We start from the raw sequence: 72,089 nt of genomic DNA, 5'->3' as shown, positions 1-72,089 counted from the left end.
TGACTCTTGACACTCCCTCAATCCTCATATGCAATTAGTTGCCAGGTTTTGTCAGTTTCATCTCCACAACATCACTCACATTCATCCACTTCTCACTACTCAAAGACAAACTGCCCTACTTCAAGCCCTCATCACTTCTTGACTAGACCACCACAAGATCCTCCGAAATGGGCTCCATGATTCACATCTCTCTTTCCAGTACAACTTCCACTCAGCTGCAAAGTGATACCTCTTTTTTTTTTTTTTGGTTTTTTGTTTTGTTTTTGTTTTGGGGTTGTTGTTTTTTTGGCTAAGCAATGGGATTAAGTGACTTACCCAGGGTCACACAGCCAGTGTCAAGTGTCTAAGGCCAGATTTGAACTCAGCTCCTTGTGACTCCAGGGCCAGTGCTCTCAATCCACTGTGTCACCTAGCAGACTCCTGTGTAACAACTCTCTGAGAAGACTGCATTTTCCCGTTGTTCATGCCTGATAGACATGACAGAATTACCGACTGTGATGACTCTTCTGGCCTGTATTGGATGACGTATGTCTCATAGTGTTCCTTGTGGATCATTCATTCCATAGAACATGGGTTACTCAGAAAGTTGAGTTCCACCGTTCACGGAAAGAGCCTTATAACCTATGGCGCAGATCCCAGGATGAGACCTTTAATAGAGGAAAACACTTTTAGGCTATGTTTACAAAGCTACAGCATATAGAACTAGGGAATTTATAGTCCCTCTTCCATGTTCAGCCCATGCCTGGAGAATTGTGTTCATTTCTGTGGACTGTATTTTAGGAAGGACATTGATAAACTGGGAGGAGACCAGATGCATGTGACCAGGATGGTATGAAACCATACAAGCAAGCATCAATTGAAGAAACTGGAGATCTTTTACCTGGAAACCAGAAGACTTCGGGGAGAAGGGGAGAGAGACATGATAGCTGTGAGAAAATATTTTAAGTGTTTCTGTCACATCAAACAGGAATTAGACTTCTCTAGCTTAGCCCCACAGGGCAAAATTAGAAGCATTGAGGGGCAGCTAGGTGGTACAGTGGATAGAGCACCGGCCCTGGAGTCAGGAGGACCTGAGTTCAAATCTGACCTCAGACACATAACATTTACTAGCTGTGTGACCCTGGGCAAGTAACTTAACCCCATTGCCTAGCCAAAAAAAAAAAAACAAACCTAGGAGCAGTAAGAGGAAGTCGCAAATAGGCATATTTTGGCTTGATATAAGGAAAACCCTTCCTAATGATTAGAGATGTGTCTAAAAAGAAAATTGGATGTCTCAGGAGGTAGTGGGTTCTCCACAACTGGAGGTCTTCAAGTAGAGGTTAGGCAGCCTCTAAAAGGTGTTCCTTTTCAAGTATTAGATGGCTTAGAGCAGTGATTCTCAAACTTTTTTATCTCAGGACCCCTTTATACTCTTATAGATTATTGAAGCCCCACCAAAGAATTTTTATTTATATGTTATATCTACTGACATTTACTCCATTAGAAATCAAATCTGATAAATTTTTAAATATCCACTTATTATTTCATTTAAAATAATAATAATAAACTCATTATATGCTAACACAAAATATTTTTATGAAAAATGCCTATATTTTCCAAAGCAAAAATAATTTTATCAAAAGAATGCCATTGTTATTTACATTTTTTTTTTGCAAATCTCTTTAATGTCTGACTTAATAGAAAACAGCTGGGTTCTCATATCTGCTTCTGTATTCAATATGTTGTTGCTTTCATTGAGGAAAACCTGGCCTCACAGAGATAACTGGAAAAGGGAAAAGCATTTTCATAGTCAAGAAATGTCTTAGTATTGTTACAAAAATAGTTTTGACCTTTCAGACTTCCAGAAAGGGTCTCAGGAACTTTCCGGGGTCCATGGACCACAAGTTGAAAATCCCAATTAAAAGCCTCTGACATCCTTTCCAACTGTGAGATCCTATTAATATTTTTGTTTTAACCTTAGCTTTGTCTGAAATCATAATTACCACCCCTACTTTTTTTCCTTAACAAATTCTACTCCAGCTTTTTATTTTACGTTTGTGTGTATCTCTTATTTCCTATCCTTCTGACTCCTCTACTTTACTTCTACCCACTACCTTGCCCTCCTATTGCTTAACCTATACCCCTCCCAGGATCCTTCTCTTATCCTCCCACTCCCATTAAGCACTCTTGTATACCCAGCCTTTAACCTATTCCCTCACCCTCTCCTCTAAAGATCCCTTCCTTATCCTCTCCCCTCTCCCTATCTCCTTAGCATTTTATCTCTTTCTTAATTTAGAAGACTTTTATATTCCTCTAGATACATAGATAGATAGATATACATATATGTATATATGTATGTATGTATGTATGTATTATTCCCTCGTGAACCCATTTTCAATGAAAGCAGGTTTCCAGAACAACCAGCCCTCCCCCTCCACATCTAATTCCTCTGTGTCAGTTCTTCCTCTCACACCTCATTTGTATAAGATAATTACTCTTTTTATCTATCCCTAAACAGTTTTACTTTTTAAAATCGTATCATACTCAGGTCTACCCCAATCTTCCTTATGAACTACCCAATTACTAATAACAATCTTAGACATACATTATATATTTTATATACATAAAAGGTAAAGAGTCTGTCCTTATTGAGTCCCCCTGTAATTAGTTTTTGGTATGTACCTTATATTTTTCTTGGCTCTTATATGTCAAATCTTCTATTAAGTTCAGGTTTTTGGTTTTTGTTGTGTTTTTTTTTTCTGTTGTTGTTTACAAAATCCTCAAAGTCTGACAATTCATTAAATATCAAACTTTTTTTTCATTCAGGATTATGCTTAGTTTTGCTGGGTATGATATTTTCGGCTGGAACCCCAATTCTTTTGATCTTCAATATACAGTGTTCCAAGACCTGTGATCTTTTAGTGTCACCACTGCTACAGTCTTGTGTGATTCTAATTGTGGCACCCACCATATTTAAATTGTTTTTTTTTTTCTTGTTACTCATAATATTTTATCCTTGAGCTGGGGGTTCCAGAATTTGATTATGATATCCCTGTGGGTGTTCCTCATAGGATCTCTTTTGGGTGGTGATGGACAGATTTTTTTTTCTATTTCTACTTTCCCCTCTTGTTTTTCAGGACAATTTTCTTTAATTATTTCTTGTATTCTTGTACAAAGATTCTTTTTTTTTTATCATAGCTTTCAGGTAGTCCAATTATTCTTATGTTTTCTCTTCTTGATCTGTTGTATCTGTTCTCCAGATTAGTTGTTTTTCTTATGAGATGTTTCACATTCTCTTCTATTTTTTCATTCTTTATATTTTGTTTTATTATTTCTTGGTCTCTTATAATTTTGTTGGCTTCCCCTTGCCCAATTCTGATTTTCAAGGAGTCATTTTCTTCCTTAAGATTCTGTATGTCCTTTTCTAATTGGCTGACTTTATTTTCATAATCTTCTTGTTTTTCTTGGATTATTCTTATTTTTTTTCAGTTTTTTCACAATCTCTCTCATTTGATTTTTAAAGTCTTTTTTAAGTTCTTCTATGAATTCTTTTTGGGATGTTACTCTTTGGAGTAGAAAAAGGTTTCTTTGCTTCAGTATTTTCCTCTGAAGAAGAACCCTGGCCTTCTCTATTCCCATAGTAACTCTGTATAGTTGAATTCTTTCTCCTTTTCCTGTTCATTTTTTTATTTGTAGCAGCTTGGTTTTTGTAGACACCTCTAGTTCTGGGGTACGGAGCATGGTGCCTCTGCCCTCAGATCCTTCAATTCTCCCCTCTGGCCTGGAACTGAAACCAAGACCTCTAGTCTCCTGTAAGCACCCACAGCAAGCAATGTCTGTGCCCCACTGCTTCTGCACTCATCAGTGTATGCTGATTCCTTCTCACTCCCAGCCACATTTCTACAGCACAGTTGAGTCTGACGTTCCTTGTCAGGAAAGGTTCCCTCAATCTTCCTTGGCTCAGGCACCCAACTCCCTTCACTGTCCAGTGGGTAAAAGCCACTGTCTTGTGGCTGGGACAGAGGCAGCCTCCCAACCCAGCTAATCTCAGGATTTAAGCTTGTTATTTTAGTGTACCTAGCCTGAAGGTGTTTGCTCCTCACAGAGACCAAACCTCACCCTGGTATTTTTCTTCAGTTCTTCTCTGACTGTCCCAAGAAGATCATTGTTCTGCCCCTAATCTTATTTATTTTTACTGCTCTATGTCCATCCTGAGCAACTATTTCATCTCATTTGTGGGAGAAATCTGGAGAGCCTGGAATTTTCTGACCTACTTGGCCATCTTCCCAGAATCTCTCCTTCAGCTTTTCCTTATAGTTCAATTCTCACAGCCTTACATTGCTACTGGAAAAACCATAGCTTTAACTATATGGACCTTTGGCAGCAAGGTGCTGTCCCTACTTATTAGTATGGTGTCCAGGTTTGCTATAGTGGATAACCTGGATGACCTTCTAGATTGGGGTTCTTTTGAGATTAGGTCACCATACCTTAAAGGCAGCTTCAGAGTGGAACAATAATAAACATTTATTAAGTGCCAATTATGTGCCAGAGACTTTACAGACATTTTCTCATTTGAAATTTACAACAACCCTGGGAGGGAAGCACTATTATTACATCGGTTTTACAACTGAAAAAACTCAAAAGATAGAGATTTAAGTGAAAGGTCAAATTTGAACTCAGGTCTTCCTGATTCCAGGCACAGCACTCTTTCCAGTACACTACCCAGCTACCTAATAGATAAGTAATTCCCAGACCAAATAGTTTCTCTTATGTGGGAAGTTCTCAGGAGAAAAATAATACAATATGGCAGCTCACGGTTCGGTCTGAAACAAGATGAGCCCTAATAGTGATGTTGAAACATCTGCTTCTACAGTAAATATAAATTGAAGTTCAAAGTAAGCCAGAAAAAGAAGAGTGGTTAAAAACTCTCGAGCTCTGGAAATTCTTGCTAAAGTGTGTCTTGCCTTGGAAATTCTTAGGGGTCAGTAGGAGATCAGTGAAAAGGTTGGTTCATACTGACAAGTCCATGATGAAATGATAGCAGCATGCCATAAGCCTCAGCAACTGCTGTAGATCCTTCATATCCCTAAAGGTTTGACTATGTCCATTTAGTCTCTACCTTCCAGGGTTCCAACCTTGCTTTCTGGTAGTCCATGATGAAAGCCAACATTTCCTGGCTAATCTGGTAATTTTTTTTTAGCACGCCATGTAAATCTTCTGGAGCCGAGCCATCATTGTTCCTATCAAATGAATGTGTTTCTTATGGTCCACAGAGTAAATCTGGATATCATCACATTATAAAAGTATTACCTATTCAAAAAGTTTCATTCATAGATCATTGATACATGTCTTGTGTAGTGCAGAGGCTAAGGCTACATCCTTTTAACCAAAAAAAATTAATTTTTTTTAATATCTCCATTACTTCCTAATAAACCCCCAACTGAAACCTCTCTTGTAACAAAGACGTATAGTCAACACATTGGCCATTTCTAACAATACATGCCTCATTACACACCCATTGACTACCACCTCTCCACTGAGAGACAGAGGGAATGCTTTACCATCTGTCCTCTAAAGTCAAGATGAGTCATTACATTGATTAAAACTCTGAAGATATTTTTTAAATTCTTACAACATATTATTAATATAATTGTATAAATTGTTCTCCTGGTTCTGTTCACTTCACTCTGTATCAGTCCATATATGTCTTCCCAGGTTTCTCTGAAATCTTCATATTCACCATTTCTTACACGAACTATATCTCAAGTATGATTTTACAATTATTCTGCAAGGTGAATGTATATTGAGTTATGTTCCCTGTAGTGGTCCTCCTCCCCTACCCCCCATGGTCAGCTTGCTAAACCTGAACTCCTCTATGGCTGATCCTGCTAGACTTCGAGTCAGGAAGACTTGAGTTCAAATCCCACTTTGGATTCTTTCTAGCTGTGTCACCCTGGGCAACTCACTTAACCTATCTCATTCTCTGTATCCTCATTTGTCAAATGAAGATAATAATAGTAACTAGAATACAAAGGGAGGTTTCGTGATATATGTACTATCTTGTGAGATATGTGCTACTTTGTGAGATATAAGCATATATGAAGTATTCTACAAGTCTTATAGCACTATATAAATGCTATTATTATAAGGTCAGTCATCATACCCCCCAGCACCACTATACACCAGGAACAGCTGGTCAGGTACAGGTTTACTGAGGCCTGCAAAAGGTGGGTACCTGAGTGATAGGATCTGAATGTAGGAGGTATATAGTAATCACTTCCACTTCTATACCATCTGCCCTCACCCTCGTGCCAGGCCTGCCCAATTTCCAGAGCCCCCTGAGCCTGCCTATACCCATCTTGAATGCTTCAACAACTGGGGGTCTCTGTTCAATTCAATTCAACAACATTACATTAATTTGGAACCATATAGCAGTAAGACCTCAATTGTGTTATAAAATATTAAGCAATTATACTACAACAATATCATAGTCTGAAGTCCTCAGTCTTACTTAAATCAGACATAATCAGTCTTCCTTGAATAGATGACTTGATCAGCTTCAGGAAGTGATCTGGATCCCCTGAAACTAAGAGGAAGTCTTGTTTATGATCACAGAACCAGGAATGTAAATGTCTCTGGGTAATCCAATTAAGAGCGGTATCTCTTTTTTCATTTTTGACCAAATTGAAAGGAGAGTAGTAAAAGAAGGAGTAAATTGGTTTCAGGAATGTTTTCTCCAACAAGTGTATATGGTCATTAACATAACTATGGCTATATTTCATACATTTTTTAAAAACCCTAAGTTTAAGCTATGTTTTGGTTTGACTTAACTATGGAATTTTCTTTTGTTTTAGAATTATTATAAAAGTAAGTGGAAATTCCTTGTGAGAAAGAGAATTTAATTTGCAGAGGAAACTGCGTGTTTGTCTCCCTGTCCAAGGAGAAATAAATGCTTGTATGTTAATCAATTCTCTCAGACAGATTTTGGCTAAAATATGGAGCACAGAGCTTTTCTTCTGCATTGAGCATCTTCCAGGTGCTGGGCACTAACAATACAAAGACGAAAATCAAATAATACCCACTCATAAGGAGCTTACATTCTACTGAGGGAAATAACATATAAACAAATATGTGTTATAATGGGAGTCAGTTGGGCTGGGGGTGATCAAATGATTCACAAAGCTATATCACACTTAAATGGAAATTTCATGAGGTCCCCATGGAGGAGAAAAAAGGACTCCCAAAAATAAGGAACCACCAAGAGCTGTGAGGTCCCTCTTAACACATTTGCTCTGTGCTTGCATTCATTTCCCCCTAGTTTCTATATATACTTGTGGGAGAATGTGCTCTCAATATGGGGGGAATAATTTATATGTTCTTACTTTAACACTTTAGTAAGTATCCATTTCTTAAAGCTGATTAACTCTGGATGGCTAATTGATATCAACTGATGATCAATGAGGAAGTAAACTAGGTAGGGGCTCACAAACTACAGTACTATAGAAACATGTCCCAAACCCCAGGACTCAGGGGTGGGGAACCTGTGGCCCTCTAGGTCCTCAAGTGCAACCCCATGACCGAATCCCACTTGAGGACCTAGAAGGCCACATGTGGCCTTGGAGCCAAAGGTTCCCCACCCCTGCAGCTTAGGTGATCCCTAGAATCCCAAGGGCAAAAGGAGTCACCCACCCTCTGGGAACTCCCTGATAGTCTGAGTGGGAACTGAGTGAGCCTAGAGACTATACTATGTAAGTCAAAAATATACAAAATAATGCAAAGATCACATTTCCCTCACTTTACAACTAGGCCACAAGTCAGGCCAGGGAAGAACTTAGAATAAGTTGACTACTGATGGGTGCCTGAGATCTTCCTGTGAAAACAGTGATGGTACAAGACATGACCATAGTAGGGTTATCCCATGCAGATTTTTAGGAAGAATTTCCCAAATGTCTGTAACCCAAAGCTCAATCAATTAATCAACAAGTATTTATTAAGTTCCTAGGTGGCACAGTGGATAAAGTGCCAGGCCTGGAGTCAGAAAGACTCATCTTCCTGAGTTCAAATCTGGCCTCAGACACTTACTAGCTGTGTGACCCTGGGAAAGTCACTTAATCATATCTGCCTCAGTTTCCTCTTATGTAAAATGAGCTGGAGGAGGAAATAACAAACCACTCTGGTATCTTTGCCAAGAAAACCCCAGATGGGGTCATGAGGAATTGGATACAACCAAAATAACCGAGCAACAATAATGTGCCAGGCTGTGCTAGACACTAAAGAAAAAAAATATTGTACTTGCTTGTACCATCCATAGCAGCAAGGAGCTAGGAGGTAAAGGTGAAAAGGTGCATTCCAGGCATGGAGGACACCCAACACAAAGGCAAGGAATCAGGCAATGGAGTAGTGTAGGTGAAAAACAGAGAGGTCAGTTTGCCTGGATGGCAGAGTGTAGGATGGGGAGTAGTGTCCAACGAGGATGGAAAGGGAAGTAGGAGACAGGTTGTGTGGGGCTTTAGTAACAGGTAACCACCAGAACTAGTTGAGTAGTAGGATCACATAGATCTGTAGTAAAGGAAATTTAATTCCATAGCAATATGTAGGATGGAGAGAGTGGATAGAGCGTCTGTAGGAAGACCAATTATGAGGCTCTTGCAACAATCTAGGTAAAAGATGATAAGGATCTGACCTAAGATGGTAGCTTTATGAATCGAAAGAAGGGATGGGATATGAAAGATGTTATAAAGGTAGAAATGGCCAGATTTAGCAACTGACTGGATAAGTGAGGTGAGGGAAAGTGAGGAGTTCAAATTAATACTGAGATCACAAACTTGGAAGACTGGAAGGAAGGTGTTGTCTTCGACAGAAATCGAGAAGAGGAGGGAAGGGTTTAGGAAAAAGATAATGAGTTCAGCTGAGTTTGGGACAATCTCTGGAGCATTCAGAGGAATATCACTGCTTTCTATTTGACCCCAAACACATCCTGAGGCAACCTTGCACATACATAAATGGTGGCAAAGAGATCTAAAAACCAGGTGTCTGACAGTGCCTCCATGTAGTGATTTTGCCAACCCCAAGGGAGCCTTTTCCACAAGTGTCCCTTCTCATGAACATTTACTGAAAATAGCATCCTTTCCTATATTCAGTCTATCCATAGTCCCAAGTCCTAGGTCTGTGGTGTTTTTTGTTTTCCACTTGAGAAGCTGATGTCATTGTGAACGTTAGCCATTATGATTGGTATATTGGGATAGTAGCTGCAAAGCCCCATGCTGGACTGATTGTTCTTTCCACATTGAGCACATGTAAAGTTTGTTCTTGGATTAGTATCAACAGCTGCTCTGTGAAGAGCCCGCTGCAACTCATAGCATTGCATCTTTAGCCTGACGGTCAGCCTGAAATCTTGACTGCAAATAGTGAATCTATTTTTTATAGGTACATGCCAGGCTGGGCTGTCAGCTGTAGTTTTCCCCCTAGGTCCCCCATAGCTATGCTACATTGCTCAAGGCAATTCTTCAGTGAAGCCTGAACATATTCTTTTGGGTAATATTGGGCTGTTTGGTCTCTTTCTCTCAATTCATATTCTGTGAGAGTAGGTAAAACCTAATCATGCAATTACAGAACCCTCATAGCTAGAACAGAATCACTCAGCAATAGTACAAAAACAGGCAAGTAGAGAATTAAGGAAATATTTTAAGTTTGCACTCTGGGCTTTTGGTGTAAATTTCAGAGGATCCCTTTCCGGCTGACAAATTGTGCCAGCCAGCACTAGTCTCTCAAGGACTTGGGTTTGTGTTTCTAGGGAATAAGGTAAATGTTTCCCAAATGGCTTGAGCTGCCACCTCAGTGTGAAACTAGAGACCTCTAAAGTCATCTCGGATCTAGATACTCATTTGTTATCATGTTAATAGAAAACCTAGATGAATCACAACATAAGATCTGTTTTTAAAAAATCAGAAATGAAAAAATGTATTTTTAAATATTCTCAGCAACCATTCCTAAGAGTGCATTCCCATCCTCTGCTTCTCCAGAATAATCTGGAGAAGAAGCTCCTAGCTCCTTTTTATGGTGAGAATAACTTACAAAATGAGTTCAACATCACACTGTATTGTCAGTAGCTTACCCCACCGCCTGTAACCAGCTTGTTTATCTAGTCAATCTTCAGCTCCAATTCTGGAAATCCCCATAAATCAAGACCCTTCACTTCCACCTCCCCTAACATGCCTCTTGGCTCCACTTTTCCTTCTTCTTCCTCATTCTCACAATGACCCTCTACTCAGTGCTAGCACAAAGTCCCCAAAGAATTCAGAGTCTCAGCCCTTGCCATCAGGCTTGACTCTTGGGGCCCAGGTCTCACAAGAAATGTAGTCATAGCATAAATATAGTATACCCCTGAGGAAAGAGACATATTTTTTTTTCCAAAGCATACCGGAAAGAGTAGGCTTCTTCTTAATTGACACCTGTTACCCCTTTTATTAATTGCAAATCATCAGATCTCTACTAAAGAGAAGGGTTCCCCATCACATACTCCATCCCTAGTTAGGGATATCTTCTAAAGTCCTATTTGACTTGGTTCCAGGGGACAGAACTAAGAGCAGTGGAAGAAAAATTTGATGTAAGGAAAAATTATTTAACAACTAATGCTATTCAGAGGTAAAATAATTTGCCTTGGGAAGTGGTGAGTTTCCCCTCATTGAAGGGTTTTTTAGTGGAGGCTTTATTTTGTTGTCCTTGTTCAGTCATTTTTCAGTCATGTCCAATTCTTTGTGACCCCATTTGGGGTTTTCTTGGCAAACATACTAGAGTGGTTGTGCCATTCCCTTCTTCAGCTCATTTTACCAGATGAAGAAACTGAGGCAGATATGGTTAAGTGATTTGCTCAGGATCACACAGCTAGTAAGTGTCTGAGGCCAGATTTGAACTCAGGAAGATAAGTCTTCTTCACTCCAGGCTCGGCACTCTATCCACTGCCCCACCTAATTGCCCTTTAACTGTCAAGGATGTTCTAGAGGGAATTCCTGTTCATGTACACATTGAAGTTGTTGACCTTTGAAGTCTCTTCAAATGCTCATATTATGCAACTCAGTGACTTTATTTCCATATATAAGAGGAGGGCCTGGACACAAGAGTTATAGCTTTGATAGTTCATGTTTAAATACATTTTAATATCCACTACCTCAATGATATCTATATGTGAACTCCTGTGGATGAATTTTTATACTGCATACTCCCTGAAGATAGAAAACATATATCAATTACCTTTGTATATTCCCTTATACCCAACACAGTGTTTCGTATATAGTTGAATAAACAAATGAATGTTCACTAAAAGCCTGTGGTTGCAGATGCTTATTCAGAGTCATTCTAGTGGCTGCAGAACCCATCTATAGACATTTGCAAGAAGAATTACATGGGATTAGTGCTGAAGCAGTAAAGGGATAAAATCAGGACAGGCTTTTCAATGACTATTTCAGCAATTCTGTGAAGGATTAATTGGCAAGGGAAGAAATTGAAAGCAGAGAGACAAATTAGATGGCTATTATAGTAGTCTAGGGAAGTGGCAATGAGGGCCTGAACCAAAATGGTGGCTGTGTGAATAGGGAGAAAGGGACTGAGGTTGTGCAGGTAGAATTGACAAGATTTGGCAACTGGTTAGATATGGGGAATGAGGGAGAGGGAAATGCCACTGATGACTTTGAAGTCACTGGGTGACTGGGGAGACAGTAGTGCCCTCACCAGAGACAGGGAAGTTAGAAGGATGTTTGGGCTCAGGACAGAAAATAATGTATTCTACTTTTTAGATACTGAATTTGAGATGCCTATGGATATTTGGGTGGAAATGTTAGCATTTTATGAAATTGGGACTAAGATTCAGAAGAGAAAATAGGGCTAGACATATGTTAAATATATGTTACACATTTTATTGTTGTTCAGTTGTTTCAGTTATGTTTGACTCTTTGTGACCCAATTTGGGATTTTCTTGGCAGAGACTGGAGTGCTTTGCCATTTCCTTCTCCAGCTCATTTTATAGACGAGGAAACTGAGGCAAACAAGGTTAAATGACTTGGGTCACATAGCTAGTATATGTCTAAGGCCAGATTTAAACTCAGGTCTTCCTGACTCCAGACTGGGTATTCTATCCACTGAGCCACTTAGTTGAGAAACACAGACAGAGACAGAAAAACAGAAAGACAGAGAGACAGAGTTTCACTCTCAATTGTATCTGCACATAAGTGATAATTGAACACATGGGAGCAGATGAGCTCACCAAGAAAGAGACTATATAGAGAAAAGGGGGCCCAAGACAGAACCCTAGGAACAGCTTTGTTAAAGATCAGGATCTAGGTAACTCTTCAGCAAAGCAGGCTGAGAAGTAAGAAGTAAGTGACAAAGGCAGTATAGCATAGTGGATAGACTTCTGGATTTGAAGTCAAGACAACCTAAGCTTAAATTTCATCTTCATTGCTGACTAGCAATATGTTCATGGCAAGTTCCTTAACTCCATTCAGACTCAGTTTCCCCTCTGTAAATGGGAATAGTAATACAAGTAGAATTCACCTCATAGGATTATTATATGTAAAGTCCTTTTCAAATCTTAAAGTACTAAGGAAAGAGAAGCCATGAGAATCAGGAGAGGAAAGAATGTTTAGGTAATAAAGTGATTGCATTAAAAGCTGAAGATAGGTCAATGTGGATGAATACTGAGAAAAGGCCAATCGATTTAGCTGTATGGAAAGGGATATGATTCTTTCTCCCTTCCCCAATTCATTTGATGTGGAGATAGTTGTAAGTACCCAGAGTTGATGAGATTTTGATGCGTTAACAAAATGGTAATTCCCAGTGATACTTTTAAGTGATTCAGAAGGGGCAACATAATTGATTGAGCTAACAAATCAGCCATGCTACTGGGAGCTTTAAAGAGTCAGTCTATAAACATTTATTACATACCTACTATGTGTCAGGTACAGTGCTAAGAGTTTTAAATAGCTAAGCCCTATAGATGTGGAGGCAGTTAAGGTCATTAAAAAGAGATAACAGTCATGGAAGAACTCAGCTCCTCATCTTTTGGATGGGAGGAGGGGGATTTCCCTCCTCACACACACACTCCCATTACCCATGCTGTCTAGCAGTAACTGGTCTAATGAGAGAAACCCCATCTACCAGTCTAAGGAACAGACGAGGGAGCAGAGATTACACACTTTAAACTAAATGCACCAGACATGGACATAGAAGTCACTTGAGGGAGGAAGCAGCTTTGAGGAAAAGGACCCCTGGAGGCAGAGAAGAGAGCTGACTGTGAAGAGGAGCAGACCCTGGGAACCCATCTGAGCAACCCACCCATCAGAGACACTGTACCCAAAGGATGTTCCATGAGAAGAGAAAGGATTTTCAGGCCCTGTAGTACCATGACTTGTGAGTTGCACGTGACATGCATGTATATAAAATTTGTATTTTTAATATTATATATTATAATTTGAAGAGAATAGTGAGAGTACTAACTAAGGGGAATATGAAAGGCTTTCCATAAGAGATGATATTCAAGATGAGCCTGGAGCTAAAAATGAGGAGATTGTACTAAGACACAGGGGCAGGTGACAGAGTGACTAGTTTAGGAAACAGTGAGCAGAATAGTTTGCCTGAAATGAAGATTAGGTCATTATTTATTATTAATAATATCATATTATATATATATTATATTTATAATATTATAAATATAAATTTTATATACATATACAGCTACTTTCATAGCTACTGTTTTTACTATGCATCTTAAGTAAATGCTTTTCTAAGACCTAATTGTGTCCACTGGCTAATTGTTGATGGGAAGCACACCAGTTGGGGATTGTCAAGAGGAAAGACCCACAGAGTTTGCCCAGGACATGACAGTAATCCCCTTACTCCTGGAACCCAACCAGAGTTTAGGTTCAAGTTGAGGGAGTAACTTGAGGTAGGTGGTACACAGTAATTAAGAAATCATTGATAATCTTAGAGAGAACATTTTTGGTAGAGTTATGTACACTGAAACCAGATGGAAAAAGTTCAAAAAATAAGTAGGTGGTAAGGAAGTGAAGACAGTAAATGTAAATGATCCTTTGTAGAATTTTGTCAGTTAAAGGGATGATAGTAGCTTGAAGGGATGGCAGAGTCAAGTGAAGGATTTTATTCTATTTTAAACATTATTAATTTATTTTGATTTATTAACCATCACTTCCATAAGCTTTTGAATTTAAATTTTTCTCCCCCTCCCTCCCCACTTCTCTCCCCCAGACAGCATGCAATCTGATATAGGCTATACATATACATTCCTATTAAACATATTTTCACATTAGTGATGTTGTAAGTAAGAATTAGAATCAATAGGAGGAACCACCAAAAAGAGGAAACAAAACACAACAGAAGAAAAGAAATAGCAAATAGTATGGTTCAATCTGCATCCAAAGTCCATAGTTCTTTCTTTGGATATGGATAGCATTTTCTATCATGAGACTTTTGGAGATGTCTTAGATCCTTCCATTGCTGAGAAGGGTTAAGTCTGTCAATATTAGTCACTGCATAGTGTGGTTGTTATTGTATACAACGTTCTCTTGGTTCTGCTCACTTCACTCTGCATCAGACCATAAAAGTCTTTCCAGGTTTTTCTAAAGTCTTCCTGCTCATCAATTATTATAGCACAATAGTACTCCATTACATTCATATACCACAACTTGTTCAGCCATTCCCCAATTGATGGACATCCTCTCAATTTCCAATTCTTTGCCACCACAAAAAGAGCTGCTATAAATATTTTTGTACATATGGGTCCTTTTCACATTTGTATGATCTCCACATTTTTATAGCCCTCTGGGCATAGTTCCAAATTGCTCTCCAAAATGGTTGGATCATTTCACGACTCCACCAACAATGCATTAGTGTTCCAATTTTCCCACATCTTCACCAACATTTATCATTTTTCTGTTTTGTCATGTTGGCCAATCTGATAGGTGTGATGTGGTACAGACAGGAGATAGAGAACATTACAAAATACAAAATAGATAACTTTGATTACATTAAATTGAAAAGGTTTTGCACAAACAAAGCCAATGCAACCAAGATTAGAAGGAAAGTAGAAAACTGGGAAAGAATTTTTACAACCATTATCTCTGATAAGGGCCTAATTTCTAAAATATATAGAGAATTAAGTCAATTTTATAAGAATACTAGTCATTCCCTAATTGATAACTGGTCAAAGGATATGAACAGGCAGTTCTCAGATGAAGAAATTAAAAGCCATCTATAGTCATATGAAAAAATACTCTAAATCACTATTGATTGGAGAAATGCAAATCAAAACAACTTTCAAGTGAAGGATTTTTTAAGAAGAGTGGAGGACTGCGAATGTTTGTAGGAAGCAGGGATGGAACCGGTATGTAGGAAAGATTGAGGAGGGAGGGAGAGAGAGAGAGAGAGAGAGAGAGAGAGAGAGAGAGAGAGGAGAGGAGAGGAGAGGAGAGGAGAGGAGAGAGAGGAGAGGAGAGGAGAGGAGAGGAGAGGAGAGGAGAGGAGAGGAGAGGAGAGGAGAGGAGAGGAGAGGAGAGGAGAGGAGAGGAGAGGAGAGGAGAGGAGAGGAGAGGAGAGGAGAGGAGAGAGAAAGAAAAGAGAGACAGACAGAGACAGAGAGAGAATTGCTGGGGGGGCAAGCTCTTAGAAGAGATAAGATCTTTCCAAGCTTATTGGGCATTACTCCACCTCACATAATCTTCATTTCAGGCAAACTGTCCTGCTCACTGTTTCCTAAATGAGTCACTCCATCTCCTGCCCCTGTGTCTTAGTACAATCTCCTCATTTTTACCTCCTAAAATCCCTGGCTCCATTCTAGGCTCATCTTGAATATCATCTCTTATAGAAAGCCTTTCATATTCCCCTTAGTTAGTACCCTCACTATTCTCTTCAAATTATGTTTTTAATTCTCTTTACACATTCTATATTCTAGGAGAATATAACCACCTGGAGGGCAGAGACTGTTGTTCATTTTATACTTGTATCCTGAGTATTAGCACAACACCTTGTCCATCCTAAGTGCTTAATACTTGCTTCATAGTATCACCTATTTAAAGCTGGAATGGTCTTCAGAGGCAATCTAGTCCAACCCCATCATTTTATTGATGAAGACACCCATAGAAATTCAATGATCTGCCCAAGGTCATACTGGTAATAAGTAGCAGATCTGGGATTCAAATCTAGGTCTTCTGAGTCCAAATCCCAAAATCCAGCACACTTTCCACTGTACTGAACTATCTCTGGGATTGAGGCAGAGAGCTTAGTCATGGCAACAAGGGCCATCCCTACTGCAGAGATTGGAGGGGGAGTGACAGGTAAAGAGAGACAACTTGTAAAGTACGGAGTAGGGAAAATTAGGGAGCTTGTGACAGATGGCTTTAATTTTTTCATTAATTAAGATAGTATTGGATAGCTAAAGTGAAATCATTTGATTTGTAATTGTTATTGCATCTTTTACAGATGTCAAACTTTCTAAATTCCCTATAATTGGGCCCCTTGGTTTCTCTAAGGCCCAATGTAGGAATAATCTCTCTCATGCCTTTTTGTCCCACAGCAAATTATATCAGCCTTCCATAAATGGCCACTTTTTTCCATGGGGAAGATGTATTTATCAATATGAAGAGCCCAGATATGCATTGCTTCCCAATGTGAATTTACCCAACAATGTATGAAGGGCGACAGATAAACCCAATTTTTAATAATTGGATGGCTTTTCTCATTTTGGTCTTGTTAGTCAATTCAGCTCAGTGCAATTAAATCTAGAGAGAAAAGGCATTCAGTTAAATGATTTTCCTCCCAGCCTCCAGCCTCTCTCTCCATTCTGTACCATAGAATCTTCAGAGGAGAAATTTTTTCTCTCCCTGCCTGAGGTACTGAATCCACAGGGGCTTAATAGATTTCTACGTGTGTTTTTGGAACTATCTCATTCTGTTAATCTCAGGAGTGTGGAGACCAAAGGTTATGTGAAAGTGTTAGGAAAAGGTTTCATAAAGGTGGCTGAATTATTGACTCGATTGACTGATTAACTCATGCGAATGTGGCCCTTGGAGGTGCTCCCAATCCTTAAGAAACTCTGGAGTTCAGTCCATTATGCCAGCTCCTTATTTTCTCTTTTAAATCACTCTTTCGCTCCCTGAGACTTGCTGTGTGCCCTAGACACACAATTAAATATTTATTCTCTGCAACTCAAATACAAGATCTTATACTTGCTAATCTTCCTATAGCCACTAGGACAATGTTTGACAAAAGGGAAAGGCCTTGGGTTTTGATATCTTAAAACAAACAACGCATTCCAGCTTATTATGGCAGGTCAATTTATCCCAGGATAACTTTCTGCTTTTATTTTTCATGTCCCACTAATTAGAACATTTTTCTGGAGTATTTCATAAGGAAGGCATTTCTGGACATGAATGTGTAATTGCAGTATAGAATCACAAAATGCCAATGATTTTAGAGCTGGAAAGGACTTTAGAAATCATCTCAGGAGCCTTCTAGAATTCCCTTTTTTGGAAGGACATTGACAAATTGGTGTACCCAGAAGGGGATGACAAGGATTGTGAGGGGACTGGAGATCATGTGGGTTTCAGCCGAAGGAACTAGCAATATTTAGCTTGGAGAAGAAAAGTCTAAGAACAACATGATAGCTCTCTTCAAGTATTTGATAGCTTGCCCTGTGTAAAAGATATCAGACTTCTTCTACTTGGTGCCAGTGACTGGAAGATACACAAAAGGAGATTTTGGTTTGAAAAGCTTTGTAAAAATTAGAGATTGCCCAAGTGTGGTGATCTGCCCTGGGAGCTAGTAGGTTTTCTACCTATGACCAGCATAGAGACTAAATGAGACATTCAGGAATATTAGAGAGCTTTTGTATTCGGACATAGATTGCAATAGATGACCTTTGAGATTCCTCCCCCCTGCCCTAATTCCATGAGTCTGGGGTCTAGTCCAATGTCTTACTTTACAGAAGCACAGAGAGATAAGACAGTTTGTCCAAGGTCACATAAGTGACAGTCCAAGGTCTAGAACCCACATGCCTTGATTCTCAGTCTAAGATTCTTTCTACCAAACTTCTGTTATTCACTTAACTCCAAACCTCAATGCATGATAAAATATATTCTCAGATCTAAGCAGGAAAACAAAACCCTCGTGATAGAAACAATCTTCTGTGACTCACTCTTCTTCCTCCTCTCCCCATATGAGTTAGGTTAGGGTTTTTTTTTCTTTAAAAAACATTGAGGGACAGCTAGGTGGCGCAGTGCATAGAGTTTCAGCCTTGGAGTCAGGAGGACCTGAGTTCAAATCTGACTTCAAACACTTGACGCTTAACTAGCTGTGTGACCCTGGGCAAGTCACTTAACCCCGATTGCCTTACCAAAAAAAAAAAGGGGGCAAAAAAAAAAAACATTGAAACTCTCTCTGATTGGCTCAGAAAACTAAGTTAGGATCATCAACTATGCTTCCTGGTCACCTACATACAATACAGCCACATATAAGGAGCTGGATTCATTCCCTGAAGCTTCCAATAGTAGATCAGCAGCATGAATAAGACTGAAAAACAGGGCTCCACTCAATCAATGCTTTATCCTGGATGAACTGCCTTTTCCTTTTCTGAACATCCTTCCCCTAAGGCTAACTAGACTTCCTTTTGTTAACTATTAGATAGATTATGAGTACCTCATTTCATTCCAATTTCAGACTTTAACTATGGGGGGACAAGTCTGAGACTGGCCTAGCTTATTACACCCCCTAAAATCTCTAGGACACTATATGGATCTGCACTAAGGGCCTTAAGTATTTGTCTGACAATCAAAAAATCAGTCTAACCAAAATGCCTACTATCCAATATAAAAGGGTGTTTTGGTGGAAACTACCATGATTCTCATGCCTTTCTCTGGCTCTCAGAGCAACTATCTACCATTCACTCCTTGGTGGCAACACTCTTTTCTATCCAAGCTATGGGTTGGTATTTTAACTAATCAGATCCATGGCTCAGTTCACACTCTATTGGCTCCTTCCTCAGTCCCTTTATCCTATTGTGTTTCCTTTGAGATACTTATCAAGACATATTTGTTACATACTTTTAAATGAGAATAGCAGAAATTAATCATGAGTAACATAAATGAACCTAGCACATGCCTCTCTAGACCATGACCTTTCTTCATTTTCCAAATACACCTCCTGCACTAGGTGAGTCAGAAGCCTAGAAAATCAATTCCTTCTCATTGGTTTCATTTAGGTATTGATAACAATATTTTGTTGTTGTCATTGTTCAGTCATTTCAGTCCTGTCCAAGTCTTGTAACTCCATTTGGGGTTTTCTTGGCAAAGATACTGGAGTGGTTGACCATTTCCTTCTCCAGCTCATTTTACAGATGAGGAAACTGAGGCAAACAAGGTTAAGTGACTTGCCCAGGGTCACAGAGCTAATAAATATCTGAAGTCAGTTTTGAACTCAGAAAGATGGTTCTTCCTGACTGCAGGCTCTTGAGCTCTATCCACTACATGGACTAGCTATGTTTATTCAGGTCTTTTCACAGATGACAAGACCCCTGTGATGAGTCAATGTTGTAGATATGATTCAAGAACTCGACTCACTCACTGATATATTTCCCAAGGCTTTACTTTTACTTACATATTCTCAGGGCTTTCAGATACAGACATTTAATTTGTTTCTCCATCCCTGTAGCACTGGGCAGTTATCAGAGAGCTTCTCCTCACAGGATACAAACTTCCCATCTATCACAGTCCCTTTGCATTGGCCAGAGGGAGAAAAGGGACTGACTCTCACAAGCAGGTTGTCATTTGTCCAATTTTTTCCCTTCAGGTTCTAATTCATCCCTCTTAATCACACCTCCCCCATCCCATGCTCAAATTTTCCTGTCAGTTGAACAATACTACATGATTCTCACTTGTACTCACCTCCAAAGCTTGGTGTAGGTGGGACATAAGTGTCACATCTTCACTCCAGAAAAACAAAGGTCAATCCTTGCAAATTCCATGGGTTACACTTGACATCTGTGACTACACATTATAAGTATCATAGCTAAGAGTATCACCACCTGGTCTTCCCTATACACCTTCCAACCCTGAAGCATACTCAATCAGCATCCCAAACAAATAAAGGAAGAGCTTCCAGAGATGAGTGATGGAGGACTCTTCTTCCCACCTTCCATTTCAGAATATTATCCCCTGATTATTTACTATCAACCATGATGACTCAAGCGTTCATAGTATGTGATGATGAAAAGTCATCTGACTGCCGAACCAGACAATCCTTGCCCCTCAAGGCCTCTTCTTCCTCCTTCTTTCCTCAGGCTTCTTCTTCAAGTCCACTTCTTGCCTTGAAGTAAATGGATGACTCTGTCAGCTTTCCAGAGGGTAGAGAGGGTGGAGAGTACTTCCCCCTACCCAGCTTGCAAGCCATGAGATCATGAACCCATCTCTTATGCAAGCCTATGCCTGGGATGGAGCCACTTTCCAATAATGTAGTCTTTCCTTGGGTACCTTGTGAAAATTTCAAAAGGCAGTTGTTATCTTTCCCCTTCCTAAGCACCCCAGCAACAGAGTAGTGTGATGACAAGAGCAGAACAGAAGACTAGCCAAAAGAGAAAGTTGCTTGCAGAAGGAGAGAGAGAGGGAGAGAGAGAGAGAGAGAGAGACAGAGAGAGACAGAGAGACAGAGAGACAGAGAGAGACAGAGAGAGAGTGAGAGAGAGAGAGAGAGAAAGTCTTCTGGAAAGAAAAAACCCACTGTGCTCAGTGGAGATGAAATGTAAAATCACTAATTAGCAGCCTTAGTCATGTGTCTATTCCATCAATAGCCCTGGGAGTAGGGTGCTATTATATCTTCATTTTACAGATGAGGAAGCTGAGGCAAGTAGGTTATGTGACTTGCCCAAAGTCACACAGCTAGTAAGTGTCTGAGGCTAGATTTGAACTTGGGTCTTTCTGACTCCAAGTCAAGTGTTCTATCCATTCTACTACCTCACTGCCTGATATTACAATGATGCTACTTACTATCCTTTAAAACCCATCAAAGTTATTGTTTACCCAGTATTTTTTTAAAAAATGGCAATTGAGAATACACTTTGGAGTAAGTCATCCTGTATGCAGAAAGGATAATCATTTTGCTTTGACATCTCTTTTCCTGCTCAGAAATTATGATCTGTGCCCGAGGCTATCAAACATCAGTGGATGGAATTATTCACAGAGGGTTTATGGTTCAAGTGGTAAATCCAGGCATTTGCAAAATGTTGACCCAAGTGAGTCAGCACAGAAAGCTTGATCTTTCAGTTTGATGAAAATGTAATTTTATGGATGTCAAGTCTAAGTTCAAAAGTGACATATAGTGTCATACAGATAAATAGTTTTGCCAACAGCAATGCCATACTTCACAAGCACATGTCTGGCCAAAAGTAACTATCAGGTTGACTAAGCAGAGAACTGACTAATAAATGCATTCTTTACCTCTTTTTTTGTATGAGTCTTTTCTGAGGAATGAATAATGGAGGCCCATTTGAGAGCTGTAATTAATACCCCAAGTCAACATCCTATATAAAAATAACAATCTATAGCTAAGGAAATATCTTCCTCATATTTTGCCTTTCTCATAGAGGTTTAATTAGATCTCTTAAATATCACTTAAATCTATTTAAAGATGAATTAAAGATGAATGAACACACCTCAGAATCACTGAGTCTTAAGGTTGGACGAGAATTCTGAGCTTATCTAGTGCAACTTTTCTCTAGTTGAGAATTCCCTCCACAATACTCCAGTTAAGTATTCATCTAGTTCAGCCATTCTCATCTAGGGGCCTAAAAGTCCTTTTAGGGAGACTGCAAATTCAAAAACTTTTTAAATAATAATGCTAAGGTATTATTTATGTTTTTCACTCTCATTCTCTCACTAGTACACAATGTTTTCCATATGACCTGTGAATTAAAGTTTTAGCTGCAAATATGAAAATTGGGTCACGTCTCAACAGATATTACCCACATAAACAAAAGCTCTCATTAATTTTTAAGAGTATAAAAGATAGTCCCGAGACCAAAAATTTTGAGAAACATTTATCTAGCCTTTGCTTGAGGATGTTAGGTGACTGGGAACCCACTGCATCCAGAGGCAACCAATTTCACCTTTGGAGAGCTATTTCTTAGAATTTTTTTCCCTTATATCATGCCAAAATATCTTGTCTGAAGCTTCTATCCATTAGTTGTCCTTTGAGACCAAGCAGAATAAGTATGACATCTTTTCCATATCAGAGTCCATTAAAAACTTGAAAATAGTTATCATGTCTCCCCTAAGCCTTGTTTGCTCCAAAATCACCATCACTAATCCCTTCAACACTTATGGCCTGGTCTCCATGTCCTTCATTATTTTGGTTGCCCTCCTTGACACCCTTCCCAGCTTATCAAGATCCTTCCTAAAATGTGGCCCTAGGTACTGAACATAATAACCCAGGTGCAGAATAAATAGGGCATCACAGTTTAGCTTTAGTACTAAGGGCAGGTAGTAGATGGATGTCTCTGTCCTAGGTCCTAATGAGCTACTTCCACTTAGATCTGTCTCAAAACTTGCTTCATGTGAAAGATCAACATTCCTCTACTTTGGTCATTCCTTTTTTTTTCTCTCTCTCTCTCCCAGTATTCAGGGATTCTGCTAGTAAAGAATGACTTTATACTTGTGGATATGGTGCTTTGCATCATATTTAGATCATTTTAGCCAAAAGACCAATTAACATATACTGATTAAGCTTAGACTAGTTGCTGCAAATACAAAGACAAAAATGAAACTGTCTCTGCTATATGTATGTGTTTGTAGTGAGTATGGGAGACTAATTCCTCTGCAGAAAGAAAGAGAAAGCTCTCAGTGACTAAGCCACATGAGTTTCTGGGAGACGTAATGTCAAATAGTGTTGTTCCTTCCCATCCTGGGAGAGACTGGGAAACTCTTGAGAAAGACTGTAGGGGCATAGACATATTAGATTGGGAAGAGATATACTGGGCAGCGAGTTTGGACTGAAAGCCAATGTGGCACCATAGACAACATTTTCTTTATAGATTTGCAGGTGGTTGAGGAGAGCAAGAAATGGGAATGAAGGCTGAATAAGGGATTGAAATGGAGTTTGTCCAGCAAGGAAGAGAAGGAAATGGGAGAAGGACATGGGAGAGATAAAATAAAGAGCAGCAGCTGGTTGGTGTTGAGAGTGAATGGGCTCCTCTGTGGCCAATTGCCATTTGTCCACTGAGGCAGAAAAGGCAACTGAGGCCAGATAATGGGGCACATCCAATCAGTGGCAAACTTTTCCTCTGACAACTTGTACATATTGTGAAGTAGTTCTTTCCCCTCCTCCACTCCTGCAGATCAAATGGATGGAGGCTTAATTCAAAGCTTTTTCTGCTCTTTAACATTATTTACTTGTCGCATTAATTAGTAACAAAGTCCTTTAGATAAAGGATTGAACCCAGCTCTTCCTGGTCCACTTTCCATATGCAGGTGTGCTTGGTCTGAACTCTAGAGGTCACCAGAAATTTGCTCATCGTGCTGTTTAACTCAGCCTTGGATGACAACACCTTCCCACCTCCCTCAGCCTCTTCCCTTGTCTGATTGGAGGGCTGGAGGGTGGAGTACTCAACTCCGCCCAAAGCTTTCCTTTAAAGAGGGCAGACCCTGAACTTTGTAGTTTACTCCATTTTCCATCTACTGTTCTGCTTGGTCTGAACTCCACAGAACAAGATGTCCTGGGCCAGGTATCCCTTTGCGTCCCACCTCCTTTCTAACTTCCTTTTCCGTGTTGCCTTCCCCCGGCATATAGTAGGCACTTAATAAATGTTTATTGAATTGAATCAAATGGTCATGTGCTTCATTATTTCTGAAGGGGAAGGCAAAAAGGAGGCAATGAATGGCATGTAGTTTATAGAGATAAAGGAACAGAAGTTCAGACCTTCTACCTAAGTCATCAGGACGATATCCTAGCTCAGGGGTTTCATCTCAATGTTATAGAAATCTTATGCATATTGATGTTTACTATATTTTATGAAGTTCTTATGCAGGATAACAAATCACATGAATCTAGATCAAAAGTCAGCAAACTATATGGTCTGAAGACCAAATCTAGCCCTTCACCTTTCTAGTTAAGAATGTTTTTTTAAACATTTATAAATACAATAAAACTTTATTTAAAAAACATTCTTAGCTTGAGGGGCATACAAAAATAGGTGACAGGTTGGCCCGTGGGTGTAGATCTAAATAGACCACTAACCCTAGGCAAATCCAGACTATAAACCTTAGGCAATGCTTAAATTGAGGAAGGAGCCTGGGTAAGAGAACAGAAGAACTTCCCTTAGAGCCAAATGCCTCAAACAAGGTAACTCCCCGATCATTGCTCTCTCCTGGCAAAGTCATCCGCTCTATTGACCCTGGATGAGTAATTGAATAAAGATAGGAACTAAGGGAAAGTCAATCCCCCTCAGACCCTGGAAAAAAGGAGATATAAAAGGGTTATTTTGTCCAAACAAAGTGGGGGACATCCAAAAGAAGGTAGTTTTCTGCTGACCTAAACACCTCTAACACTCACCTGATTAAGTACATCATTACAAAACACGTGCAAAGTAAATACATAACAATTGACAGAGTGGGTGAGGATTAGCACCTGGAGCATGGGGAAAGGCCTCATGTAAAAGATGGCACCGAAGGGAGCTAGAGACTCCATGAGGTGGTGCAGAGGAGGGTGAACATACCATGCATAGCGGCAGGGGTGTGCTGGAGTTACATTTTCAGCATGAATATTTACACCTCAGATATAGGTGAATTAAGGTTTGATTTATTTTTTGGAGACTGCCTAGACTTAAGAAAGTGATGGAGAAAATATTAATAATGGGGACTGAGCTTTAAAGCATATTGTGCATACATTTTTCTCAGAGAGCTAGCTGTTAAACTTTTACCAGCACATCTGTCTACAGGGGACACTTGACGTGTAAATCATAGAAATAAAGAGATAGAATGTCATGTACAGGTAACATCAAGTAAGCCGGTTTGGACGGGCCGTAGTGTAAAGTACAGGAAGGCAGGGAGGGATAAAGGGAGGCGGTAAAAGGAGTAATGTGCAACAGGTCCAGAAAGGTAAGCCATATTGCAATGACCTCTAAGAGCCCGTCAAGGCCACATTAAGAGATGGCACAGTGCACAGAGCACCAGCTCTTGAGTCAAGAGGATCTGAGTTCAAATCTGGCCTCAGACACTTGATACTTAGTAGCTGTGTTACCCTGGGCAAGTCACTTTAACCCCACTGACTCAAAAAAAAAAAGTACATTGAGATCCTATTGCTTCTAAAATACAATACAAACATCTGAGTTTGTGTTGTATTTTAGAGGTAATAATTCCAGTTTTCGAGGGGAGGGATGTGGTCCAAATAGTGTTCCTTCTCATCTCTCAGTCTCCCTGAGAGACTCTTGGGAGAGACTGCAGGGACACAGACATATTAGATTGGGAAGAGATATACTGGCAGCGAGTTTGGACTGAAAGCCAAACTTTTAGATTATCACTTTAGCAGCTGTCTAGAAAATGGGCTGGAGAGGGGAAAGGACCTTAGAATCTATTTAATCTAACTTTTCTTCTATGAAGAAATTGCCTATAAACTATCTCAGCCAGCTGGTCACCCAGACTGTTTTAACACTTTCAGTGACCAGGAGCTCATTATGATTCTTCATAAGAGAGTCCAATAGTACATTCATTTCATTTTAACAGCCACTAAGCAGCAGCATTATGTGGAATACAACTCCATGCACTGGCTTAGATACAAAATTTAAGTAAAATGTTGTCCCTGCCTTCAGGGAGTTTGCAGTCTAGTACGGTTGTGACTCCCTGATGTAGACAAATCACCATGAAATAAGTATGAAAGTAAGACTGAAGTGATGATGGGATTGTAGATTCAGTCTGTTCCCATTCCAGCAGTTTGCTGAACAAAACCCAAGTGGTGGGGGAGAAACTCTCTATATTTATATGTTATTTCTTGTCATCCAACTTTTTGTCTCATCTCTCAAAACCCATAAAAAAGGCCTTTCTCTAACGGTGTGTCCCTATGCAGGGATGTGCTGGTAAATATGTAATAATGAGGTATACAAAAACTGCAGAACATCGGGGCAGCTAGGTGGCGCAGTGGATAGAGCACCAGCCCCCAAATCCAGCCTCAGACCAAACACTTGCCACTAGCTGTGTGACCCTGGGCAAGTCACTTAACCCCAATTGCCTAAAAGTAAAAAAACAAACAAACAAACTGCAGAACATACACCTAAGTTTAATCTGCATTAACATTTTCTCCATCACTTTCTTAAGCCCAAGCAATCAGCAAAACAATAAATCAAGCCCTGATTTGTAGCATTTGCCAAGTTCCAAGGCAGAAATGCTCACACTGAAAATTTAACAATTGACCGACTCGCATCCCAGCTGGCTTCAATACATCCCTGATCTTTCCCTTTTCCAGACCATATTCCATTTTACTCTTTTCTGTGGTTAATCCATCAATTTGTATTGAATTTGTTTCATTCTATCCCTAGACTCTAAGTAAAAGTTCCTGGCTTAAGGGAGCTTGCTTATGGATATACCATATGTTATGTTTTTGGATTAAGGTCAGCTTTCCATCAGTTCCATTCCTCTCTCCCAAGGAATATTGTGAATCCTTCTATTGTGAAGTTAGCCACACTTCAAAGAAGTTCAATTTTTATCTACTCTGCAGTCCATTTTTTGCATTCACTGCCTCATTCTTATTCCCTAAGAGTAATCCGAGGGAGGTTGTACAAATTTAACCTCTTTGGCAAAATCTTCCTCAAAATGCATCTTTCACTGCTTGACAGGCCCTGTGGGGAGTTCATACTAAGCCGAGGTCTTGACTGGGGTATTGGCTCTGCTTCAAGGAAAATTGAAATAGTCCAGTTTGTCATATTTTGTTAGGAGGATTTTTAGCTATCTCCTTTCTGCTGGGGATTCAGCTTGGACTTATTCCTGACATGTCCCAATAAGTTGAAATTCAGAGAAATTCTGTTTCATTCCAAGATGATAATTCTTAACACTAACCTCTATACATTGGTATGATTCTGAAGTCTTCAGGCTCCCTGTGGCCTGCTGAAGAAAGTAGGCAGCTCCTTATGCTAATATTCATGCTCCTCCATAATCTAGCTCCAAGCTACCGTTCTAGTGTTTTCTCCTTCTATGTTCCATCACATGTCCTACAGTCCAGGAAAATTAGATTACTCACTCATCTATTTCTGTTTTTCTCTTTTTAGTCTCTGTCCCTTCACTTATTTGCTTATGTCCTGAACATCTAGAATGGACCACTGAAGGTTCTCCTTTCCTTCAAGGCCAAATTCCAGTTCTTTAAGTTTTCCCTGACCTCTCCAGGTGACAGTACGGCTCCTCCCCAAATTCCTCATAGCACTTTAGGGCATCTCTCTCTCCTTTGCAATTAGAGCATCCATCCTTATATCAGTATGATTTGTATAGATAGCCCCCATGTTAAAGGGCCCCCCCTCTGTAAATGGGTACATTTTGAGATACTTCTCAGTTCTTTGGCCCCAATAAGAGGCTCTGGGAAATTCAATATCTGAACCTCCACGTCCCCACACTAGAGAGATGTTAAATCCCCTTACAAACACACAGTCTCATAAAATTCAAAATATGAACAGATTTATTTACAAGTTAATGGAAATAGAAAGGATTCATATCTGAGTTCATAGAAAGTAGCATTATTAAAGTATGAGCAACTCTCACGCACACATGTACATACAAATGTACATATGCACACATGCATATAGAGAAACACATACACACGTGTGTACACACATAATATACATATGCACATATATAATGAAAGCAGAGCACAACCCATGGAATATATGTGGAGGTGAGCTCCCCAGCTACTTCCATGGCCACATACACTCAGTACCAGAGGACTTTCGGGATGTCACAGCAATTGCTTACTCTCCATGATAGCAGCAGGAGAAGAGGCTGCATCAAAGACAACTGGCCATTGAACCAGGGAGAGCTACCTGTGAAGTGGACTTTAAAGGGAGAGACAATATCCACTTTCACTCTCTTTTTCCTTTCTTCTTAATGTGTGCCTGTGAGCCCCTCTTTAAAACTTCCATGAGGTAAGAAGGACTCCAGCCCCATTCCTCTCTGCCCTCTTCAGCAGTGCCTTCATGCACTGGCTAGGTGAGCCCGAGACTGAATTTTAAAGCTATAGTGGCCTCATCTGATTTGTGTTCCTTTCCTTGGGCACAGGCAATTGCAGAGTGATCATGAAAGAGGGATTTTGTATCCTGAGCACTATCGTGAGATTATGGAAATTCCTGGGGTCTTTAATCAGTGTTGACTGACGGCAGAAACAGAATGACAACTACATGCTTTTCAGAGATGACCACCACCTGTTTGCCAGAAGACATGAACCTTGACAGAGCTGCTCAGAAAAGTGCAGGGCTATGGTGAAGATGTTCATCAGTCAAAAATGGTTCATGTTTTAATATTCTAAATATCAACTTCAACTTATGATGGAAGCTATGGGTTACTGATTAATGTTTTAAGTCTTTGAGTATTTTGTGCTTTAAGTATTTCTTTTGTGTGGAATAATTAACTAACTAACCTATACCTGATCTTCATTGAATAATAATAATGTGTTTAGTCATTTTCAATTGTGTCCAACTCTTTGTGACCCCTTTGGGAGTCTTCTTGGCAAAGATACTGGAGTGGTTTGACATTTCCTTCTCCAGCTCATTTTTACATATAGGGAAACTGAGGCAAACAGGGTTAAGTGGCTTGCCCAGGGTCACACAACTAGTAAGTGTCTGGGACTAGATTTGACCTCAGGAAGATGAGTCTTCCACATTTCAGGCCCAGCACTCTATCCACTGTGCCACCTAAATGCCCTTAATAATATAATATGTGACATGATATGTGATATGACATAATCTAACATAATTAATATAATATAATATAGTATGGTATAATATAAATATATGATAATAATAGCTCCCATTTATATAGTGCTTATTATGTGCTAAGCACTGTGCAAAGTGCTTTATAATTATTGTCACTTGATCCTCATAACAGGCTCCCTTTTGGGGGTGATCTTAGACATAAGGCAAAACTAAGTTTTGTTAAAAATTATTTTCCCAGGACTCTAGAGTAAGGGCATTAAGAACCAGGTACAATGAGAAAGATCCTGACACTTCTCTTGAAAAGCCAGATTCCCCTAAGATGGACCCTGATCCAAATGGGTTGAGTAGCTGGAGTTCCTTAAAAAGAGGGCACTCTAGCTCACCTGAGCCCAGTTGATCTTATATATGTGAGTAGCTAAATGTAGATAGATAGATAGATAGATAGATAGATAGATAGATAGATAGATAGATAGATAGATAGACATGAGATGAGATGATATAGATGTAGATGTAGGTTGACATGTAGAAGCAGTTATATGTTTATATCTGTGTATACACATATGTGTGTGTGTGTGTGTATCAGAAAAAAGACATTATCCTAGGGTTTTAGAATTAGAAGAGACCTGAGTGGCTTTTTAGTCTAAACAACTTATGAAAATGAATCTTCAACTCTAACATACCTAAAAATGTGTCCATCCAGTCTCTCCTTGAATTTTACGCATGAAAAGGAAGGAAGCAGCACCTTCCACTTTGGGACAACTTATTGTAAGGGAGTTTTTCTGCTATCAAGTCTACATTTGCCTCATTGCAACTTCTACACGCTGTCCCACTGTCTGCCCTCTGAGGCCAGACAAAACAAGTCTAATCTATCTTCCACATCGCAACCTTTCAGACACTTTAATACAGTTATCACAGTCCGCCCGAGTCTTTCCTCATCAGGATAAACAGGTCTAGTCCCATGGACTAAAGGCCCTTCACCATCCTGGCTGTTCTCACTTGGATGCTTTCTAGCTCATCCCTATCCTTAAACATTGGTGCCCTTGACTACACACAATACTCTGCCTGTAGACTGACCTGGACAGAGTACAGCACCACAATTTCTAGAAGCTGTGCCTAAATCTTTTTTCCTGCTTTTAACTTTAAATAACTTTATTTTTTAACTTTCTGTATGAGGCAGGTCAAGATTCTGTATATTTACCCTCTGAATCATGATTTTTTTTAATTTAAAAATAATGTCTTAACTTTACCTTTCCTAGTGAGCCATCTCTTGAAAAAATTGTAAAGAAAAAGAAATTAAAGTGATTCAGTAAAACTAACCAATGATCCAAATCCATAGTCACCCACCTATGAAAAGAACTTATGAGGTTTATTTCATCATTTCTTCTTTGGTGCTAAGATTGATTGTTACTCATTATATAATATTCAATTCCTTTGTTTTGTTCTTTCTATTTATTATTGCAGTCATTATGTATATTATTTCCCCAGTTCTGCTTGATTCACTTTCTTTTTGCGTGTATGTGTACCTGTCTTAATATTGCCTAAGTTGTTTGCCTACCACATCACATTACTGACTCTTATTGAGCTTGTTAAGGCCTCTAGGTCATTTTTAGACAAACTACTCTCCAACTATACCTCCCTTATACTGTACTTATAAATCGGGGGGGGGGGTTAACTCAAACTTAATACTTTATATTTACCTCTATTGAATTTTCTTAGACTCAGTCTAATGCTGTAGACTAGCAATACTTTTTTTTTGGATTCTAACTCTTTTATCGAGTGTATTAGCCATCCATCCACCCTTCTAAGGTTCGTGTCACTTGAAAATTGAACAAACATGCCATTCATGCCTTTATTCAAGTCATCGATAAAAATATTAAATAGCATAGAGCCAAACACAGACCCACTCCCCTGGTGACTCCTGCCAAGTTTACATTGAACCAGTAATGACTATCCTTAGATCCAGCCATTTAACCAGTTCCGATTACACTTAAATGTATCATCAACTAGCTCATACCTCTCCATCTTTTCCACAAGAATAATATAATATATTTTATCAAATGCTTTATTAAAATATAAGTAAAATATATATCTCACAGTCCATGATATGTTAATTTAATAACTGTCCAAAAAAAAGTAGATAAAGTGAGTCAGGAGGTTTGGAAAGGGTAAAAAATACTGCCCATGATTTCTTTGATCATTGTTTTGGTATATTCCCCTCTGAGATGTTTTTTAATTCATCCATGAGTGCCTTTAAAATTATCTCAACTCTAGAACATTTTTTCCCACATAACTGGACAAATACAGCTCCTGTGCATGAATTCATTTTCACAAATACTATTGCTACTTCCTCACATGATATTTTGGGTACTGGGGTAGTAGATTCCAAATATGCTGGTTGTACTATTATCTCTAATAAGAACAGATTGCTATCAAAATCTTGGAAGATTGGTTCCAGTTCACAACTACTTGTTAGCCTTCTCCCAGGTTCACGTACAAATTATTGCCAGGTTATTTGGTTTAATGGGATCTAATGCCAAGCTTTCTACAGAATCTTCCCACACACACACACAATTGCTTTTTGCAATTTTTTAGCTAATGTTTTTTAAAAACCTTTGTCATCTTCCTCCACTATACTGTTTTGTAAATGGACTTTTATTCCAAACTATATTGTCCTTCTGGGAGGAAGGGTGGTATAGTGGAAAGTGCACTGACTCTGGGATTGTATGATCTGAATTCAAATCCTGCTTGTGATACTTCACTGGATGAGTCTCAATGGTCCTGATTCTTCATCTGTAAAGGATTGGACTAAATGACTTCTGATGTCTATTCTAGCTCTAACTCTATGATCCTTTGACTGCCATGTCTCTCTACCCAGCTAGGAGGTCAAATGTTTGTCACCTAAATTTTTTGGTGGGCTGTTTTGGCTTTCCAGTTGTGGTGATGGTTTTGCATTGGGTAAACTTATAGCAAATGGTGACAGTCAAAATTAATGTCTTTGTTTTTGCTGATTTCCAATTTTTAGGTATTGACAGAATATTTAAATAGGCCTATTTGGTACTTCTGCATTTAAGGAATTCCACACAAGATTTCCCCTTTTTCTTTATTCTTTCCTATAATTTGATATTGATGACTGCATACAGATGATTCTGAAATGACTAGTATATTTTTTCTATTCAAATATAGTTAATTTCATTTTATGATGTTGTTCAGAGCTTACCATGAGTCTCTGCATTGTCTCCTTGAATAATCAATTCCTTATATATTGGTACAAAACTTCTAAGCAGGCTTTGAGGATTTTGTTTGCATACATGAGCACTATACAAGGAGATGAATAAGTATCCTTGTGTTTGGGGCCATAATGAAACCAATTGTGCTAACCCCTTTATTCATCTTTCTATTGTTTCATTTGCCACCCGTTTCCTTGTGCCTTCTGGCATTTATCGAGTGAATTCTAATATAGGAGAATTTTAGTTCCTCCAATAGGTATGTCAATCCCCATGTAAATGGACAAAGATCGTGCTTATAGGCTACCGACAGATGAACTGGATTTTAGATAATCTTTACAGGTTAGATGAATGAGACTGGGTGATGTTAAGTAATTTGTGTAAAATCATATGGTTGGTAAACCAGGGATCAAAGCAGAGTCCTCTGACTCTAATTCCAATGCTTTTCCCACTATGCTGTGCTCCCTTTAGATAGTCTAAAACAAGAGTTCTTGACCTTGTTTGTGACTCCCCTTTGGGAGTATGGTGATACTATGGACCCCTATCACAGAAGAATGTTTTTAAATGCATAACATACGTAGGATTACAAAGGTAACCAATTTTATGAAATACAGTTATTAAAATATCTTTAAACCGCAGTCATGGAAACTAGGTTAAAAGCCCCTGGTTCAAAAATTGTGTGATTTTCAACATCTTCTTCCTGCTTTTCTGCTATCCCACCACTGTCACCCTGGGCAAAGAAAGAGATAGGATGCACTAAGAGCTGTTTGTTTAGTGTTTTTTCATCTACTTCATAGGTCATTAAGACCAAAAAGTTTATTATCTATTGGCCAACTTTCTGGTGACAAAATTCCATAATTGAACTAGTCTTTGATCAGCAAAAATAGACTAATGCTAGGCTTGAAAAGCCTTTCCAGCTTGGCTGAATGTTGCTAGGGATGTTTTAGAGCAAAGTCCTGTTTAGTTATTTATTAGATTAGATGATCTCTGAGGTCCCTGCTCCAAGCTGTCAGAGATTATGTTCCATTAGCATAACTTTTCAGAACCTAAGGTTAACTCCCTACCATGATAAGGCATTGGAGTAGAAGTTTTGTGGAGAAAACAATAATAATGGAAGTTTAGCAATGCATAGTGACTACAGGGCTGGCTTTTAGAGTTGGAGAGACCTGAGTTCAAGTTCCATCTCTGGAACATACAAACTGTATGACCCAGGATAAGTCACTTAAACTCTTAGCATTTCAGGCAACTGTCTATGGCTATAAATTGTGGGACAGTCACCAATCTTCACTGGTACAGAGAGTTTTCTCAGTGTGAATTCCCTATACCAGTAAAGTCATAGGTCCGGCCTTCCCACCCTGCTCTTCTCCAAAAACAGCACTTCATATACATTATTTCATCTGAGGTACATGTTGGGTTATGAGGTCTAAAAATAGGTAGCATATTGTAGTGGGGAAAGCATTGGAATTAGAGTCAGCAGACTATAGTTTGATTCCTGGTTTACCAACCATATAATTTTAGGCAAGTTACTTAACTTCACTCAACCTCAATCATCTTATCTAGAAAGTAAGAAAAATAATAGCATTTCTCGTACTTGAAGGCTTGCAAAGTACTTAATATATATTATCTCACGTAATTCTCACAACAGCCCTTTGGGATAGTTACTATTATTATTCTCATTTTATAAAAAAAGAAAAAACTAATTTTATAACCTAAGACTAATAGAGAGTTTAAATGACTGGCCCAGGGTCACACAACTAGTGAATATTTGAGATAGGATTTGAATTTGGTCTTCCTGCCTCCAAGTCTAGTTCTCAGTCGGCTATACCACTTCACTGCCTTAATAAGGCATAGTAATACCTACACTAACCAGACTTATTATGAAGATCAATTGAGAAAGTGCATGTGAAAGAGCTTTGTAATTGGGAAATATCATGCCTCTGTCAGATGTTATTATTAATAACAGTAAATTTTTATTCTGATCAAATGTAATACCATGTTACAATAATTAGCTCATTTTAAGCCTAAAGCAATATAATGGCTACTAAGGTCCACATGGTTTTCTTCTCCACAGCTTTAGGCATTTTAATTTTAGATAAAAAATCATAAATACAGTTGTATCACTCTGAGCCCCCAGTTAAGAAAATTCACAACATTTAGGCAGAAGTTTGGCTCTCTGCCTTAATTTACATTTATATCTATCTCTAGTTAACCCCTAGCTTCCTGGTTGTTGAGACAAGCTTCAGACTGCCAGAAACATTTGAGTAATGAAGCAGTACATTTTATTATAGTATCTCTGGATAGATAGACACTTGAAAGGGAAGTTGAAAAAAGAGCAGACCTTTTTCTTAGAGCTTCCCTCAGTCCTAAGTAGGTCAGTACAGCTGATAGCATCATACTAAGTCTTCTGTTCTGAGATACCTATAGGATTGATGGCCCTCCTTGATGTCTCCTTTCTCTACCACTACTCAGTTCTGCCTTCTCTTTCTTCTTTTTCTGGTTATTCCTGGGCTGACAGTTCTTTCTGATTTCAGTCGATATGAGAACCTCCCCCTTCTTCATCTTCACTCTCAGACCCTGGGAATCTCAATGAGATTCCAATACAGATCTTCTTTCTCTCCTACAAGTTCCTCAGAGCACAACCAAGTCTCTCAGGTTATAGCTTTGAACGATTTAAGGAAATGCACAGGTCCTATTCACATTCCATTCTGATTGATTGAGTCAATCAAGAAATGTTCTTACAACAAAAGTAATTACTTTTAAAAGGGGGTGCAATAATCAGTGGATCCCCACTCTTATGTAGGTATTCTCTCAGAGCCATATAACATCTATGTGGGGAGTTTTTTCATTAAGGAGAGAACTCAGGAAAATTAATTAGTTGATAGTCACAGAGGGTGTGCTTCCATCTACATGAGTGACCTGTTGAACTGTTTTGACTGTATTCACTGATTCATCCCATCACTCTTGATTAGGTACCTCTTAAAAATGAGGAAACAAAAGATTTAGAAAATTGTCACAAAAGAAAGGATTAATTAACCTTGGGAACATTTGTTTGGGCTTATTGGGTTCTTTTCTCTGATATGTTTCAAAACTGACTTTAATAAATAATAAATAAAAATTTGAAAGTGGAGATGAGGGGTTCATATAATCAAATGCTCTCAGCAATTTTTCCTGGTTGTATAAGATTTTGGCTATTTGTTTCAACATAAGGAAAAACATTTTAATCATTAGATCAAGTACCTTGTCATTTGATGAGTGAAGGCTAGATGACCACCTGACAGAGATGTAGGGGATAGAGTGCTGAACTGGAGTTAGGAAGATTTGAGTTCAAATCTCAACTCAGACACTTACTTTGTGGCCGTTGGCAAATCACTTAACCTCCCTCAGCCTCAGTTTCCTCATTTGTAAAATGCAATCTATAATAAGATAATATGTGTAAAGTACTTGATAAATCTTAAAAAAAAACTAGATAGCCATCATCATCCTCATCATTGTTGTTATTGTTGTTGTCCCCATCTTTATTGTTTTTCAGAGGACCAATGACATCATGAGGGTGAGATCTTGACCTAAGTGTGAACTGGATTTAAGTGAGGCTGAGCTGGGCAAAGTCATCAGAATGGTTTTATTGAAGGGTTTCGTTCATGAGGAAGAGGATTAAACACAAGCTCATTGCCTGATAGGAGCAGCTAAATTGATCCCTCTGCTGCTTATCTCCAATTTATTCTGTATATATCTGCTTTGTACAAAGATGTTGCATGTTGTCTCCCCCTTTTGGCTTGGAACTCCCAGAAAGCAGGGATTGTCTTTTCCCTTTCTTGTATCCCCAGAGCTTAGCACAGTACACATACTAGGCATCTAATAAACGTGTGCTAACTGACTCGCTGATTCTCATCTATTGGTGATCTTTACATTGAGGTTCAGTGGCTAAAGAGTGTCGAACATAGTCATGCCCTTCCAGTGCATAGCTATCACACACTAAGCCATATACCCATGAAAGAGATCCTGTAAAAACCAGTAGAATCCCCCAAGGCTAAGATTGTCTGTCTCTTATACTGTTCTCATTCTACAGAGGTATAGCCCTTAATTCCAGACAGGTATCTGAATTTTGACTCCCATTAAATCATTGATTATGAACTCATTTCTCCCAAAGTAATTTTCCCTAAAGATTGTTCTATTCCCTGGAACTCCACAGGATACTACTCAGCACCTGAGGCACTAGGGTTAACCTCACTCCCAAGATCATTTTTGGCATGCAAATAAGTCTAAGGCCAGATCAAAAACTATGGGAGAACAGTGAGGCTATCTCACCTTCTTGGTCCACATTTCTGACTTCATAATGCATATCTGTCAACAACAAGCCCCCTGATTTGAGGGCAGTATTCTAGTCAATACAAAACTTTTCTGGTTTCCCTATAGAATATTCCATCATTCTAGGGATCAATATCATATTAATGAATCCACTCCTGAATCCATTCACTATTATGTTCACATTTCCCTTCAAAAAATGGGCTCACTTACTATCAGTGAGGATCGTTGTGCAGAGATGCCTTTAGTATCTCACTAACTAAAATTCTGATCAATTATACATGATATTTACTGATTCCTTTCCTATCTATAGACTTCTGCCTTTATGCTTTCCTCTCAAGTTTGGTTTATTGTGGGAGATTATTATAGAACTCCTACCATTTTATTACTTAAAAAGAACAACTATAATTTTAAGACTTGTAGGGGAAAGCCTAGCAAGCCATCTAAGATGACTTCAATTTTCTTCTAATTTCAGACACACAGGCTTGAAAACACACTAAAGATTTAAATCAAAAATGGGCAAAAACCTTGTTTCCATAACCTAGCTGAAGGAATTTTGTGATAAAGCCACCTCTCCAGCTATTTTTCCTGCATTGAATTTGCTAAAAGCAATTTCCTGCTTTTAGCCCAAGTAGACAGCCCTAGTCCCCAAGGGGTTCATTAGCTCAGTGTTCCACAGATAGTCTTTTCCATGCTTTTTGTTGGCAGCATAAAGGTACCACAGCAGATGGAGAAGGTTCGACCTTACTTTTGTTGTTAATACTTACAATCTTATTAAAGGCTAAAGAAATACATAATCAGCTACCTCCTTGTATCACTGAAAACTGATTTACCGGCATCACATCAAATATTTACCTTGCCCAGAGCTACAAGTAATTACAAGCTGATATTGTTCAGCTCAAGCAAACACAGAGTAATGGATTTCTGCTAATTATTAGGCACTGATGAAAAATGTGGTTTGCTCACCACCAGCAATGTCCTGGGCAGCTCATCTCTCTGCACTAGGGAAAACTTCAATTGATATGAATATATTCAATGGCTGCAAGGAAGTACTTCAGTGGTGTCAACTAGAAATAATTACCAGCATGTCTGAGAAAGTGATTAAAATGGCTTAAAATTAAGATTTTAGTTTGCCATAGTTATTTCTATGCAAATATGGTGCATTTTTTTCAACTGACATGGGTCTTAATTAAAAACAGGCAAAAGTTTTAGAATAACAAGTGATTTTTAAAAAACCCTCCCCAAACCTCATGCTATAAAAAATGACTCCAACCTTAGCAGCAAATGAAAGTAATCTTTTTTCTTATCGCTCTACCTGAACTTTTCCTTTAGAGCTACACAGTAAGCGGTGTTATTGAATCATGCATTTCCTTCATGAAGGCTCAAATATTTCACATTGCTTTCTTTACTTTCCATGTCCCCTGTTCTTTTCTCAATTAAAGTCAGAGTGGTATGAGTAGTATATTCTTTCTTTCTCTTCTGCTCCCAAGGATGTCCTGTAAAATCATTTATTTTCATCCACACCCATGTTTTCTTGGGTATGGAGACCTCCAAAAATGGAAACTCTTCTCACCAAAACAAGTTAGCAACTCCTCTGTTATTTTTAACCCTTATGGAGCTGTTGGGGGTGCTGAAAGGTTACATTACTTGTCCATGGTCATATAGCTAGTCTATGGCAAGGGTAAGACCCTTAAAACTTGACTCCAAGACCAGCCCTCTGTCCTCTCCATGATGCTGCCAAACAATATTCTCTCAAATTCTCCCTCGAGTACCAAAAAGTCACCTACAAAGATTGTTGCTATTCTTAACTGCAACATCCTTTTGTGTTATTTGTACTCGCCAGAACTATTGAATTTGATGATAGATGGGATGAGTATAGTGATTTAGAAAGAGCCCAGGACAGAGAAGAAGAATAGAGAGGGCCCACCTGCTCCTTCTCCTTCCCCTGTCTCTTCACTAACAGCTGACTAACTTCTTATCTCATTATCTCACCAGATCAAGAGCCTTAGAGATTAACTAATGCAATCCTTTCACTTTAAAGTCAAGAAAATGAAGCACAGATAGGTGGAATTGATCAAGTCATACAGTGGCAAAGAGTAGATCCAGAATTGGAATCAAGTTTGTCTATCTCCAGTTCCACTGTTCTTTGCAATATGTTTCTCCTTTATTCATGTACTAAAACCCCTGTTTTATTGAGGGGCACAGTCTGGCCTTCATTTCATTTCCCCTCCCTGTTCCTGCTTTCCAGACTTCAAAATCATGCTGTCTTATTCTGGAACTTCCTCAGTACCTCCTTGCCCTGGAAGATCTAATCACTGCTGTGGCCTTCTCAACATGGAACTTGACTCTTTAAGGCCCTCCCTCTTCTCCCCTTGATGAATTCCTCTTGGAGCCTCCATTTGGTGAAAAGACCCAGGCTGGTCTTTATTCTCCTCCCTTCCCTAGTCCTGATTTCTGGACTTCAAAACTATCCCTCCCCAACACCCTTAGTTTTCAGCTTTCTTTTGTGTGTCATCTCCTCCTATTAGGATGTGAGTTGCTTGTGGTCAAGGATTGTATTTTTATTTCCTTGCACAATGCCTGGCACACAATAAGCCCTTGATAAATATTTGTTCCTCATGTGTCTTTTCCTGGTAATTGGGTCATCAGAGAAGTCTCTGCATTCCTATTTCATCCAGACCTGACACTGATACAGCTTTTAGAAACCTTTCTCCAATCCTTCTCTTCCCTTTCTCCCTCAGATGCAACCAAGAATGTCACTGAGAGCTGGTTGTCTTCTCCTCCTCACTCTTTGCTTTTATTAAACTTTTATTTTGAGAAGTAATGTGATAGAGTAGAAGGACCATGGGTCTAAGATAATGTGGTACAGTAGAAGGACCACGGGTCTAAGGTAATTTGGTAGAGTAAAAGGACCATGGGTCTAGGAGACAGAAGATTGAACTTCTAGCTCCAAGATTGCTACTAACAAGCTTTGTGATTTTATGCCAGTTACTTCCCATACACAGGACTCAATTTTTTCATCTAAAAAATAGAAGATTGGACTAGATGATTTAACAAACATTTATTAAGTATCTACTATGCACCAGAACCTGGATTAGGCACTAAGGATATAAAGGTAGATAGAATGATGACATCATAGGTTTAGAGCTGGAAGGGAACTTTGAGGTTATCTAGTACCCAATCTCCTCATTTTTACAGGTGTGAAAACTGATGCCCAGAAAGTTTAGCTAACTCAAAGTCATGTAAGAGTAACCATCAGGAACAGCATCTGAGCCGAGCTCCTTTTAGCATTCTTTACTACTACAATGTCTAAGGGCACTATAAATAACCTATTTGTGTAGTGCTTTAAGGTTTAATAAATGTTTTATACATGTCATCTACGTCGGCAGCTAGGTGTTCTGGTGGATAGAGAGCTGGGCCTGGGGTCAGGAAAACCTGAGTTTAACTCTAACCTTACTAGCTGTATTACCCTGGATGAGCCCTTTAACCTATGTCTGCTTCAGTTTAATCAACTTTAAAATGGAAATAACAATAGCACATACCTCCCAAGGCTATTGTGAGGATCAAATGAGATATTTGCAAGATATTTAGCATGGTGCCTAGCACACAGTAGACATTAATAAATGCTTGCTTCCTTTTTTTCTTCCTTCCTTCTTTTCTGCTTCCTTCCCTCCTCTTCCCCTGCTTGCTCTCTTTATATACTTGAATTGCTTTCTGCTGGGCCTATAAAGATGATTCACAGAATGAGAAAGAGACTGGCACAGAAATTTCTGATGATTGTGGCAGGGAAAATTCTTTACCTTCCACCTACATCAAGGGTCAAGGTCAGAAGGATAACACAATGTTCTCTGTATGTTGTAGTATTTTTTTTTTGCTTACATCTGCTGTTTTTTGCAATTCCAATTTCAGAGAAATATAAGAGTGATCGGTAACTGAAGAGCACACGGAGCACATTGAAGAGAATGTCTGAGCTAGAGCAAAGACAGTGACTCAGGGGAAACTAACAGAGACAGGAGGAAAGAAGCTCCAGAGCTGTTGAAACTGCTGGCTTTTGTCACTTCTGTTAGGCTAGTGAGATAGGGAAGCTAATTTCTCTTAAGAATCCATGAATGTGTAGAAATATGTTTTTCATGACTTCACATGTATAATCGATGTCAAATTGCTTGCCTTCTCAAGGAGGGGGGAGGGGCAGAAAAGAGAGGTTGGAACTCAAAAAAATTTTAAATGAATGATAAAAATGTATTTTACATGTAATTGGGAATTTTAATGAAATAAATATACAATGGCAAAGAAAAGACTGCATCTAAAATGTTATGGCAGCCTCTATCCCCCCACATTCTCTTTTCTTCAGTGAATGAGATGAAGATAGGGAGCAAATTTGTCTCCCCATTTATACCTCTTCCATGGACCTCAGGTGTGTGTAATCAGGATTCCCCATGGCTTCACTTAAAGTACAGGAAGGATGACTGGGAGGAGGGCTAGGATATGGTTTGAGGTCAATATCTCCATAGAGGAATATTTGGTCTATTTTGACGTTCACTTTAGCCCATGTACATTAAACAATTTCAAGCACAGTATCCAATATCTGAATCTATTAATACAATAGGAAGTGAACTAGGAGTGTGAAAACTAGAGTTGGAGAGTTAGAAGAGGGGGAGTGTAAACTAGACAGATAGTAAAGTTCATACTTTAATATTTTGAGCAATTGTCCATTTCATCTCCTAGATTAATTTCATGACTGGATAGAGAGGGGTTAATTCAGATTTTTTTTAATGGGGGTGTTGTGTGCACTTAGCCTTAGGAGAGCAGCCAAGGAGGTTTCAGGGGCTGGTGACCTCTGATGGCCAATGGAGCTACTACAGTCTTTTTGAGACTATCTCTCATGTTCTACAGAGAAACTGACCTAGCTCTGGATGGACAATTCACAATGCATTCCACTTCATACAATGATATGATGGATTTTTTGTGTAGGCTTAAGGAAAGCAACACTCAAGCCATCCACTCAAAGAGGCCAGGGAGGGGGGGAAAGGCCAGTATCATAAGTATGTCATTTGTATATATTTAATATTGTAGTATCCCCATTTTACACATGAGGAAACTGAGTCTTAGAGAAATTCAATAACATTTCCAAGATCACACAGTTGGTAAGTATCAGAACAGATACTTACTTGAACCAAGGGTTTCTGACTTCAAGACCAGGAATTCTTCCTCCTATATCCTGTTTCTTTTGGATCTATCATTCTTCTATACATCTAAATTTTTTGTCTATGACTCTCTTTTGCTCGCAATCTATTCTATCATTCCTAATCCCTCCCTTAATCCCCACAAAATCTGCCTCTCCTCTTCCTAAGTCCTCCTGTCACACTGGTTACATCTTCATTATCATTCTGTTCAGCCATTTTGTGCTTGTTCATAACATTTTAATGGCAGAGGCAGAGTGGTGTACTGGATAGAAGACCTGGGTTCAAGTCTTATCTCTGCCCCATACTGGCTGTGTGACCCTGGACAAGTTACGTGACTTCTCAGTACTCTGGGCCGGGAATTCTCTAACACTATGAACCGCAACAGTGGTGCAGACATGAACTGATACAAGGAATTTTCTCCACTTGGAATTCCCTATGCCAATGAAATAATAGGTCTAGACTCTATTCCTATACCTATTTTAATACCAGGTAGAGCTCTTTCAAACATGTAGCAGGTACATGTTGACTTAACTACGGTTGACTCAAAAGGATTTCTAAGGTAAACAGGTCAATGCTTACCACAATATAATTTGAGAAGTCCAAGCAATGCTACCCCCTAAAACATCTTAATTTTTTCAATGAAATACAAGGCAAGATTCTCAGCTGAGAAGCTAGGAGAAAGGGGAGCCATAAGAAGTCTGAGGAAGGGGGGCAGCTAGGTGACGCAGTGGATAGAACACTGGCCCGGAAGTCAGGAGGACCTGAGTTCAAATCCAGCCTTAGACCAAACAATTGACACTTAACTAGCTGTGTGACCCTAGGCAAGTCACTTAACCCCAACTGCCTAAAAAATAAAAAGAAAGAAAAAAAGAAGTTTGAGGAAGGACAAAAATTTTGAAAAACTTGTTGCAATTACTGGAACAGTAATTTGATTAGGGAGGTGTAAAAGAATTCCCCGGTCACAATGAGGGCCTAGTTGAGGTTCTGTTATATAAACTTATAGTGTATCTAGTCAGCACGTTCAGCAGCTTGTGAGTGCGAGCAAAGGTGATGGATGATGCGACTAATCTTGGGCTGGGATTTGTAAGGCAAAATCTTCAATCAGATAAAAGAGTCAAAGAACTTGAAAAAAGAGAACTGTGTAAAGTTGAACTGGTTCACCAAAGAATCAAATTAAGAAAAGGAATAGAGTGTAGAAGAATAAGAGTGATGGCCTGTGAAAAAAAATGAGAGGCAGAGAAATTGGAGTCTGTACTGAGAATGAAGAACGGGTTCAGAGTTCCAAGAAAAGGTCAAGGGTAGGAGTAGCTGAAATAGGGTAGGGGAGTAAGTTATGGGAAAGTAATCAGTTGGGGAACTGGCAGATTATGACATTTGAGGGGGCATCAATATATTTGTGTGTGTGTTTGTGTGTGTGTGTGTGTGTGTGTGTGTGTGTGTGTGTGTGTGTGTGTTAAAGTCCCCTAGTATGAGGAAAGGAGTTGAGGAAGAAAGGTAAACTTGGTGCTGAATTCACTGAGGGACAAAGGAGTTTTTTGGAAGTCTATTAATAACAACTACTAGAATCTTGATTGGGTGATAAGTGTGGATGGAGTGAACCTCAAAGGAGAAGTTAGTGACTGCTGGTGGCAGAGGAAGAGCCTGGAAGTGGTAAGGGGGAACAGGAGTAATTTATCAACCCCACCATGACCAGTGAGGGAGGTAGGGTTTGGGGAGGGAGGAGAGTATGAGTGAAAGTACACCCAGTGCTAGAAAGGATGGCCAGGGAAATTGGATTATCAGGCAGGAGGTAGGTCTCAGTAAGTACAAGAAGTTAGAGGGAACAAAAAAGGAAAAAGGGTTAAGGTGAAATCCAATTTGTTACCTATGGAGCAGGCATTCCAAAGAGCACAATGGAAGGATTGGATAGAGTTAGAGTGGGAGGTTGTGAGAGAGAGATCAGGTTGAGGGGAATAGGAATAAGGGATGGAGAATGGGGTTTGAACAATGGCAACCAATGGTTCAGAATCCCAGGGATACCATGGCTATAACAGAGAGGAAGTATGTTAATCACTAAGAAATGAGTTCAGGTGGATTATCATTATTTTGAAAAGCTTTCTAAACAATGCCTTATACCTAGTAAGTACACTTTTAGGTACTCATCAAAGTAATTAAAATTGATTAATAGTTTTCAGTCCTGCTGAGTCTCTCTGGCTGCTCAACAGTCATTCAAGTGCTTCAGCAGCTTGAAGGCAAAAGCAGGAGTAAGCCAGCTGACCAAAGAATATACTTCTGTGGCTCTGCTGATGTTTGTACATTATTAAAGTACACTGGGTTTTTTTTTCAATCTATAGCTTAACAAGACCTCCAGAGGTTATCCAGATTATCATTCTCACTATAGGCAGATAAATATCTAAACAATCCAAGATGGATATGTAGTGGCTTCGTTCTAATTTTAACATTCACCAATGAACCTTTTCTTTTTTTGGTGAGGTAATTGGGGTTAAGTTACTTGCCCAGAGTCACACAGCTAGTGTGTCTGAGGCAGGATTTGAACTCAGGTCCTCTTGACTCCAGGGCTGGTGCTCTATCCACTGCACCACCTAGCTACCCCCACGAAGAACCTTTTGATTCAGGTGAGTTTCAGTATGATCATTGCTGGCAGTATAATTTACACTTTGGGGTGTCAGCCTTTGAATCAAGATTGATATTTGGCTAGCCATGTGTTTTCCCAGACAACTTATAATACAAAATCTGTCACTGGGCTTAAACACAGCATTTGTAACCAAAACCAAGTTTCACAGCATGGACATGAATGATCCAGTGAAATTGTTTGACAGCTTTCTCTTTGTTTTCTCGCTAGAGACAAAGCCCACAAGACAATGTCAGTGTATAGAGCTATACAAATAACACTGCAAGAATCATCATGGAATTTGTTTTATTTTCAATGGGAATCATTCAAGGAACTTGTGTGTTAATTTAAGTCATATCCCCTTAATTAAACATTCACTTTTCAAAATCATGGAGAAAAGGTAAACTTTAGTGGTACATCACTGGAAGATGGCTACACATTAAAAACCATCTGAATGAGTATGAGAGAATAAATTGCCAATCACAAGCAGATGCCTAGATTTCACACAGCTTCTTTAATTTAAGAGATAATAATAATAATAGCTAACATTTACGTAATGCCTACTATGTGCTACTCTCTGTGCTCAATGCTTTACAGATATCATATTTGATCCTCACAACAACCCTAGGAGGCAGGTGCTATTATCATCCTTATTTTACAGATGAAGAAATTGAGGTAAACAGATTAAGTAATTTGCTCAGGGTCACACAGACAGCAAAGTATCTAAGGCCAGATTTGAAATCAGATCTTCTTGACCCCAGGTGCTGTGCTCTTTCCACTGCACTTAGAAAAGCTCAGAATAATTGCCTTCTCCTCCATGAAATCTCCAGTGGTCTAAGGGTTGCTAGTCAGGACTCTTTGATCTTTTTGTGTCATGGAACCCTTTGGCAATCTGGTGAAACCTATGGATATCTTCTAGGATAATTAGGTTTTTTACTCAAAATTGAAAGAAATGTTAGATTTATATTAGAAGTTATTGATAAAGCCTCAGACACTTGACACTAGCTGTGTGACCCTAGGCAAGTCACTTAACCCCCGATTGCCTCACCCCCCCCAAAAAAAAGAAGTTATTAACAATAAAGATGAAATTTTTCACATCCAGGTAATAGACTGCTTGAAATTTACCCATGCACCCAAGTTCTACATTCTTTGCCTTGGCAACCTCATCAACTCCTTTAGGTTTAATTATCAGCTCTATACCAATGACTCTAGGATCTATATACCCAAGCTAAATCCTTCCCATGGATCCCACATTAAGAACCCCTGCCTTTGCCCAGAGTAACTTCTCCCTTCTCAGGATCACTATAGTCTCTTCTTTGTATTTTCACATTCTACCGTGCAATGTAGCTATCTGTTTTTATGTTTTAACTTGCTTTCTAGATTCCAGTGTCCATAAAAGCAGGCACTGTGCCTTATGCCTTTCTTTACCTCCCACAGAATTTAGAGCTTTTTTTTTTCTTTTGTATTTTCAGTCATGTCCAACTCTCCATGACCCCATTGGAGGTTTTCTTGGCAAAGATGCTCAAGTGGTTTGCCATTTCCTTCTCCAGTTCATTTTACAGATGAGGAAGTAAACAGAGTTAAGTGACTTTCCCAGGGTCACACAGCTAGCAAGTATCTGAAGCCAGATTTGAACTCAGGAAGATGAGTAAGGAAGTGAAAGTAGCTAGTGACAGTTTTATTTTCACTCTGATGGAACAGAGGTGACCCTGAGTTCTCCAAGGTAATATCCACAGGCCACAATGATTAGCAGGTCCTGCCAAGCTGAAAAGGCTTCAATATATGCCTAGTAGCAGTCTTTAAGCCTTGTCTGAAGACCAACCAAGCCAAATTCAGAGAGAGGCTTATCACCAGTGAACCAGCTGCCTGACTGGTGACGAATTTTTTTTCTAGTAGAGCAACTCAAAGATTATCTATTAAGATATATGTCCTAGACGGGTGGGAAGGGGAATGGACATTATAGTTTGTGCTGGTGAAAAAAACAAACAAACCTATGAAATCATAGCAATAGAGTATCATTGAGTATAGTTCAGGCTTTTTAAATTCTAGTCTAGCCCTTTAAAAAAATCTATTCAAACAAAATGCCCCAACTTGATTCCCAAAAGAAAATACCTAATTTGACTTTGTCATGTACAGATACTGCCTGCGGTATGAACATTTGATTTAACATGACCCTTACATGCAAATAATCAATTGTATGTTTTCATCTCCCCTGACTTCCACCACTACTGTATCTCTATTTCTCCCCCTTTGCCCTAGATCGATGGTCTCCAATATGGAGTCTTCAACCTGCCTCTGCGTGATCAGCCATATCAAGCTGCATTTATTAAGTGCTTACTTCATGCCAGACATTGTTCTAAGTGCTGTGGATACAAAGAGAAGCAAAAGTCCTTGCCCTCAAAGATCTTACAGTTTAATGGGGAAGACAACATGCAAACAACCATATACATCCAGGATATTGGAAGAAACTTCAGAGGGAAGGCATGAGCATTTGACAGGCAAGAGGGAGATGGGAGATGCCTCTTGCAGAATGTAGGATTTAAGCTGAAATTTGAAGGAAGTAAAAGAAGCCAGGAGTTGGAGGTAAGAAGGGGAAAGCATTCTAGGCACGGGAGACAAGCAGTGAAAAATCTATTGAGTTAGGAGATGGAATGTCACGTACAAGGATCATGCATCTAGAGGGGACAGTAAAGAATAAGAGACTGGAAAGGACCGGCTTTTGAAAGGCTTTAAAAGTCAAACAGAATTTTCTATTTGATCTTGGAAGTAATAGGGAGCCACTGGATTTTGAATTTTGTTATGGATGTGTTGAACTTATGTCTATGGGACACACAATTCAAAAAATCTAATAGACATTTGGATATGAGAGCCTGGAAAAAGAGAGAGAAGTTAGGGTTGAATTAATAGATCTAAAAATTATCTTCATAGAGATAATAATTGAATCCATGGAAGCTGATAAGATTGAGTGAGAGACTATAGCAGTAGAAGAGAGCCAAACAGACTCTTGGTGGGAGGGTACCCGGGGTTATCAGGTGTGACCTGGATAATATTCAGCAAAGTTGACCAAGAAGCAGCAATGAAACAGGTAGGAGGAGAATGAAAAGATGGGTTACATCCTACCATTGTTAGGATGACCAGTTGAGGAGCTTCTCTTGAAAATAGCCATACCTACCCTACCCCCAATAATCCTCCTCTATCTCTTCCCCATACTATATAAGCATGTTACCTCCTCACTTCTGAGGTGTCCCCTCAGGTAAGTTAGGACCTAACTACTACCTGGGTATCCACAGCAGCGCAGGTACAAATGGGAAAATTCCTCCTCTCCCCTCAGTATACCTATCCTATTCCCCTCAGCGTGCTTCCAAGGGTGAGTAGTATACCCAAAGTAGGAGCCCATTTTCATCTTGGGTGAGATAAAGTGAGTCACACAAATTGATCTGGTGCAGATTAAGGTCTGCATTGCAGATCTCACGACATTATCCTTCTACTGCAAAAGCCACCCCTTTCCCAAAATTCCCCATTACAGTAGAGGGTACCACCATCCTTCCAGTCATCTGGGCTCATAACTCAGAGTTATTTTCAGCTCCTCAGCCCCCCAATCCCACATAACCAATCATCTGCCACATCATGTTATTCTTATCTCCACAACATCTCTTGTGTCTATCCCTAATTTGTAATCATATGAGCCCTAGTTCATGACCTCATCACTCTTGCCTGAACTATTGCCTCCTAATTGATTCCCCTGACTCAAATCTCTGCCACTGCAATACATCCTTCCCATGGCTGCCGAGGTGATTTTCCTAAAGCCCACCTCTGACCAGGTCACTTCCCTACTCAATAAATTCTCTATTACCTCCAGGAGCAAATATTATTTAGTCTTTATCTCATCCTTTTTAACTTCTATTTTTATGTGGGTTTTATAATGTATTTATATGTATAACATATTTATAATGTATATTTATAATATATAGTGGTTTATGCATATAATTTATAAATAAACAAGCACACAAATATTGAATCAAAATTGTTGTACTGATAAGGATGAATAATCAAAAAAGTTTGTAGTTCACTGCCTTAGACAATAGTGAAGGTATCCTAGGACAACAGTGTCAATTCATGATTGGAATGGAAAATTTTTTAGCCCGATGTCCACTTCTTCCATCCAACTTCCTTTATCTCTCTAGGGGCATTGTGTATAAGCATTGTTCCCCTTCTTTCTCCTGCCTCCCATGTTTTACCTTTTTTTGTTGTTCAGGTGTGGTTTTTTTATAGTTGTGTCTGACTCTTCATGATGCCTTTTGTGATTTTCCTGGCAGAGATGTTGAAACAGATTGCCATTTTCTTCTCCAGCTCATTTTACAGATGAGAAAATTGAGGCAAACAGGGTTAAATTGCCTGCCCAGGGTCACACAACTAGTAAATATCTGAGACCAGATTTGAATTCTGGAAGATGTGTCTTCCTGACTCCAGGCCTGGCACTCTATCCACTGCACCATCTCGCTGCCTCTCATCTTTTGATACTCATAGTTAATTTAATGCCACCATTGTCAGTCTCCTTGTTAGCTGAACACATGTACTGTGTTAATTCCTTTCTTCCTTCCCTCTCCCTAGTTTCACTCAGTTTCCTTTCTTCACTTTCCCTCTCACGCTCCACCCCCACCCTTTTGTCTCTTCCTCTATTTGTTCCATTTGTGAACCAAAAAATGATAAAAGTCATGGCTGATAAGCACAAAAGATTAGCAGTGGAAGTGATGCAGCTTTATCAAGAAAAAAGAAAGTCTTATGTTTTAAAAGAAAAGTTAGACACGAAAACTCTAAAAAGCCTTTAAGTTGCCCAAGCCGCCCCCTTCAAAGTCTGTGTTAGGGCTGAAATTTGGACAAGTGCCATTAATTGTACCCACTCCTGCCTTAGTTTTAGCCTGAGAAAATGTGGAAAATGGGCAGCCTCCCAGATAAGTACCTGCATAACATCTCTAGCCTTCCAGAGACTCACTCCTAAAATAAGATATTTCATTTTCTTTTCTTTTCTTTTTTTTGCTTTTAGGCAATTGGGGTTAAGTGACTTGCCCAGGGTCACACAGCTATTAAGCGTCAAGTGTTTGGTGTGACTCCAGATTTGAACTCAGGTCCTCCTGACTTCAGGGCCGGTGCTCTATCCACTGCGCCACCTAGCTGCCCCCGATACTTCATTTTCTTAGGATATTTTAATGGATCTTGGTGGGGAGGGGTGATTATCTGAGTTACATGTGAGCCCCACTACTGACCACTAGATGCAGGGGATTGTAGAAGTGCCAGTGAGTGGCCATATGGCAGATGAAGAAAAAGAAAAATGATGATAGCTCATAATCATATACGATCCACATTTTACAAAGTGCTTTCCACACTATACTATGTATAGCAAGTGCAAGGGTTATCATCCCCATTTTAAGGATGAGGAAACTGAGTCTCAGAGAAGTGAAGTGACCTGGCTAATAAGTAATAGAGCAGGGGCAGCTACATGGCACAGTGGATAGAGCACCAGCCCTGGATTCAGGAGGACCTGAGTTCAAATCTGGCCTCAGACACAAAACACTTACTAGCTGTGTGACCCTGGACAAGTCACTTAACCCCACTGCCTACCCAAATTTAAAAAAAAAAAAGTAATAGAGCAAAAAGCCAGAACCGGGTCTTCTGACTCCAATGGTAGCTACACTATGTGGTTGGCTGGTTGCTGTCCTTTGTTCTCGAAGAGGACCAAAGTGACATCACTATGCTAGAGTCAAGTTACAGTGTGTCCAACTGTGGCTGATCAGACCAATATAAGCTTGGAATGTTCTACCACAGGTTGGGGGGCACAAATAGTCCAAGTGAACATTCGGGGTGATTCTCTAAATGTGCATATCTCACACTTCCTTTGAACTACTTCAATTCTGCTTTCCTCATAGAGGACAGCACTTTCTCTGACGTGGGCACGCCATGCTGAATGGTCCTGTGTCAGTATCTCTGATGTCACACAATCAATTCCAAAGTTCTTAAGAGAGACCTTGAGAGTGTCAGTACTAAAGGTAAGGGGCCCTTTACTAGAAAAGCCAGAGCCTGTCCTGAATGTGGCTCTAAGTTCTTGGGGACCTGTGGTTATGTTTTGATTTGGCTCCTGGTTTCTTGCTTCTTGACTCCCTCCCTTCCCCCGCCCCAATCTCCACAACCCTGGTTCTTTAATTCCATTGAAATCTCCATGCCCTGTTTCCCAAGATGATTAGGGAAAATGGAAAAGAACCTACATGTTCCAAAATATTTATAGCAGCTCTCTTTGTGATGTGAAGAACTGGAAATTGTAGGGATGCCCATCAACTGGGGAATGGCTGAACAAGTTGTGGTATATGCTCATGATGCAATATTACTCTGCTAGAAGAAATCATGAGCTCAATGATTTTAGAAAAGTATGGCAAGACCTCCATGAAATAATGAAGAGTGAAATGAGCAGAACCAAGAGAACACTGTATATAGTAACAGCAATATTGTTTTAAGAACAACTTTAAGCAACCAAGTCATTCTGACTATTATAAATACTCAAATTAACCTCAAAGATCCTATGAAGGAAGATGCTGCTTGAATCCAGAAAGAAATATTGCTGTGGTGTAGGAAATGATGAACTGGTTGATTTAGAAAAACATGGAAAGACTTAGACATATGAAGGAAGATGCTGTCTACCTCCAGAGAAACAAAAATAAGAGGAAATAAGCATAGTATGGTCTTGTACATATATGTATGAGTGTATATGTGTATGTATGCCTCATGTTTATAGATATCTATGTATATGTATATATATCCACACTTAATTGTAGCCTTCTTGGGGAGGGGAAATAAAAGAGCACAGCAGAGAACAAAGTAAACCAACAAGGAAGCAAAGAAAAGGTGGGCAGCTTTGAAAACAATGTACAGTATTTATTATATAGGTTTTCTTGAAGTGGAAATTTATTGTTTTATATTAAATCTTCTCTCACAGTCTGCTAGGTACATGGTAATTTTTTTTCTTTTCTCATTTTTTATTTAAGTGTAAAATTAAAAAATTTATGAAAGAAAGAAGAGAAGAGAAAAGAAAACAAAAGAAAAGAAAATGAAACAAAAGAAAAGAAAAGAGAAGAGAAGAGAAGAGAAGAGAAGAGAAGAGAAGAGAAGAGAAGAGAAGAGAAGAGAAGAGAAGAGAAGAGAAGAGAAGAGAAGAGAAGAGAAGAGAAGAGAAGAGAAGAGAAGAGAAGAGAAGAGAAGAGAAGAAAAGAAATCTCCATGCCTTTCATCTCTATCTCCTAGGCACTGGTTCCTGACTCATACTTTTCGCATGTTCCTTCATCTGACTAATGCTTAATATATTTCATAACTCTAATCCCCTTCAGGAAAGAATTCCTGGTATGACTCAGTCCCTCAGAAAAAACACTTTTGTCTACTGTGCCCCCTTCTAGAAGGATATACCTCATATGCTACCAAAGTCTACACTTCTGTGATCTCCCACATAGAACATGATTTCTTGGAACACAGGGGACTGCTTCTCAATACACCAGAGCTTGGAAGGTTCAGAGTTCCACTCCCGAGTTGAGAAGAAGTATGGTGAAAAAAAAATGGAAAAAAGCAAGTCAGAGGACCTCCCCCCCCCTTTAGTATTTAGAGCAAGGCATTTTCTCTCTCTGGGTTCCAGTATCCTCATCCTCAGAATGAGGGGTGGTCCTAGATATGTCTAAAGTCCAACCCATTGCCAAATCTAGTTTGTCTTCAGGAAGCTAACATATCAGCCTCTCGTCTTAGCTGGAAACAGCCCCAGGCTCAAAGATAGTGACCATGGTTGAAATATACTTTCCCACCCTGGCCTAACAGGTCCTGCCCTCCACAAAAGTTTTCTCACCAAGCTAAGGAATTGGCCAACTTCTTGACTCTGATTAAATGGAATATATGTTGCTAAATGGATAGAGGGCTGTGCCTGGAGTTAAGAAGATCTGAGTTCAAATTCAGCCTCAGACACTTACTAGTTGTATGATCCTGGGTAAGTCACTCAACCTTGTTTGCCTTAATCCACTGGAGAAAGAAATGGCAAACCACCCCAATATCTTTGCCAAGAAAATCCTATGGACAGCATTAGTGTGCTCTGGTCTACAGAGTCACAAAGAGTTGGACACAACTAAACAACTGAACAATAACAACAAAACAATACTCATGATAATTTGAGCCCCCTACTTGAAAACTTTGATTCAAAACTGATGGAGAACTTTTGTGATTGGGTTTAGACAGAGGCTGCCAATAGACAGAACTGAAAGATTAGATATGGTCAGTGGTGCATCCCCGAAATATTATGAAATGTATTCTATACTGGGAATTAGTGGAATTACTCTAATTCATCACCTTGAGAACTATAAGATGAACTTCAATAGCAGGGGACATAGGTCTTGGCCATCATTCAGTACACACACACACACACACACACACACACACACACACACACACACAGAGGCATGCCCCTTATCTTTCACCTTCATAAGATTTAGAGCTAAAAAGTACCTCAGAGATCATCTAATCCCATCCCCTCAATTTACAGCTGAGAAGATGGAGGCCCAAAAGGTTCAAGGCCATACCACTAGTAATTAGTAGTACCAGGATTTAAACCCAGGGCCTCTGAGATTCTGTGATTCTCATTTCAAATTCAGTGCACTTTCCAGAATGACTCCGCTCCTATCCCACAGCCTACCATGATCAATTAACTCATAATCAATTAATTCCTCATCAAGGTGTTAAAGGACTTAATGGATCCATTAAAATGTGCCAACTCCATGGGGCATTTATAAGAGGATGCTTCAGGCAGAGATATGAATTTCCAAAGCTAAAATTTCAGAAGCAGACTTAAGTACTACCTGAGGGTCAGGTGATCTCAGCACTTTTCAAATCACAGTAGTCAGCAACTCTCTACTCCTGTTAGCGTAAAGCCCACTGCCATTTCTGTCTCTTCCACAAGTTTGCCCATGCCAACATACCATTCCAATTACTGCAGAATGTCTTTGGGCTAGAAGGATCTGCCAAACATTACTGGGTCCATCCCCCCTCTTTCTCTTGTAGACTACATTTAGACATTGTAGACTACATTGCTATGGACACAATTTGAGAGTTCCATTCGCCTAGGCCCTGCCTTCGGTATGACACATAAGCCGGCTGCATGGAACTTAAATGATGCCCTTTCAGATTGGGAAACCAGGAGAGACAAATCCAGGATGTTACTGCATAGGTTAAGGCTATAGCCTTCAAGATCTATACACAGAAAGGCATGTGGTGGATCTAGAGGACAAGCAAGATTTAACAAATGGTATTTGAAACCAGGAATGAGGTCAAAACAAAGACCTGAACAAAATCCAAGGGAGTTAACAAGAGGCGAGAACCAGGGATGGCTATAATAAATCAACATTAAAGGAGGCAACAAAGTGTTGAGCTAGACAAAGAGTTCTTTCAATTTGCTAAGCTCAGTTGTTCTGCGAGTTTGTACACAGCTTTAGGTAGGCAGCATGGTACATTGGGAAGACCTCTAGGCTTAAATACAGAACAAGCCTAGGTTCTGTTTGTGGGGGACAGAGCAGTGGGCTAGGAGTCAGGAAGACCTGAGTTCAAATCTAGCCTCAGGTACTCACTAGGCATGTGACCCTGGCTAAGTCACTTACCCTCTGTTTGCCTCAGTTTTCTCATCTGTAAAATAGGGATGATAATAATAGCATCTACTTCCTGGGGTTGTTGTGGTTGTTGTGAGGACCAAATAGGATAATCATTATAAAACACTTAGCACAGTGCCTGGCACATAGTAAGTGCAGTTATTATCACTCTTCCAATACTAGCTCTGACACTTAGTAGCTGAGTAATTAACAAATGAAAGCTATTGTTAATTTATTGGATACTACTATACTTTCTAGACTCCATTGCTGGTGGCACTATGGGCAACACACTGGGCCTGGAGTCAGGAAGATGAGTTCCAATCCAATCTCAGGCCCTAGGGGCAAGTCCCTTAACCTCTATCTGCCTCAGTTTCCTCAGCTGTAAAATGAGAATAAAAATAGCACCTACCTTACAAGGTTGTTGTAAGGATTAAATGAGATAATACTTGTAAAGTGCTTAGCACAGTGCCTGGTACAAAGTAGGTGCCTAATAAATGCTAGTTCCTTTCTTCTTCTTTCTATTGAACTCCCTTCAGCTGAAGGAATCCCACCCACCCTTGCCTTCATTGTTCTCCATTGCCAATGGTTAACTGTAAACAGTGGTAGATAAGTGGGACTTTGCTGTTGTTTAAATCTGATCCCGTTTACCTCCCACAGAATTTAGAGCTTGTTTTTTGGGGTTCAGTCATTTCAATTATGTGCAGATCTTCATGACCTCACTGGGGTTTTCTTGGCAAAGATCCTAGAGTGGTTTACCATTTCCTTCTGCAGCTCATTTTACAGAGGAGGAAACTGAGGCAAACAGAATTAAGTGACCTGCCTGGGGTCACAAGGCTAAAAAGTGTCTGAGGCCATATTTGAACTCACAAAGATAAGTCTTCCTGACTCTAGGACCCATGCTCTATGGACTCCACCACCAAGCTACCCATAAGTGGGGCCTTAGTGACCATCTAGTCCAACTAAATCATTTACCAGCTGAACAAAACAAGGCCTAGAGAGAATATTTACCTTTCAAAAGATTCCACTGCCAGTAAACAACAGAGAAGGCACTGGAACCTGGGTGCTTCACCATGCTGCCTACCCTGCAAGGGATCGCAGTGTTTAAGCAGAAAGTTTCTTTTTTTTTTTTTTCAAATTTAATTTCATTATTTTTCTGAATAACAAAATTTTATTTTTTCTACTTCCCATATACCCCCAATGAACAATTAAAAGAGAGAGAAACCCTCTTAACAAATATGCACAGTGAAACAATACAAATTCCCATGTTTGCCACATCCTAAAGAGTTGACATTGTTTATTTTAAGTCCATCACCACTCTGGCAGGACCATGCTTAATTTTCAGTCCTCTGGCACTGCACTTTGTCTTTGTGTTGATCAGAATTCTACAGTCTTTTCAACTTGTTTTTCTTTATAATACTGTCATTGTATAAATTGTTCTCCTAGTTCTGCTTACTCCAGCATGCCTCAGTGTAGTCAGGTCTTCCCATCTCCTCTGAAACTATTTCTTCATTTCCTATGATGTAAAAATATTCCATTATGATATATGGTTCATATACCATTTGCTCAGTCCTCAACTGGTGAGCACCCCCTTATTTTTCCAGTTTTTCCTACTATGAAAAGAGCTGTTATGTTTAAATATTACATGTAAATTATATATTATATAATATATTCATTTATTTTATAAATATTTCCATTTATGTTTATTTTATATAAAATAGTTCATATTTATATTATACACATTCTTTTATATATAAATACCTATATAAAAATGTTTTTGTATATATGGGTCCTTTTCCTTTTTCTTTGTTCTCATTGGGGTATGGGCCTGGCAGTGCTAAAACACAGAGTCAAAGCATATCCACAATTTAATGATTTTTTGGGAATAGTTCCCAACTGTTGTCCAGAATGGCTGGACCAACTCACAGTTCCAACATTAAAAATGGCATAATAATAATAGCAATAATAATCATAATAATAGCTAACATTTGTATAGTGCTTACTAGGTGCCAGGCACTGTGCTGAGCTCTTGGCAATCATTATCAGCACTTTAGTATACCTGTTTTTCCTCAGCCCCTCCAACATTTATCATTTTCTTCTTTTGTCACCTTTGACAATCTGATGGGTATGAGGTGGAAGGAACCTCAGAGTTCTCTAATTATTAGTGAATCTGAGCATTCCTTCATATAGCTATTGATAGCTTGGATTTGTTTCTTTGAAAACTGCCTGTTCATATACTTGGACCATTGATCTATTAGTGACTTTGGTAGATCAATTCATTGCGCTATTTGATATTCATCTAAAATTTGGCTGCTATAATCTGAGCTTAGAGACCCATGTATCATCATCTCCACTAGGGACTGAAATGAGCCAACACAATCATAATGCCTCATTTACATGAAGAGAGGTTAGTTGGCATCTTCTTGACTTCTCTTCAAGTGGGAATTTCATGATTTGAAAAGTGGCAGGAGAGTTTGGGCTGGGAAGTACTATGAAAAAGAGAGTTACTTTTGTATCTATTCACTAACATAATCTCTCAAAATACATAAACAAACTAACAAAGGGTTCCAAAAAGTGGTGTGATAAAATGCTCCCATGATAGTAATAAAGCCTGTAATTTAAGGTCTGTCTCCTAGTGAATTGTTAATGGTTATCAGCTCCCGGAGTAAAGTACAGGTAACAATGGTGGTGCTTGTAGTGATTCTGGTAATGGCAGTAGGGATGGCAGTGGTCCTGATGGTGAAGAACTATTGGTGGTAATTGTGTAGATGATGGTGAGACTGATATTGGTAATGGTAGTGGGTGCCAGTGTTAGTAAGAGGAGGAATGGTGATGGTGGTGGTGATGAGAGCAGTAGTAGGCATAAGGCTGGTAATGGTGCTAGTGAGGGCAGTGATGATGGTGGCAATCATGGCAGTGAGTGGGTGTGGAGTGGCAGTGCTAGTGCTAGGGGAATGGTCATACTTACATCTTACATAGGGAAGATGGTTACTGTTGCTGAAATAATAAAAACAGAATGGGGAAGGAAGAAGGCAAAAAGAGCAAAGTAAAAGTACACAGCAGAGAACAAAAGAAAACTTACAAAGAAGCAAAGAAAAGATGGACAGCTCTGAACAGAATGTGTAGTATTTATGATATAGGCTTTCTTGAAATAGAAATTTATTGCTGTGTATTTTGAATCCTCTTTTATGTTCTGCTGTGCACGTGGCAATGCTTTTTTTTTTCTTTTCTCATTTTGTATTTAAGTCTCAATATTTTTTTTCTTTTCTTATTGCATATTTAAGTTTTTGTTTAAATTTAAAATTTTTAAAAAAGATAAAAAAAAGAAAGAAATAGAATAAGACATAAAGCCAGAAAGAACTGGATTTATAGCCATGGACCAAAATTTACTAACTATGCAATGTTGGGCAAATTACTTAATCTGTCTAAACTTCATTCTCCTTCTAATCCTTCCAGTCCATAACCATGATGTCACCTTCAACTCTACCCTTATCCCATATATTCCTTCCCCATCTCCCCTCTCACCCCACATGTTCAATTGGTTGCCACATTTTGTTGCTTTCTTCATATTGTCTCCTTCATAATTCACTTCTCTACACTCACATGACCATCACTGTAGTTGAGCTTTTCATCACCTCTCACCTGAACCATTACAATAGCCTTCTAATTGGTCTCCCTCTTCCACCCAGCTACCAAAGTGTCTGATCGTGTTATTCCTATTCTCAATAAACTCCAATCCCTATTACTTCTAGAAACAAATTAAACCCCAGCTTGCATTTAAAATTCTTCAAAACTTGGCCCCTTCCTATGCTACCATTCTTCTTACACATCACTCCCCTTCCTAAACTCTCCGGTTGAGTCACAGAGTCCTACATCTCTGCAGTTGTTCTTCACCCACAGCAGCTTTCCCCCATGCCTGGGATGTACCTCCCCTCTTTGGGGTCACAAAGAGTCAGACACAGCTGAAACAACTGAACAACAAACCTCTATTGATGCAGATTAAATCTCATTCATTTGAGAGATGGGAAATGGCGTACCAAGTTCAAGGAACTACAAATAGGCCAGTGTTTCTGGAATGAAGAGTTTGTAGAGGAGAGTAAGATTAAGAAGATCGAAAAAGGAGGAAGGGGCCAGATTATGAAGAATTTTAAATGCCAAACAGAAGGGTTTATATTTGATCCTGAAGATAATAGGGAGGTAACATGACTGAGGTGAGAAGATAACCATTTGTTTGGTGAAAGAAGAATGTCTCTTGGACTTTTTCTGGAGTATAGTGCATAGCATGCAAAAGGTTGAAAACCATTGTTCTATAATAACTAGGAAAGGCAAAAGCCTTAGGTAGAGGACTACTATGAATGTTTCACTAAAGAAGATGGAAAACCTTAAGTATGTCTCAGGCAGCCCCTCATATGAGTGAAAATATTTTATAGTACCTAGATGGTAGCAGTACAGAAAAAAAAAATACATACCTTTTAAAATGATAAACTGTCAGCCTTTTTAGGGATGGAAGAGGGAAAATGTTGTTCTAAAGATTTCATTAAATTTCACTTTTGCCTGACTGTTGTAATAGGTCCTAAATCAATTCTCTGATTATGAATTGCTGATTGTAATCCTGCCTATTATTTTAGCCTTTTTTTGATGGAAGTGGAAAAAAGTATTTTAACTTGAGGTGATAGGGAAATATGATTGCAGTTGATGGTAAGTAAAGGTAAAGGAAGTGATTGCTAAATGTTTTGAGATCTACGACAAAAAAACATACCATTCTTGGTGAGAAAATGCTTTCATTTTCTACAATCAGCACAAAGACATCAATAGACATCAAGCTGCAGATGAATTCTATCACATCCTATGTGTTCTGCCTGCTGGTAGACCTTAGATCAATGTTTCTCAGCCTATTACCCCCAAGGACACAGCCCTTACCTCAAGCTACAGTCACTGAAACTCAATCAACCACACACACCTGTCTGCAAAAGGAGTCAAACCACGGAACAGAATCATACGACATTTAAAGCAAAAAAGTTCTTTGAGATCCTCTAGTCCAAACACCAGATTTTCAAGATGAAGACATTAAGAACAAGAGAAGTGAAATGATGTACCCAATATGGCACAGGTAACTAGCGTCAGACCAAAACTAGACCCCATTCCAGGGCTCTTTCCATTCACGGGACTCCCCCCTGTTTCCTTCCTGTTGCTCCTACTTTCTATTCTCTTTCTTTGATATATTGAAACATCATTTCCCTCAGAAAGAAACCAGCCAATCAATCAATAAGAATTTATCAAGTACCTACAATGTGCCGGGCACTCTGCTAGGTGCTGGGGATATGAGCACAAGAAATGAAAACAATTCCACTCCTAAAGGGTATACATTCTAAGGGCAGGAGACAAGTACGTATAAAAATACAGACAGCATAAAATTAGTTAATATTATGAGAGTGTGTGTGTGTGTGTGTGTGTGTGTGTGTGTGTGTGTGTGTGTGTATGTCTATGTGGTTTGAAAGGGAAGGCACTAACATTTGGGAGAATTGAGACTGGTTTCATGAAGAAGATGGTGCCTAAACTGCTTCTTAAAGGAAAGGGGACAGAGGTAAGGAGAAAATACTTTCCAGGTATGGGATATTACCAGTGCAAAGGCACAGGTATGGCAGTGTCCTAAGTGAGGAACAGAAAGAAGGCTATTCACTGGAACACACATGGCAGGAAGGGGAGTAACAGCCAAGGACTTTAGCAAACTGTGTATAGAATGGGGCAGAGAAGAGAGGAACTTTGAGACAAGGAGACTAAAGGCTGTTACAATAATGTGGGTGAAGGGTGATGACAGTCTGCACTAAGGTGGTATCTGCATGAGTGAATAGAAGGAACTGCATGCAAGAGATATTGTTAAACTAATAAGTTTGAGCAAATAAGTAATTTTGTCTATTACAAGTACCCAAATTAACTATAAAAGACATATGAAGAAAGAACAGATAAATAGAAGTAAGTATAGAATAACTGTACATATATACCTATTTGTGTCTAATGGCCATTTTTAAGAGGAGAGGGAAGGAAAAAAAAAGAAATTTATGTGATAACTTTATTATATATTTAAAGGGAATAGCAAGTTGTACATAATAGATTTGCGATTTTACGTGCGATCATATTTTTTATTATACAATGTTATGGAAATGCTTGTTTTATTCCATAAATTAAAAAGAAAAGAAAGGGAAAAAAAAAGAAACTAGCAACATCAAGATTTGGCATTTGATTGAATATGTTGGGTGAGTGAGAGTAAAAGTCCAAGTTAATGCTGAAGTTGTATACCAGAGGTACTGGAAGGATGGTGATGCCTTGACAGAAACAGGAAAGTTTGGAAGAAGAGAGAATTGAGGAGAAAAGAAAGAAAATCAGTTCAATTTTAGACATGCTGAAATAAAGATGTTTGGACATCCCATTCGAAATGTCCAATAGGCAACTGTTGATATAAGACAAAATCTCAGGGAAGAGACTGAACTCTTGATACGTGGATCTGGGAGTCATCTGCATAGAGATAATAGTTAAATCCATGGGAGTTGATGAGGTTACTAAGACAGAATATAAAGGGAGAACAGAAATGGATTGAGGAAAAACTTCAGGGAGCACCCACAGGTCGGGGGAAAAGAGATCCAGAAAGAACAGTCAGCCCCCTTACCTCCCTCTCTAACTCTTCACCCTTCCCTTTTTCTCCCTTTTCTTCTCCCCTTCCTTCTTCCTTCCCTCCCCTTTTCTCCCCTCCCTTCCCCAACCTATATGATGCCATGGTGGAGACAGCCGAGGAGGCCATGGAGCCCACCAAAGTGGACATCATGGAGCTGTGCCAGGATGTGTTCTCCAAGATGGCCACGTACCTGACAGGCGAGCTGACAGCCACCAGTGAAGACTATAAACTTCTGGAAAATATGAACAAACTGATGAGCTTAAAGTATCTAGAAATGAAAATATTGCAGCAAACATAAGTAGAAACCTAAAGGACTCAAACCAGAAATCTGCAACACTTCAGCCTTATCTGGATCAGATCCTTTAACTGAGGAGCAAGTAGGAGCTCTGGAGCAGGCAGCTTACAAGTTGGATGCCTATTCAAATAAACTAGAAGCAAAGTACAAGAAGTTAGAGAGGCGATGAAAGAATTCTTTAGCACAAAGACTTTAACTACAAGAATGTTTCATTAGAGCTGAAATAAAAGTGGGATGGAACTTAGCACTATGCTTCAGTTCCTAAAAGGAAGCGGTGCTGCTGATCCAAGGAGAATCCCAGCCCCCACCCCTGGTGGGGTAACTGGCCATCCCTTGATGTTTCCTAACCTTGTAGCCCCTGGAACCTCATCTTATCGTGTGCTTCATTGTGACCCCTGGCCCAAAGCTCAGAAATCAGGATCAACCCCATCTAGAGCAGACACAGATAAGAGGCTCTGTCTCTCTGTCTCCTCCCTTCTTCCCTCTCCCTTAGAGCTCCACCTTGGACTTTCTGTTCTGAATGTGCCCCCCCACCCATCCACTTCGTAACCTGTTCTTGAAGTTAAATAATAAATGCTGACTTATGACCCTCAAAAATAAAAAAAGGAACAGTCAGATAGATAGAAGGTAAAGCAACAGAGAGTAGCAGCATCAGAAAAACCCAGAGAGGAGAGGGTGGTCAACAACATTAAAGGCAAGGGTAAGTTGATAAAGATTGAGACTGAAAAAAAACCTATCAGATTTGGCATTAAGGGGTCAACTTTGGAGATAGTTTCATTTGAGTGATGTGGTCAAAAGCCAGATTGCAAAAGGTTAAGGAGTGAGAGGAAAGGTAGTAAAGGCAGAAAGTGTAGACAACTTTTTCAAGGAGTTTGACGGAGAAAGGGAGGAGAGAAGCTAGGTAGTCCAGGGGATAGAGTTCAAGGACTTGCAGTCAGGAAGACCTGAGTTCAAATCTGGCCTCAGACACTTACTAGGTGTGTGACCCTGGTCACTTAACTCTATTTGCCTCAGCTCCCTCATCTATTAAAATGAGCTTGAGAAGAAAATGGCAAATCACTTCAATATCTTTGCTACCCCCCCCCAAAAAAAGAGAGTCACAAAGAGTCAGACACAACTAAACCACCACAACAACAAAAGCTTGAGGAGATGGGAGTTCCAGTGAAGATTTTTTTTTAAGGATGGGGGATGGCAGGCATGTTTGAAAGTGCTAGGAAAAGAACAAGTCGGTGGGGAAAAATCAAAGATTTGAAAGAAAGGAGGGATGATTGAGGATATAATCTGCAGGAGAAGACTGGAAGGGATGGTATCCAGTACATATGCAGAGGGGTTGGCTTTGGTAAGGCAAAGAGACAGCACTTAATTGGAAAACGAGGAAAATGAAGAGATAGTGGAAAATTACATTGAATGTTTTTGAGATGAAGAGAACAAGAAGAAAAGGAGCTCACATTGAACAGCCTCAATCTTTTCAGTAAAGTAAGAGGAAAGTCTTCAACTGAGCAGGGAGAGAATAAGGGGAGGAGGAAACAAATGTTTTGGAACAGCTTCTGTGAGGAGTAAGATAGGGAATCAATTAGGGAAGGATTTTTTTAACTGCTTTGCTGCAGTATGGGCTCAGTTGAGGATCAATAACACAAATTTGTAATGTATCCAGACAACACGGTTGAGGCATTCTCTCTAGCTTCATCTAGGAGCTCAAAAGTAAGGGCAGAAGAGGCAGATATGGGATTACTTCCTGTATTACTTCCAGGGCTAAGAGTTGGCAAAAGAAAAGAAGCAACAGGACAGAGAGGCAAGAAACTCAAGGGCAAAGGACATTGTAGAGTGAAATGGCTAATAACTGAGTTGAGGCTGGAGAGAAAGGAGGGTGAAGTCATGGCAAGGGTAGTGGCCTGAGAAAATATGAAAGGGTGAAGGGAATGGATCACAAGAGGGCAAAGAACAGGTTTAGGAGGAGTGAAAGATAGGGGGAAGTGTAAGGGTAGAAGCTTATGGTCACATAGCAGAATTTCAGAGCTTCTAATTAGAGAAATGGAATGTGTGTCTTTAATGAAAAGATCTAGTCTGTGACCATCCCAATATGTGGCCGAATGGACTGAAGGACCAGGTCATGGGATTTAAGGAGGTTGAGGAAATAAGAGGTTAGGAAGTTTAAGGGAATATCTGCATGAAGAAAGCCCCCAAGAATAAGGGCAGGGGTGAGGAAAAAGAAGATAATGATCCAATGATCTGCTGAACTTCTTGAGAAAGAAGGGAGAATGACCTGAGGATTGCTATACTAGAGCTACCATAATTTTGATGGGTTAGAAACACCAAATTGTGTAGAGTTCAAAGGAAGAAGGTTACTAAGTGAAGGAGGCAAAGAATGGGAGAGCCTAGTGATGACAAAGAGGAAAAAGTATTCCCCAGTGATGGGGGAGGGAGGAGAAGTGGGCAGAGAAGGTGTAGATAATGCTGGAGAAGAAAGCCAAGAATGCAGTGTCATCAGAGGAAAGCCTAATCTCTATAAGGGCTAATAGATAGAAAGGATGTGGAAGAAAGAAGTCAAGGATGAAGGGGAGTTTGTTCACTATGAAACAGGAATTGCAGAGGGCACAGTGGAGAGGGAGGGAGGGGAGAAAGTAGAGAATAAGCATTTACTAAGCTCCTACTATGGGAGAGATGCTTAACACATTTTATCTCAGTTGATCCTAATAACTACCCTGTAAGGTAGGTACTATTACGACCCCCCTTTTACAGTTGAGGAAACTGAAACAGACAAAGGTTAAGTGACTTGCCCAGGGTCACACAACTAGTAAGTGTCTGAGGCCAGATTTGAACTCAGGTGTTCCTGATTGCAAGCCCAGTGCTCTATCTACTGTACCACCTAGCTGCCTTCCACCACAGAAGAGGCAAAGTTGAACTGAACACAAATGGAGTAAGGTTGAAGGGCATGGGAATGAAAGGAGATGAGAAGAGGGCAAAAGGCAGATCTGTACTAACAAGTCAGATTAAATTACATGGATACAGAAAGAAACAGGAAATGCCATAGAGGAAATAGTGGATGACAGATGGGGAAAGAAGCTCATAGTCTAAAAGGTTTTGCAGAGAGCACAGAGGTCTGTTCATTCTGGTGCCTGGATCTTGCTTTGGCCAGAGGTATGGTAGCCCTACTTTCCTCCTCTAAGCCTAGTGGTGGAGGGGAGGGAGCATATTCAATGCTCTAAAGACAAAGGGCACTAATTCACAACTGGGCTTGGGTTTGGATTCGGCTCTGGGACTATCAGGTACAAGTAGCCCTTCTCTCCTCTTCTGGGGTGGCCAGTAGAAGGTAAGTAAATATATGTTAAGGTTCACAAAACACTTTATACCTTTTTATCTCATTTAAGCCCCACAATAACCCTGCGAAGCTGCAATTATCCCCATTTTGCAAATGAGGAAACTGAGACTGAGAGAGGCTGTCACTTGCCCAGGGTCACACAACTAGACAGAAGCTGGTGCTTGATTCAAACTTCGGTCTGCCTGGTTCCGAGTCCAACACTGTATTCACTGTGCCACCTAGATGCCCTAATATAGCTTTTAATGGGATGGGATAGGTAGTATAGGCAGCATTGAGTGTATTAAATAATTCCTGCTGTGATACTGCCATTAGTTTAGTACAGGCCCTCACCATGTCACACCTGGATTATTGGAATAACCTGCTAGTGGATCTTCCTGCCCAAGTCTTTCTCACTCCAATCCATCCTCCATTCAGCCACTAAAGTTCTTTTCCTGAAGTGTGGATCTGATGAACCCCAGCTGCTACCTATTGCCTCCAAGATCAAATACAAAATGCTTTGTTTGGTTTCCTAAGCCCTTCATAACCTAAGCCAGGAGTGGGCAACCTGGAGAGGGCCTCTAGGCTACATGTGGCCCTCTAGGTCCTTAAGTGCAGCCCTTTAACTGAATTGGATTCCATCCAAGGACCTAAAGGACTACAGGGTTTCCCACCCCTGATGTAGCCCCTTCCTACCTTCCCAGTCTTCTTACACTTTCCCTGACATGTACTCTTCTATCCAGTGACTCTGGCCTTCTGGTTGTTCAGCAAACAAGATCTCTGGGCTCCAGGAATTTTCTCTGTCTATCCCACAGGCCTGGACTGCTCTCCCTCCTATACATGGACTGCTCACTTCCCTGTCTTCATTTAAGTCCCAACTAAAATCTCACCTTCTACAGAAAGCTTTTCCCAACGCTCCTTAATTCCAGGGCCTTCCCTCTGTTAATTATTTCTGTGTTTATCTTGTCTGTAGCTTGTTTTTTATGTGGTCTTCCCACTTAGAATGTAAGCTCCTTGAAGGCAGGGGCTGTCTTTTGCCTCTTTTTGTATTTCTAGCAGTTAGCACAGTGCCTGCCACATATTAAGCCTTTAATAAATATGGATTGATTTTGACAGTTACAGATCATGTGCATTAAAAGTACAGGAAATTAAATGAGCAAATACTTAGAGGTTAAAACCATGGAGACTTTTTGAGAGATAGCAAGGAGTACAGTTTGATTGAAAGAGGAAGTAATGTGAAATAAACCTGAAAAAATATGTTGGAATTAGGTTGTGGAGGGCCTTGAATGTGGGAGGATTAGCAATGGAGAGTCTTTGAAAGTTTTTGCACAAACAAATAGGGCAATTTTTGTTACTACCTCATTAAATTTCATATGCATTCTTAAAAACCTCTACATAACTGGTTTATAATTTCATATGTTTCTTTCTTTGTTCTTGGTAAATTGAAATATTTGTGTTACATTTCAGTATAAAAAGAAGTTCATAATGAAAAAAGAAAGGAAAAAACTTACGAGCAGGACCATGGTGTTAGGAAAATTATGCCTTAGGAAGATTAATCTGGCAACAGCGTTTTGGCTGGATTTCAGCGTTCGTAGTGACTAAAAAACATGGAAGGACACTATTGCAATCATTCAGGTGGGAAGTCAGGAGGGTCTGAACTGGAGGAGACAGAGAAAATCTTAAGTTGGGGATGGATTTGTGTGATACTGAGAGGTTAGAATTAGTAATTAGTAATTTTGGACTGTGAGGGAGAGAAAACAAAGGCAACATTGAAGTTTCTGGCCTAGACAACTAGGGGAAAGGTGTTGCCATTAACAGAAATAAGTCAGGAAGAGGAGCTAATTTTGGAGGAAGAGTGATGACTTCAGTTTTAGATAGGTTGAGTATGAAAAACTTCTAGACAGAAATGTCCAGGAGGCAGCTGGAAAACTGAGGTTCATCTTTCATACATACTTGTTCTCCATTAATCCAGTGCTGAGGGTTAGTTTAGGCAAAATTGTGAAGCAGGTGAAATTTGTTTTCAGACTTCCTCCAGTTAAATGCATTTCAACAAGCATTTTATTAAGACCTCAAGTGTGGGCAAGGCACTGTGCTTGGCGTAGGGAGTACTGACAGCAAAAGTAACCAACATTCCCTGCCCTCAAGGAGCTTACATTCTACCAGGGGAGACAATCAACATGTAATCAGATGAGTAAATCCCAGGTGACTGGAGGGTGGAGAAAGCATTAAAAAGTAGCTTGAATTTGGTCACTAAGAGATCATTAGCAACTTTGGAGAGAGCAGTTTCCATGGAATGATAAAGTCAAAAATTGGATTATAAGGGAATTGATAAGAGAGTGAGAAGGAGATACTGGGAGGGGGTTGGTACCTATTGTAGATGGCCTACCTATACTTCAAGTCCCACTAATATATGATCTTCTCCATGAAGTCTGGCCTGATAGGGGAGATGGGTTGCTTTAGTGGAAGGAAACCATTTGAACTTAGAAGCAGAAGAGATAGGATCAAACCTTGTTTCTATAGAAGAAACTACCTGTGTGACTTTAGGAAAATCATTTAACTCTCCAAGGTCATTCCCCTTGATGAGGGACTCGGTGATCTCCAAAACTCTTCCAGTTCTAATCTCTATGTCCTACCAGTAAGAAATTGTCTCTCTTCTGAAATCTCATAGCAACCTATTGATGCTTATCTTATGCATTTGTTGTTCAGTCACAACCAACTCTTCATAACTCTATTTGGGGTTTTCTTGGCAAAGAAGCTGGAGTAGTTCGACATTTCCTTCTCCAGCTCATTTTATAGATGAGGAAACCAAGGCAAACAAGGTTAAGTGACTTGCCCAGGGTCACACAGTTAGTGTCTAAGGCTAGATTTGAACTCAGGAAAATGAGTCTTCCTAACTGCAGGCCTGGCACTCTATCCACTGCAAGATGTCTGGCAGGATGCAGTGAATGACCTGGTGCCCAGACCTCAGTCGTCTATCTTGATTTTTGTCTTGCCGCTGGACTTTAAGGACTCTGAAGATGAGAATAAGGCTGATGAATTTGCACAGCCCTGCCTTACTTAAATCCAATTCACCAAGTCATCACCCTCATGAAGTCATTGGTCTTCTTCTAGAATAAAGGCTGCCCAATATTCACTTATCATATCCTATTTTGTATTAATTAATTGAGTACTTGCCAATCTTCTCTCATTAGCTTGTATGCTCCTTGAGAAAAGGAACTATCTCATTATCTTTGTATAAACTCTCTTGCCTAGTACAGATCCTTGCCCAAGTAAACAATTAGCAAGCATTTGTTGAATCCACATAGCAGTGGTAGTGTTGGGTGGTGATCAGGGTCCTTCAGGCACTCCTATTTGCCCTAACTCAAAGTCCTGGCCCTTTCCTTTGTGGCAGTTGCCTCTGCCTGCATTCCTGCTCCATAGACACAAGCATCTTCTACTCATCCTATCAGAAGCTAAGTTCCTGGACTCACTGAACTGACTTTTAAAGTTCACCTGAAGGCATGGCCAATCATTCCTCATCCTATAGCTGCTCCTTCCCTTCTCACTCCCTCTCAGGGCTCATTTTAACCTCATAAAGGAATCACCTGGCGTGGCCACATTTTTACAGTTACTTTAACACCTCATTATTCAGTCACTTTTTTACAGTTAAGTTTGTGCAAGAGCAGTTCCTTTACAAATGAACCAAATATTTCCCAAGAATTTGAAATTAAGCCCAACTCAACTTGAAAAGTTTGTGATTTTTTAAAAAATCTCTTGATATGTGCATCAACCAAGCAAAATACTTGAGACATTGAGACAGAGTTTCATCAGATGGATAACTCCTTTCACCATTTTAGGTCTTAGAGAGTTTAAGTGATTTGTCAATGGTCACACAGTAATTATCAGAGGTAGGATTTGAACTAAAGACTTCTGACCCTACATCCAGCATTCTACCTACTATACCTTAGGTATCAAATGTATGGCTCACAAACCACATTGTAGCCCACAAAACTCCTAATCACTGCTTAGGCCAGATTAAAATGGAAATGGGAAATGTTTAAGAAAATAAATTAAAATCCAATAGGAACAAATAATGTTAATATGTGGTTTTCTAAGTCAACACATAGTGTGCAGTGATCTTTATGTACAATGTAGTGGTCCCTTTTTCTATATGAATTTTACATTACTGCACTGTACCATTCTCAGTGTAGCTGAGTGGCTCAGTGGATAGAATGCAAGGGCCTAGAGTTCAATTCAGCCCCAGACACTTACTTGCTGTGTGACCCTGGACAAGTCACTTAACCCTGTTTGCCTCTGTTTCCTCATCTGTAAAATGAGCTGGAGAAGGAGACAGCCAAACCACCCCACTATCTTTGCCAAGAAAACCCCAAATGGGGGTCACAAAGAGTCGGATTTGATTGAAAAAATAACTGAACAACAACTACACCATTCTACACACTGAAACAAATTTATACTCAGAAAATACTAGATCATTTGAAGTCAGAAAATCATTGATATCTCATGGGAGAATTTATTCTTCCAGATTTACAGATGACTGGTAAAGTTCGGTATACTCTAACTGAACATTCAGGATTATTCAAATGAAATCAATCTCTTGAACTTTTTAAAGTTCGCTATTGTGAATATTTGAAATAACTATATTTCAACATACTTGGCTATAATAAGGTAAATATCCATAAAGTTAATCCTATTTTCCCCTATCCTCATAAAATGAGAACTTCCCCCCCACTCCCACCCCCACCATTAAAAGAGTCCCTCTGGTCTTGAAAGCAGAGCTTGATGGGGTGGCTGATACCATGGTATGCTGGTTATTGTATTACTAGTGTAACAAGGATTACCCTGGCCCCCAGCGCCTGAAGGCCAGGTTTATTACATCTCGCCCTTCCCCAGGATTTTTGGGTGCCCTTACATGGGTTTAAAGTGTCTAGGCTTTTTGCCATTGGCTCTAGTCCTAGATGGTCTTCCTCCCCAATGTGGGGGAGGGTGAATCCCCTGCACCCCCATTCAATTTAACCTCCAATAGTAGGATTTTCTTTCACAAAGGAATATTTACTTCAAAAGTATAATATGAAATATACAAACATACTCCCCAACACATGGAGCTTATATAATCCTGTCCTCTTTGTACCACCTCATACACTGGGGACTGGAGGAGGATTAGTTTCACAGCTCAGCTCAGTTTCTATATAGCACAGTCCCAAGATCTAAGTGTAAAGCCCCCTTTGGGTTTGAGTGCCAGCCATCCTGGTTTCTCAGAGTTCTACTGGATTGGCTGGCTAAAACATGCAGCCTGGAATCCTGGCTTCAAGGTCACCATGGCTCAACGATTCCAGATTCAGAGAAGATTCTACCTCCTGCACCTGAAACTGAGGACCAATGAAACAGAACAAACAGAAATCCTAGGCCCATGATTTGGGGCAACAGGGACTAAAAGGGGAGTGGGGGAGGAAGTAGCACTTCCTCCTTCACTGGGGAAGTTCATAGCTCCAATGCTGTGGGTAAGTCTTCACCCTTTCTGGTGTCTGAGTAGAAAAAAAAATGCACGGGAAAGAAAGGTAGAGACCATCTTAGCCTGGCAGTTTTAAAGACATAACCTATGCTGACCATACAACCAACTGAAGGAGGCTAGCCCCATCCATGTAGAATGAAGGATGTCTTCTCCCAGAAGCAGGGGGCCTCCAGGTTAGGTGATCTGGGCATGTTCCAAAGCCCTAGTTTCACTAGGACTGTTTTTAGGCCATTGTCCAGCCCTAGGATCTCCCTCTACTGCTGTCTTTCATAGCTCCCTCTTCCTCAGGCAGTTAATTTATCTGAAGTCTAGTCAACCTCAAAATCCTGACTTGCAGCTCATAGAATTTTCCCCCATCTTTTTTTATGAATATGTACAAGGCCTAATGAATATTTACAATGTCTAAAACTCCACAACAATATCAATATCCAATCTATGTTGCCACATAGCTGATGTTCAGCCTGCAAATTCCTTCAGTTCTTTGCGAGCTATAAAAATGAATCATTACTCTGTTTATAATCCCTTAAGTTCAAAATTCTACTGAAGTTGACAAGGTTCTTATGTTCATTTTCTAATGTAGCCAAGCTCAGTTTTGATATGATTAAAAGAGCTTAAATTGACTTATCGTGAAAAACTATTCCAGTGTATTTTGTCTCTGTTGCCAAACATCTGCTGATTAAATCAGAAAATCATTGTTTTGAAAACTCTGTTGAGCACCTATTGCGTGTGGCAGAAAAGAATAGGGAGAGAAAGAAATATTCTAGTCCTCCCTGGTGTCCCCCTCTCTACCCCAGCAATGAATTCCTTCCAAACCTCTAATCGATGCCACATGACTCTGCAGTCATTAATATATTGCAATGGATTTCGGTTCAATTCAGCAAACACTTATTAAGCACATCCTACGTACAAGTCACTGTGCTAAGCTTATATAGTTTGCCAATTGTCTCATGCATGATAATATTGTCTCCCTAAGTTGCTAGCTCCTCATTGCTGAAGATGATGCTTTTAATTTTCTTATAGTAGAATTTTTTTTACAGTAGAAAGCTTAGTACTAGACACATAGTACGTCCTAACTAAATGTTGGTTGCTTGTGTGTGGGCACTGGTAAAAACCCCTTTTCAGGCCTTTGCTGGCCATGTCTTCATACGCAAGGGCCAGAAATGCCATTGAGCTGGTGGAAGAGACAATGTCCTTGTCCTATCAGCTGTACTCTCTTGGACTGGACTCCAACATAATCATGCTCCTAGGAAACTCATTATCCTGGAAGACTGCATCAGCTTTGGTACTCCTACCTCATTAGCGCCCTCAATACCCTCTGACCTTCTACTGGAGGGCTGGAAGGCAAAGCAAAAAACTCCTCCCAAAACTCCCAACTCTTCATTTCCCACTGGATGCACTCCTTGGACTGGACTCCACCATGCCTCCAAGGCTGATATTTTCTTTGCCTTTTTGCCCTTCCTCTTTCCACTTTTCTTTATCCTTTTATGTATTGTCTTCCCCATTAGACCATAAACTTCTTAAGGGAAAGGACTAGCTTTCCTTTCCTTATTTGTCCTCAGCACAGAGCCTGGTATACAGTAGGCACTTAATGTTTATTGACTGAGTGCTCTTGTCCTTTCAACATAACATTTTCTTTGTGCTTTTCCCCACTCTTCTACATAAGAAAACAAAGAAATTTAGTATTTGAAAACTGAGGAATCTGAGCCCCACTATTATTTAGCATTGTTGGAGAAATAACCATTACCTTACAGTACTTCAATCAAATATTAAACTTGGGAAGAATATGCAATGTTTACTGAGGCATTGAGGCACTGAGCCCTGGTCTTTGACACAAAAGCCTAAGCACTTTGACCAGGAAATGAAAAGATTAAGCTTGAGAGCATTAGCCATTTGGAAGGTATAGCTGCCATTTGCTCTAAGAGTTTGGTGCTTAAGACTGAGGATGCCTAGTTGAAGAAATAAAAGGTTCCAGGAAGTTCAAAAGTCACCAGAAACAGTAGAATCAGCGATGGGGTGGCTTTGACCTCAGATGCAAAACAGGGTCTCACTTCCAAAGTCTAGCCCAGACTATAGAAGAATAATCAAGGAAAAAATCCCAGATCAAAAAGGAACCTACAATTCTACTATTGTGAGCCAATAGAACTTTCCAGTTGGATGATAGATGTAGAGTCCAACAGCAGCCTTCTCTTGCTCAGACCCAGACCCAGGTCAGGAAGCTGCAGAGCTGGGGAGGGTGCAGAAATTAGACTTTGCCCTGGATCAAAGCATTCTGGGAGCACCGAAAGCTTGCAGATCCCTAGCCTGTCCCTGAGATCCTGGAATAACCCAACACTCAATACCCCCAAGGAAGCAACAATAGGACCACTTCAGACTTTTGCTTCAGAACTGCTGCATAAACCCAGCTCTAA

The 72,089-nt window shown here is 39.7% G+C and overlaps 1 pseudogene; it reads left to right on the top strand.

Moving 5' to 3' along the window:
* The first annotated feature begins 60,404 nt into the window (after positions 1 to 60,404).
* On the top strand, positions 60,405 to 61,285 carry LOC110211133 (biogenesis of lysosome-related organelles complex 1 subunit 2 pseudogene; annotated as a pseudogene).
* The last annotated feature ends 10,804 nt before the right edge of the window (positions 61,286 to 72,089 follow it).

Source organism: Phascolarctos cinereus, unplaced genomic scaffold (assembly GCF_003287225.1).
Source record: "Phascolarctos cinereus isolate Bilbo 61053 unplaced genomic scaffold, phaCin_HiC Scaffold_1;HRSCAF=81, whole genome shotgun sequence".
NCBI lineage: Eukaryota > Metazoa > Chordata > Mammalia > Diprotodontia > Phascolarctidae > Phascolarctos > Phascolarctos cinereus.
The sequence above is the reverse complement of the archived record's forward strand: the minus strand, read 5'-3'. Positions and strand labels throughout refer to the sequence as shown.